Raw genomic sequence first — 70,000 nt, forward strand, 5'->3', positions numbered from 1 at the left:
GCTGATGTTAAGCGCGGAGTAATTAAACTGGGCTCTGGAAAACGACTTCAATTCAGTTCCCCTGTTGTGGGAGAGAACAGTGGTATCGATTTATTTTTTAAAAAAGCCAGCAAGCTAAAACATGAAACAAATAGTGTGGGAGAGAAAGATCTGCTAAGCAGGGAGAAAGTCGCAATTATTAATAGAAGTTCAAACAGGATTTCAAATGCTTATCGGGATCGTTTATTTTCAGTCAGCTTCTTTCCAAGCACTTGACATTTAATTCCAGGCGTGATTAAAATGCAAAGGGATTTTTATTTTGGTATCTTAATGTGCCACGTTGGCAACGCGGGCAGGATTATTTGAACAAACAGCTCATCCTGAGTTTATTACACACAGCGCTGAGATCATTGACCAAAGAGCAGCTTTTCACACAGAGGACTGAGGGAGGAATCTGAGTGCCACACCGCCACCATGTGGCTAGAAGGTGTCATCACAGGGCATTAAAAACGAACTACAGTACAAGTCTATATTATAGGGCCATAATAAAAACATATTGGTCGCTGTATGATTTTAACTATATTTTTTTCATGGAAGGAGTCAAATAAAAGGAGCATCAAGTCATAAAAATAAGATTCCCTCCATTGCTATTTGTTCTTTTTAGTTTAAACAAAAATTACGTTAAAACAATTAGCAATTGCATTGTTCTCGTTCTTTTTTTTATTAGATATGTTTTGTTTTTTTTTAGTTAATAAGTTATCAAGACACACACGTGGTTTATTAGAGAATGGATTTTTTTTTTCATTTTTAAACATGACATCTGGTCCTACTCTTGGTTAAAGAAGTCTCTGTTTGCAAGTCGTGTTTTTAGACTGTCTTCCACTTCCTGGGTCATTTTATCTGGAGGGTGAAATTGCCCCGCCCCTTCACTGGCTTCTTTCCTGTCAATAACCAATCCGCTGCTTCCCCTGCTGACTGACAGTAACACGTTTTGACCCTGAAGACCCTGCTGGGGTGAAATGACCCAGGAAGTACAACAAGTGTAAACAGATAACCTATGACCTATGTAGTGAATGAAAGTACAAGTCACTGCCTTGATATTTGGATCCCAGCAGGCGTTATAAACAGGTTGCAAAGAAAGAAAGAAAGAAAGAAAGAAAGAAAGAAAGAAAGAAAGAAAGAAAGAAAGAAAGAAAGAAAGAAAGAAAGAAAGAAAGAAAGAAAGAAAGAAAGAAAGAAAGAAAGAAAGAAAGAAAGAAAGAAAGAAAGAAAGAAAGAAAGAAGGAGTCGACTCTCTCCAAATCATTAAGTATTAATGCATTTTAGACCGGAATGATTTTAACCACAGAAAACACAGATAATAGAGCAAAGCGGATGTTTTTTTTTTTAAAGATGAATTCCTGCTCATATTGGTTTCAGCTCTCCAGAGCTGTACTTACCTTCCATTACTTCCGCAGATGAAGTGTCTAATCACTGGAATGGATTAAGAGGCTGCGTGTCTGGAGAAGGAGCTCTCTGCTAATTCAGCTGTCAGTTCCCTTGCATCCAAACCTCCCCCGTGAATGCCGCTTCACAGCCATTCATTAATTGCAGTCTCCTTTTCACTGATTACCGTGTAGCTGAAGTTGTAAAACGAGAACGCCTGCCGTCTGTAGCCATGCGCTGTCCCTCACATTTCTCTTCTCTTCAGTGTGAGGGGGTGCAGTGTGAGGGGTGCAGTGTGAGGGGGAGCAGTGTGAGGGGGTGCAGTGTGAGGGGGTGCAGTGTGAGGGGGTGGAGTGTGAAGGTGCAGTGTGAGGGGGTGCAGTGTGAGGGGGTGCAGTGTGAGGGGGTGGAGTGTGAAGGTGCAGTGTGAGGGGAGCAGTGTGAGGGGGAGCAGTGTGAGGGTGCAGTGTGAGGGGGTGCAGTGTGAAGGTGCAGTGTGAGGGGTACAGTGTGAGGGGGGTGCAGTGTGAGGGTGCAGTGTGAGGGGAGCAGTGTGAGGGGGAACAGTGTGAGGGTGCAGTGTGAGCAGGGAGAAGTGTGAGGGGTGCAGATGCTGTGCAGGGAGGAGTGTGAGGGGTGCAGGGAGCAGTGTGAGGGGTGCAGATGCTGTGCAGGGTGCAGTGTGAGGGGGGCAGATGCTGTGCAGGGTGCAGTGTGAGGGGTGCCGGTGCTGTGCAGGGTGCAGTGTGAGGGGGTGCAGATGCTGTGCAGGGTGCAGTGTGAGGGGTGCAGATGCTGTGCAGGGTGCAGTGTGAGGGGTGCAGATGCTGTGCAGGGAGCAGTGTGAGGGGTGCCGATGCTGTGCAGGGTGCAGTGTGAGGGGTGCAGATGCTGTGCAGGGAGGAGTGTGAGGGGTGCTGTGCAGGGTGCAGTGTGAGGGGTGCCGGTGCTGTGCAGGGTGCAGTGTGAGGGGTGCAGATGCTGTGCAGGGTGCAGTGTGAGGGGTGCTGTGCAGGGTGCAGTGTGAGGGGTGCCGGTGCTGTGCAGGGTGCAGTGTGAGGGGTGCCGGTGCTGTGCAGGGTGCAGTGTGAGGGGTGCAGATGCTGTGCAGGGTGCAGTGTGAGGGGTGCTGTGCAGGGTGCAGTGTGAGGGGTGCCGATGCTGTGCAGGGTGCAGTGTGAGGGGAGCCGGTGCTGTGCAGGGTGCAGTGTGAGGGGTGCAGATGCTGTGCAGGGTGCAGTGTGAGGGGTGCTGTGCAGGGTGCAGTGTGAGGGGTGCAGATGCTGTGCAGGGAGCAGTGTGAGGGGTGCCGATGCTGTGCAGGGTGCAGTGTGAGGGGTGCAGATGCTGTGCAGGGAGGAGTGTGAGGGGTGCTGTGCAGGGTGCAGTGTGAGGGGTGCCGGTGCTGTGCAGGGTGCAGTGTGAGGGGTGCAGATGCTGTGCAGGGTGCAGTGTGAGGGGTGCTGTGCAGGGTGCAGTGTGAGGGGTGCCGGTGCTGTGCAGGGTGCAGTGTGAGGGGTGCCGGTGCTGTGCAGGGTGCAGTGTGAGGGGTGCAGATGCTGTGCAGGGTGCAGTGTGAGGGGTGCTGTGCAGGGTGCAGTGTGAGGGGTGCCGGTGCTGTGCAGGGTGCAGTGTGAGGGGTGCCGGTGCTGTGCAGGGTGCAGTGTGAGGGGTGCAGATGCTGTGCAGGGTGCAGTGTGAGGGGTGCTGTGCAGGGTGCAGTGTGAGGGGTGCAGATGCTGTGCAGGGTGCAGTGTGAGGGGAGCCGGTGCTGTGCAGGGTGCAGTGTGAGGGGTGCAGATGCTGTGCAGGGTGCAGTGTGAGGGGTGCAGATGCTGTGCAGGGTGCAGTGTGAGGGGAGCCGGTGCTGTGCAGGGTGCAGTGTGAGGGGTGCAGATGCTGTGCAGGGTGCAGTGTGAGGGGTGCAGATGCTGTGCAGGGTGCAGTGTGAGGGGTGCCGATGCTGTGCAGGGTGCAGTGTGAGGGGTGCCGGTGCTGTGCAGGGAGCAGTGTGAGGGGTGCAGATGCTGTGCAGGGTGCAGTGTGAGGGGTGCAGATGCTGTGCAGGGTGAAGTGTGAGGGGTGCCGGTGCTGTGCAGGGTGCAGTGTGAGGGGTGCCGGTGCTGTGCAGGGTGCAGTGTGAGGGGGTGCAGATGCTGTGCAGGGTGCAGTGTGAGGGGTGCAGATGCTGTGCAGGGTTCAGTGTGAGGGGTGCAGATGCTGTGCAGGGAGCAGTGTGAGGGGTGCCGGTGCTGTGCAGGGAGAAGTGTGAGGGGTGCCGGTGCTGTGCAGGGTGCAGTGTGAGGGGTGCAGATGCTGTGCAGGGTGCAGTGTGAGGGGTGCTGTGCAGGGTGCAGTGTGAGGGGTGCCGGTGCTGTGCAGGGTGCAGTGTGAGGGGTGCAGATGCTGTGCAGGGTGCAGTGTGAGGGGTGCTGTGCAGGGTGCAGTGTGAGGGGTGCAGATGCTGTGCAGGGTGCAGTGTGAGGGGAGCCGGTGCTGTGCAGGGTGCAGTGTGAGGGGTGCAGATGCTGTGCAGGGTGCAGTGTGAGGGGTGCAGATGCTGTGCAGGGTGCAGTGTGAGGGGTGCCGATGCTGTGCAGGGTGCAGTGTGAGGGGTGCAGATGCTGTGCAGGGTGCAGTGTGAGGGGTGCAGATGCTGTGCAGGGAGGAGTGTGAGGGGTGCAGATGCTGTGCAGGGTGCAGTGTGAGGGGTGCAGATGCTGTGCAGGGTGCAGTGTGAGGGGTGCCGGTGCTGTGCAGGGAGCAGTGTGAGGGGTGCAGATGCTGTGCAGGGTGCAGTGTGAGGGGTGCAGATGCTGTGCAGGGTGCAGTGTGAGGGGTGCCGGTGCTGTGCAGGGTGCAGTGTGAGGGGTGGAGATGCTGTGCAGGGTGCAGTGTGAGGGGTGCAGATGCTGTGCAGGGTGAAGTGTGAGGGGTGCCGGTGCTGTGCAGGGTGCAGTGTGAGGGGTGCCGGTGCTGTGCAGGGTGCAGTGTGAGGGGTGCCGGTGCTGTGCAGGGTGCAGTGTGAGGGGTGCCGGTGCTGTGCAGGGAGCAGTGTGAGGGGTGCAGATGCTGTGCAGGGTGCAGTGTGAGGGGTGCCGGTGCTGTGCAGGGTGCAGTGTGAGGGGTGCAGATGCTCTGCTGGCTCACACAGTCTGCCGTCTCTCTATATGGTCACAAATAGAGATTAGGACCATGGACCAGGATTTAGGACCATGTATGTGCCCGCTTGACAACCGTACTGTCTGACCTGCTGAATTCGAGGGTAGGGCCGTTGTGGAACATTTTTATATATTATTTTTGCTATGAAATGGATATTATACAGTTCATATTTTCACACACAAAATGTAAAACCTACCTACCAACCACCCGTTGCAATTATTTAGAAGTATTGATTTAGGGAAATTAAATTATTAATTAATAAACCTGCATTCTGGCACGCAAGGTTTGGTTTTGAAGAAATCTGCTGTGTTGTTTTTAGGTAAACCGCGTCCAGAGTGTGTTTTAACTTAGCAGTCAAGATATATTAAATATATGAGTACTCCATTATCGCTATTTTTTTCGTAAACTTTGCAGGATAAAATATACTACTTATAGAATATATTAAACACAGAAATAAAAAATACGTACTCAACTATCAATGTAAATACATTTTAAAGAAATTAAATGGGCACATGGCCTCGGTTAAAATCATACTAATAATAATTTATTTAGGCCCTTTTACACGTTGCTTTGATGCAAAATAAAATGCATGTCATTCCTCGTTGTCTCAGAACAGAAAATAGGAGGCACTTTTTTACACACAGAATTGTGAGGGTCTGGAACCAACTCCCCAGTAATGTTGTTGAAGCTGACACCCTGGGATCCTTCAAGAAGCTGCTTGATGAGATTCTGGGATCAATAAGCTACTAACAACCAAACGAGCAAGATGGGCTGAATGGCCTCCTCTCGTTTGTAAACTTCCTTATGTTCTTTCTTTCTTATAGCCCGTGGGACACAGAGATTACAAAGCATTAGATTACAAAGCATCCCCTGCACACTCCCACTCACACCCCCCCACACACACACCCACACACCCCCCCACACACTGCAGCACTAAAGCATATCGCCTGCTTTCAGCAAGCTCCCTCCGACAGACACTGACTCAACGAATCCCAGACGTTCTTAATTCGATAGCGGCACGGGCATGGAAATAATACTCCTGTTGCACAGAAGTTTCATCCATTCTAGGTTTGATTAGCCACAGTGTGTGTAGGTAAGAAGCTCAGGTGTGATATTAAACTCTAAAAACAGGAATGGATTGCACTGCAATGCAACGGGAGTCTTATTTCCATCCCTGTAGCTGATGAAAATCTGGCGCTCTGTGGATCTTCAAAAGTGAGCAGCTCTCCTCATACCATTGAAATCACGTTATAGTGTGAACATCCAACTGCCAGCTTAGACGGAGAGTGTGTGGGGCTGGCAGATTGTCACTTGGCACTTAGAGCTCCCCAGACAAGCTCAAAGCCAGGCAAGGCAGAATTAGAGAACAATTATAACTCTGTATTGGATCAAGACAACCCATCACCACTCTGAATTATTACAAACACCATGCATAGTATAAAAAAGCAAATGGAAAGACATCTGAGGCTGATTTCAGTCACAGCAAGACAGAAAACAGATCAGAGAGACTTTGATTGAGAACAGAAGGTAGGAAGCACTTCTTTTTTTTTAACAGCGAGAGTTATAATTGCACTGGAATTCCAGGTGAAGCATCTGAAACCCTAGGTACATAAAAAATAAACAAAACAACAGATTATGTTGCTGCCCTTAATAGAGAGAAATGACGTGCCATTAAGGAGAAGGAATGATGGGCTGAACAGCCACTCTCTATTCACAAACCTTTCTTATGTTCTTATGATAGAGAGCTAGAACCTAGAACGCACTCTCTTTTTTCAAGCCCAAATGCTACAGAACAGAACTGCAGGCAACACACTTTTTTTTTTTTCCCCCCTGTTTGAGGGCTTGGAGTGTGAATGAAAATATTTCACCATTTCTGAATTTGGTTTCTTTCCAGCTGTGACTGTAACGCTCCTATCATTTAATCCAAACAGAAAGCATTACTGTTTGCTCTGTAGTAATCTAATTTGCAGGCCTGCCGAGTCGTAGGCCGAATCTGGTGACTCAATTTGAAGCCCTCCTAACAGAAGGTAAGTGGTGGCTGCAAAGTCTTACTGAGCTACAAGACACACGTTCCCCTCCAAAACCTGGAGTAGAAATAAACAAGAGGGAAAACACTGAATTCAATTAGAAAATATGTGTAAATTCATGGGCCAAATGCGCAGTACTCACAGTGGGGGAAATAAAAACCTCCCCCAGCAGGATTGACAGCTTCTGGGCATCGTGCATTTTGGGGAATTCTGGGACTAAACTGCCTAATTTGGGGAAGAAAAAGTCCAGTATGTTTTTATATTTTTCACAGTGTGTTAGGAAGTGAATCTCTGTCTCGACCTCTCCTGTCTCACAGTGACCATCTCTCTCTGGCCAGCCAGGTTTGCCTGTCTTAGCCTTTTTCAATGGCCAGGTTGTGGTCACTGAGCCGGTATTTGGTCAGGATCTGCCTCTGCTCTGTCTTTCTGACAGTTACCAGGTATTCTGCCAGGGTGTAGTTTCTGTTTAGTTTTTTTGTGTTTTAGTGTTTGTATCCCAATGGTCCAGATAGGAGTGTTTCAGGTGTTTTATAATTTGGTTGACACTAATTGGAATTGTTTTTGCAGTGCTGTCCTGAAGCTGTCTGATGCCAGTGTGGCTCAGCTCGGAGAGCTTCAGGACCAGCTGGCTGAGGGGACTCTCTTCTGGGCTGAACTCTTGGTATTGCAGGGCTTTATGATGGAGTGAGTTTGGGTCACTATTTTTTAGATGAATATCTCTCTCTCTCTCTCTCTCTCTCTCTCTCTCTCTCTCTCTCTCTCTCTCTCTCTCTCTCTCTCAAATTCAAATTCAAAGGTGCTTTATTGGCATGACCATTATTCACAGTATTGCCAAAGCAATGCATACACAGTACATCATCTGAACATTAAATAGACAATAACACTGATGAGAATAATAATGATAATAATAATGGTAAACAAATATAAATAATAACCACGTTATTAATAATTTAACAATAACAACAATGAAATATAACAAGATTTGAACTAATGTAGAGTGCTCACTGTTTGTCCCTCAGGCTGTGACAGGCGGCTGTGTACTGGGCTGCCAGTTGGACACACAGCTGGACTCCTCTCCGAGGAGGATTGGGAGTTTCTGAGAGTCTGGCAGGTCTGGGAATGTTTTGCAGAGATTTTTTTCATATATATATATATGAAAACAGTTATTATTTTTTGTAATGTAGACAAAAGGTTTAAAGTTTTAAAAGCCATTCTTTCGTTACTTTTATTTTTACGCAGCTCAAGAAGGGCTTTTGTCCGAAACGTACATTTCCAACTATCTGCAATTGTAGCAACACGACTCCAGGTCTATGTTTCACAGGTTCCACGGCTGTTTCCAAGACAACAGAACCAGCGCGTCTTCGGAGAGGGGGCGTAAACCACAGGACTGAACGGGCGGGGCGGGGCGGGGCGGGGCTTTCCCCAGGCGGGCGGGGTAAATACGCAGTGACGTCAGCAGCTCGATCGGAGAGCTGTCAGAGAGCGCGCCAGGACTGCGGAGGCGAGCGGACCGACACATCTGCAAAAGAAAAGTTTCTCCGGAGGGCTTCTGGGGTAGGAGCGGGGGAAGTAAGTTAATGCATCTAATGCTGGGCGTCGGAGCAACAAAAACACACCTGCAGCTGAACTCGAGGAAGTGTCGTAGAAAGGAGGAGTCAGCCGCGTATACAGATCTATGCAACATTTATCGGGTAAGACGCATTACAAAATAATAATAATAATAATAATACAGTAATGCAGGGTGTGCAACTGTAGTTGACCTTGTGTAACCGCGGCTTGTGCTTTTAAATGCAAAAAAATAAAATAATTAAAAAAAATAATACAAATGATTTAAGGTCGCTGTGAGTTGTTTACGCTCGGTGAGTTGCAGTTTGATGCGAGTTGAAACATTGACACGTACTGGTGGTATTTGATTAGCTTGCTTAAAGGTGTAGTGCGCCCAAGTCGAGTGCTGTGTAGTGTAATATTATAATGACGTTACACCCGCTGCATACAACAAAGCAACGCAAGTCTGCGCCGTGTGCAGTGTGCAGTGAGCTGTGAATAAATTAAGCGTAAAAATCTCATTAAACTGCACGGTGCGGGGTTTGTGTGAAATCAGCCCCAATGCAGCTCCGCTCTGTTCTGATCGGCTCGCAAGGCAATTGAAAACTGAAACCGACACGTCTTGTGTGTTTTTGGCGAGACAGAAATACCGTCCGACGCGCCGCAGTATTTGTGTAGTAAACTGCAGTTCTGATAGGCAGGGGTTTGTACTCCCAGTAAACACATAGCTTTCTTACATTATTATTATTATTATTATTATTATTATTTATTTCTTAGCAGACGCCCTTATCCAGGGCGACTTACAATCGTAGGCAAAAACATTTCAAGCGTTACAATACATTACACTGTCCCACTACTGCACTAATGGTATTGTGTGTGTGTTTTGGAAGTGTGAATACAATTCCATTGAACACAACGTGAGGGTATAGCTAAAAATAACACTGTTAAAAATGAAAGATGATAATAATAATAATAATAATAATAATAATAATAATAATAATAATAATATGAATTGCCCTGCCAAGACTTTGAACAAAAACAACAACATATATGCATTATAATTTGTTTATTTCTTAGCGGACGCCCTTATCCAGGGCGACTTCCAATTGTTACAAGATATCGCATTATTTTTACATACAATTCCCCATTTACACAGTTGGGTTTTTACTGGAGCAATCTAGGTAAAGTACCTTGCTCAAGGGTACAGCAGCAGTGTCCCCACCTGGGATTGAACCCACGACCCTCCGGTTAAGAGTCCAGAGCCCTAACCACTACTCCACACTGCTGCCCTGCACAAATAGGACACTTAAAATGGAATGATAATACATGCAGTTTCAATAGAGCTGCATTAAACTAACGCATGCCATTGGAGCGTCTAGTGAGGAGAGAGGAGAGCTTCATTCTTTGCTGTTGGCTGTTGTATTGACACTCGGGCATCAGTCCAACATCAGTAAGTTGTGAGCAGTCCCCATTAATCCCTGTGTGTCAGTCTTTCTGGTCTCAATAGGATCGTATTGTAATGATAAATTGCCGCTCGTCAAACACCCCATTGTCAGCGAGGAGTATTTTCAGACGAGAGAGGGAGGGAGGGAGGGAGGGGGAGGGGGGTGGGAAACAGCTGCACAGCGAGAGACCAATACATTCATAAAACAATAATACAGATATGTTCATTTCACACAGGCGGGTGCTACAAATCTTCAATATTCCTGCCCCAGTTAAAGAAGTAAAGCCATTAAGGCTGTATACAGTGTACAAGCAGGGTTGGCAAAGCTGGCTATTCCTCTCCTGGTCTTTGTTCAAACCCTGTTATAAATTGTTTCATTGAACCAAGTAATCCTCCAGGCAGTTCATGATCTCGTGTCGCCTGTTAAACCTGGAGTGGATTAACCCTGCAGGACCGGATTGGACACCCCTTGTGCAGTCTGAATACATATTTTAGCTCTGCATCGACACACTTTCGATATTATTCGATATCTAGTTTGTTTGCTGTAGAGCTGTGGCTTTTCAGGATTTCAGGATTGAGACATCATTTAAATGCAAATAAAAGCCCGCTATATGAACATCATTTTATTTTTGTCAGTGTTTCCGTTAAGTATATGGGAAACAGGGTGCAGTTCAATATGTTAGCGTAACATTATTCAGCAGGTTTCATTTCATTTATGAAGCAAGGTGAGTTAACTCTAGGGGGATGCAAAACATTTGGCCATAGCTGCACAATACTTTTTTTCCCCCAATAAATGCTGTTCTTGATGCTATACGTAATTATACATTCTGGCTTTCCTGATTGGTTAAAAACATGCGTTCAAGTTTAAACATTAAAACGTGTTTAATCCTAAAATGGAAACATTTAGGAAACAAACCGAAAATTCAAACCGCTAGTTTCAGTGGTTTCTTCCTCTGGCTTCTCAAGCTCAGGTGTGTCTAATTAAGCTTGGAATCTGTCAGCCCTAGCTTCTGTCACCATAGCAACATGTGGACCAGCCAGGTGGGCCATTAGCTTTGCCTGTGTGCAATAGAAACAGTCAAAGTAAATAAACAAATACAGGTCAACGAAGCTTGCTTTTTTTCTGTAGCAGAGGCTACAGGGTGCCAACCCAAGGCTGTGCATGTATACTGGAGTAATCAGCTGGTTTTGAAATGAACGTGGTTGGCTGTGGGTAGCGCTGGGGGGCGAAAAGGGTTTGAATATTCTTTCAGAATTAAAAAAAGCAGTGTTTGTTTGACTGCTTGAATATTTCTCCCAGGTAGCACCAGTGTTGGGTCTTCTCAATCAATCATTGCTGGATCAAAAAAAGACAAACTGTGACTTTAAGAAGCTGCTGCAAGAGAGGAAGCGAAGACTGAAAGCCCATTGATAACATGTGTGTGCAGAGTTTAAAAGATTACCACAGAAAGCCTGATCTCTGAGCTTAACCAGCCCCGCGCCCGCGCCCTCGTACCTTTGTACTGTGGGAGGAGACACAGTCTTGTGACAGTGCAAACACGGCAGTCTGAAAGTGCATGCTGTGTACAATGTAAACAGCTTCTGGGTTCAGGAACAATTACCTTAGATATATATATATATGTACTTATGTATGTATGTGTCTCTGTTTAAGGTAATTGTTGCCTGAATTCAGAAGCTGTTCTTCATTTCTAGTTGCTGGCTGTTGACATATATGAGGCTGGATCAGCCACAGTGAATTTGTTTTATGCTGCAGTGCGTTTCCTCAGCGGTTTGAAATGAGACTCGTTCATTTCTATCAGCAGCAGATCTGACATCAAATCCATTTCAAATCGGGACACTGTGTGTCTGTCTGTCTGTCTGCCTGTGTGTCTGTCTGTCCTGTCTGTGTTTGTCTGTCTGCCTGTGTGTGTGTGTCTGTCTGTCTGTCTGTCTGTCTGTCTGTCTGTCTGTGTGTCTGTCCGCTCCAGTTAGGATTGCAGGCTGCAGAACTGCATCTCTCCACACTGATGGGTGAAGTTACCTGATGAGCGTCCGATGAGAAGGACTTGAGGGACGGGTTTCAAATCTCTGCCGAAAAGCCCCTAACTTAAGGAGTGAGTTTCCTTTAATATTGTTGGCAATACTGAGTAAGCAGTTATCTTATAAAACCACATCGACAGTCTCAAGTCTGTGGACACGCCCTGATACTTGTGTTTTGCTTCTCTGAGCTGCAGATGACATTCATAACCTCCTTCTGCTGCAGGTACAGCAATAGAAGGAGTGTGCCTTTTTATTTTAAGACACCCGAGAGTTGGAGTGCAGGCTCGTTTCACTCCCAAGTCACACAGAAGCAGAGAGATACAGTATATAGTAGTAGTTTGAAATGTTCCTCCTCGCACTTTATCTTTTCTAGCAGTATTTCTCGTCACGTCATTTACACCTCTGGGTGCACAGCTGCAGCTGAAACCAGCTTCAGAGAACGTAAACCAACTGGAACAAGGTCTGTACTTCAGAGTTCAGTTTGTTTACTTTCACTGCAAGTGATCCTGCAAGTACGGTTCAGAAATGTAGCGGCAATTTAAAAATGCAGATAAAATGCTAGTGTAAGTTGCTCAAAGTGTGGAATACAAGTCTAGGGAGGTTATGCTCAGGCTGTATAATGCTTTAGTTAGACCCCCATCTAGAATGCTGTGTCCAGTTCTGTTCTCCTCACTACAGAAGAGACATGAGTGCACTTGAGAATGCACAGAGAACTGGGCTGATCCCAGGACTCAACAGCACGAGAGGATGTTGAGAAAGGAAAGAGGGGACTTGATTGAAGTTTATAAAACCCTAAACGGTACAGATAAACCCAGGTTTCAAATTCAGCACAGCGCATCGAACAAGCATAAATGGAAGCTGAGTGAAAGTAATTTGAGAGCAGAAGGTAGGAAGCACTTTTTACACAGAGATCTAAATGCATGGACAGGTTAGGCTCTGTCCTATTGAATTCGATCCCATAGTGGGGCAAATGGTGCGCTAGGAAGGGGCTCGTCCCGTTTCCAAACTTGTTCTGAAATTACAGGAACCGTGACCAAGACAAACGCAAATACTGCATCTTGAAACAGCTAAAATTGTCATCTTCATAGCCTCTTAAATTGCTTATTATTCAGTATTACAATTCAAATTAAATACTCGCAGAGCGGATTGAGATTTCTAAACATGTACAGTCTTGTAAACTTTACGTTTAGTCAAAGCCGGAGTAACTGGAGGACATTGACTTTGAAGACGAGGTGAATGAACTGGACCAGCCTTCTGCTTGTGTGTGTGTGTGTGTGCGTGCGTGCGTTTGTGTGTGTGTGTGTGCCTGTGACAAAAGTAAGGGTTAGAAACTAACACAAGTCCTACCCTCAAATGAGTATATTATTGAAATGATCAAGAGCCAGGAGTCTGGTGTTAAATAAACTGATCCTTCCTTTATAGCTGCGTGAACCACTCCTAATAGTAAGCAGACTCCGGTATGATTTATTCATGCTGTGTGGAGACGCTCGGAGCGGATTTTAGTACAGCTGGTACATGGCCTGCTCGTTTCAGTAATATATCTAAAGAAGGGATGTTCTGAATCCCAGGACTGGGTGCAGGGTTACTCTTCTGACCAGGTCTCACCGTGCAGCATGCAGTACAGCACTGGGGACTCCTAATCTGGTGGCTTTGCATACAGCTCGCTTCTCGCTCTCACTTGCCCATCTAAATTGCTCAAGAGCAGACAGCCTTGTACTATGAAACCTTTTGTGTCAATGTTCCACGTGACTAGAGAACTAGTGCAAGGGGAAATTTGTCAGCAGTTCTGTCCTTGCCAAAAAAGCAGCAACATGACCTGCATTTTGATTTGAGGAACTGGATGAAAATAAAGTTGAAAAAAAGCTGCTTGAAGGGTAGTTGATATTTTGTGGTCTAAGGATACAGGGTCAACTAGGCTTAAAATGGTTTGGGTTTGATAAAATAAACTGGGTCTGGGTCCCAGATGGTCTCCACTGGTGAAGACACGGCCGCGTGATGTGCAGGGGGGAGTCACACAGTCAGGGGAGCGCAGGGGTCCCCAAGGGTCTCTCCTGGTAAAGGCACGGCCCTGTGGTGTGCAGGGGGAGTCACACAGTCAGGGGAGTGCAGGGGTCTCTGAGGGTCTCTCCTGGTAAAGGCACGGCCGTGTGGTGTGCAGGGGGAGTCACACAGTCAGGGGAGCGCAGGGGTCCCCGAGGGTCTCCCCTGGTAAAGGCACGGCCGCGTGGAGCGCAGGGTGAATTTGTCCTCCAGAACCTGGAAGCTCAGATCCACTGTGGAGCTCCTGGGTGTAAATGTTGAGCTGTGGATTTCTGGGCTGAGTAAACTTGAAAATTTTTTTGGGTGAAGAACAGCAGTAAATTAATTTTGTACGCTAAAGAAAATGTATTAATAGCTGTGGGTATATGTGTGTGTGTATATATATATATATATAATCAGTTATCTCATGCCACCACTCCAGGCATTGTTCTTTATTTCTACACGGCTGCTCTCCCACTGTTTTCTATGGAGGTCAGCCATTCTGTTACTCCTCAATAATGGAACGGGTAATAAAGCTTGGCTGAGCGATGACACTGTGTTTTAAAACCACTGTTTATAGATGACAAGCTTCACAGGAACGCTCAAGCCCTGCTCTCCAAAACCTCAGTTATTATATCAGACAAACCCAGGGAAATAAATACATACGTACATTTCAGCATGTGTCCTCTCAACTTGTTCTGTTATTACAGACCGCTCGGGGGCTTTCAGCCAATCAGAGCGCACGTTTTGCCTGCTTCACCAGAAACCTTCTCCATGACGTCAACCGTGCCTCTTTCAGTTTTAACTGTGCTGTATTCTCCATATCATACCTGATTTAAAAAACCTGACACACCTCGCGGAATTTGACCTCTTAAAGTCCGTTCAAAACGGTGACATCACAATCGGCCGCGTACGTCAGTCACATGACAGGAGGCTTAGGAGGCTGTGTGGTCCAGTGGTTAAAGAAAAGGGCTTGTAACCAGGAGGTCCCCGGTTCAAATCCCACCTCAACCACTGACTCGTTGTGTGACCCTGAGCAAGTCACTTAACCTCCTTGTGCTCCGTCTTTCGGGTGAGACGTAGTTGTAAGTGACTCTGCAGCTGATGCATAGTTCACACACCCTAGTCTCTGTAAGCCGCCTTGGATAAAGGCGTCTGCTAAATAAACAAATAATAATAACAGTATTCTCTTCAATCGTGTCCGTCTTGCACCAAATGCACCAAATACAGGCTGGTAATGATTAGAAAACTAATCCAGCTGGATGTGTAACTTGTATGAGTACTAAAGCAGTATATAACACAGTTCTAGGACTCTTGTGTTTGCTGTCCTGTATCGTGTATCGGTGTGTTAACTCCCTCTCTCTGTCTCTCTCCCCAGGCCTTGAGTGGCGATGGATGAGTTGCTGGTGGTCGCCGGGAGCTTCGTGGTTTTCCAGCTTATGTTTGTCCTGGCCAGTCCGCTCCTCACGGCCCTCTTCTGCCAGGGATACGGGAACGTGGTGCCAGCCAAGCACACAGAGTGGAATTCCAGGTAATCTCGTGAAGCCTGCTCTGGTCTCGGTGGGGTTAGATGTTGTACTGACCGGTCATGCAGCACCAAGTAAGAAATGACCCAATAAGCACGTTCAGAATGTTCTGCATTCCTTTCAAAGTGTTCCTGTAAACTCCTGACATGAAAACAGGCCTTTTAAATGCTTTTCTTTACACGGTTTAAGAAATCAACAGTTGAACGTCCCTGATGTGATTTGCACATCCCCACGGCAGGGATGGAAATAAGACTGCTTTTGCACAGCAGTGTCATCCAGTCCAGATTATAATATGAGCTTGATTAGCCCCAGTGTGTAGGTAGCAAGCTCAGGGGTGTCTTATTAAACTCAAAACCAGGAGCGGATCACACTGCTGTGCAATGCGGCTCCTATTTCCATCACTGGCTATACTATGCTTTTGCGATAGCTTAACATGGTTTGTCATGTTTTTTTTAACATGCTTTACTCTGCGCTTTGCAATGCTTCCTTATGAGACAGATGCTGTCAGCGTGCTTTAAGACACTGTGCTGTGGGAAGCTTTTATATATCGTGGCTTGCATGATTCAGCTGGTTTCATTGGACTTTACAAAGCAGCTCATTCTACAGGCCGATGCAAAGCGTTTGTGCATCGCTCTGTGCACAGGAAGTGGTTCTGGAATGCCGCTGTGGATGCAGGTCACACTGACCTGTCTCTCTGTCTCATGCTACAGAGTCCTGCGCTGTGCTATTTATAAACCTGTGTGTAAGCCGTGGCATGCCGTGTGTGGCAGGACATGTGACCTGAGCAGGGGGAAGGGATCCTGCTTACCTCCAGCCCTGGATATTCGAACCGCCTTTGAAATGCGTTGTGAAAATGATCCAGCCAGTGCTAAACCCCTCCCGGAACTATTCCTGCATCACATTAACCCTGCAGTGTCTAGTTCTGTATCACATATGATACAGTGCATAGTCACCCCTCTATAGTAAAATCCAGAAGCTTTTCTCATGTCAAGAATGCTTGGGCATTGCAGGGTCGCTTTTTTTTTTTTTTTAGTTTCGCTTCCCTATTTCATGATATTTGCATTCATAGTTTGGAAATACTAAAGGCAACAAAAGTTCATCTATTCAAAACCTTTGTCTTTTGAATTTCAGTTTCTTTTAGTGTTTCTAAAACCCAGCGTTATTGAGTGATTACGTCTTTAAACCTGGAAGGGTTCCTAAACGCTCAGCCGTTGTCAGAAATGTGTCTCGTTGGAAGTCGTCTGTAGTAGTGTTTCCTTATTGCTGTGTATACATGCAAACACACTTTCAAACTGCCGTTGGCATCTACAACCTGATGGAACTTCATACAGCAGAACCTGTATCTCACCTGCATGTTTGACCCCAGAATTAAAAACGGTCAACAGCCTAATTATCCCCACGTCGAAATGTCCCAAACATTTATAATATGAGTTTGTGATTGTTATCACACTGGTTAATATCACTCGCAATTCATATCGCTTTGAGAGTTCAAAGCACATGAGGGTTTACATGCAAGCTGAAATGTTCTGCGCAAAGTCTTACAATGTATTTACGCCTACACTCTCATAGGCGATACATTGCAAAGAAAGGTTATTATCAACGAACACTGTTGTGATACCAAATACAGCAGATCCCGTCCTGGAAGATCATTTACTGATGGAAACTGATCAATGCACGTTTTATTGTGGGTCTAAATCAGTAAATGCAGTCTTCGCAGGACAGAATTGATTAAGTTGGAGATTTTTGTTGTTCCTTTTTAAGTGCGGGTGAACACGCGTTTACAGTGCACACAAAAAACCTGGATTACTGTGACATGGTCTGGAATGGAATGCTGTTGTGTGAAGTGCCAGGTACTGTATATTTTAGTTGCACAGCAAAACCGGCATGTTTGTCGTATCAACACTGAGTCTGTGTTTTATTGCTTATATTGCCGTGCTATTGTTGATAAAGTCAGCTCCGTGTCAGCATTTATGCTCAGTCCCTTAAAAAAAATGATTTGCTTTAACTCAGGTTTAACTGTAGGATGGTTTTAATGTAAAAACTCAGATGCAAAGTGCTGCTTATGCCGTGGGGACCCACATTCGCACAGTCATGTCCCAGCTTTGATTATCGCTGCCATCCAGCAGTTGCCTGTGTCTCTGATAAGAGTTGAAATGATAAGAGCTGGAGAACAAGGTCACTGGATTGCAGAGGTGGAAGTACAAAGGTCCTGTGCGTAACACTGCTTCAAAGAAAAGCTGTTCAAAAATGATTCATTTGTTCTGATATGTTCTTACACACATGCCGTGTTCTGAATGATTAATCAACATCAAAATACTGTGATATTCAAGCACAGGGGAGCAGGGTACAGCACAAGGGAGCAGGGTGCAGCACAGGGGAGCAGGGTGCAGCACAGGGGAGCAGGGTGCAGCACAGGGGAGCAGGGGACAGCACAGGGAGCAGAGGACAGCACATGGGAGCAGGGGACAGCACATGGGAGCTGGGTGCAGCACAGAGGAGCAGGGTACAGGACAGGGGAGCAGGGTACAGCACATGGGAGCAGTGGACAGCACATGGGAGCTGGGTTCAGCACAGAGGAGCAGGGTACAGCACAGGGGAGCAGGGGACAGCACATGGGAGCTGCGGACAGCACATGGGAGCTGGGTGCAGCACAGAGGAGCAGGGTACAGCACAGGGGAGCAGGGTACAGCACAGGGGAGCAGGGGACAGCACATGGGAGCTGGGTGCAGCACAGAGGAGCAGGGTACAGCACAGGGGAGCAGGGTACAGCACAGGGGAGCAGGGGACAGCACATGGGAGCAGGGTGCAGCACAGAGGAGCAGGGTACAGCACAGGGGAGCTGGGTGCAGCACAGAGGAACAGGGTACAGCACAGGGGAGCAGGGTACAGCACAGGGGAGCAGGGTACAGCACAAGGGAGCAGGGTACAGCACATGGGAGCAGGTTGCAGCACATGGGAGCAGGGTACAGCACAGAGGACCAGTAAAATTCCAAATGGAAAGCCAATGAAGCAACAGAAGGCAAGCGTGCCAAAGAACAATTAAAGCATGCAGACAGAAACTCATGCTGAAACTGCACTCTGATCCAGGGCAGCTCCCAGGTGCTGCAGTGTGGAAGGCAGGGTGTGACCCTGCTTACCTGAGCAAACACAGAGAGCTGTCTGCTCCTTCAGTGCATGCACTGCGACTGCACCAGAGTTAAAAGGAACCGCATCCAGGGTGCTTTGATACACATGTAAGAAGCAGACGCACAGAGACAAGTAGACCAATGTTTCAGCTAGGGCCTTCTTCAGTGTAAAACTCTGAAGAAACCAAGTCCAGGTAGACAATGTCTACAGTACACTGAGGAAGGCACGAGCCCAAACATTTGTCCACTTGACGTGAAAGCATTTAGCAGAGGGCCATCAGTGATCATCCGGCTCCTAGCAGCTGATTAATCTCGCGCCAGGTCTTAAAGGATCTCGGTGATTCAGCTTCAGCAACGTGGCTGGCATTGGAATTTGAAATGGATATTTTAGAGACCTGATGATTGTTCAACTGCTTTCATTTGAAGCCGATTTTTAATTGACTAACAATTGTGAGAAGCTCATTTTAACAGAGTGCTGCTCGTGGCAGTTTTGATCAGTGATGTGCTGGAGTTGATTAAAAGGGAATTTGGAATTGGAATTGATTTTAAAATGGAAATGGAAATGAAGCTGGAATTGAATGTAAAGAAATGGACTCTGAACGTGATTGGTCACCCACTCCACACCCTGTCCACTCTCTGGCTTCTTCTGGGTTCATCACAGACTTGTGAGTGAGCATTGGGACGCCACACACGTCTCCAGTGTTGCCTGTTGGTCACAGAACCTCGGTTACAGTTCTCAGAGCACATAGCTTCAAATTACATTTACTTCCTTTTGTTTTTTACTATTCCCTTATTACAATGTTCTGATTATTTGCAGTTACTCATGCTTGACGCGTTGCACCCAGTCCTGGTTTTCAGAACTACCTTCAACTATATTCCTGAAATGACCAGGAGCCAGGAATGTGACAGCGAATTGTTCCTCCCTTAGTGCTGCATGAATAATTGCTATTGGTAAACCTACAGGCACAGGTGAGACTTGTTCATGCTGTAATTAAATCAGATTTATCAACTCCTGATCATTTTAATAATATACCTAAGCAGGGGTTGTGAAACCCAGGACTGGGCGCCGGGTTGGGTTTGATCGGAGTGCGAGAGGGAGTGTTCTTGCATGCCTGTTTGCTCCTCTATCACTGAGGCTGTGCTCTTGCAGAGTCAGCAGGTCTGTTATGCACGCCCGCCCAGGACATTTGCATAAAATTCCAAGCCAGGCGATACCGGCAAAAGATAAAAAAACACATTTTTTTTTCGACCGTCTCAGCACTGGCCTGTCAGCATTATGGGAAGCTCATGGCACACTTTGCAGCTTGTGGACGGATCATATTCAAGTCCCTTAATAATTGATTGCACCAGCCCTCAGTAGAGATGACCGTGGATTCATACTGTCTCGGGTTTCTAAAGCAGTTAGTTGATGAAAGGTGCTGGGGCTGGGGCTGGGACTAGCAGGCATATTTTATTTATTATTATTTTCTTAGCAGACGCCCTTATCCAGGGCGACTTACAATTGTTACAAGATATCACATTATTTTTACATACAATTACATTATTTCTTACACATTATTTTTACATACAATTACATTATTTCTTACACATTATTTTTACATACAATTACCCATTTATACAGTTGGGTTTTTTACTGGAGCAATCTAGGTAAAGTACCTTGCTCAAGGGTACAGCAGCAGTGTCCCCCACCTGGGATTGAACCCACGACCCTCCGATCAGGAGTCCAGAGCCCTAACCACTACTCCACACAAACACTTTGCAAAATAAATAAATGCATTCTATGAAGTGAAAAGCTGATGCTGGATTAAAAAGATAAAAAGTCTTCAACAGGGTCTTCTGGTTTTCCAATTTAAGCTCTCAATTGATATAATCAATTGGACATGTTTAATATTTTTCAAGGTCTTTTACAGTTGGTGATTTAAAAAAAAAATGCACTTGATTAAAATATTACATTTGTCCAATTAATCAAATAATTAGACCAATTAAGTAATTGCGTGCTCGGGGTGGAACGAAAGCCAGAAGACTCTGCGTCCCTCCAGGAGCTAAGTTTGAGACCCTCTGGTGCAGACCTAATTAAAAATGAAAGAATGACGTTAAACTGACTAAAACACTCAAGCGCAAAAGTATTGAAAGAAAATACAATGTTAGTGCAAGCCCTGAACCACTGTGAAACTGCAGTACCGCAGTAAGCTGGACGAACACAGACAGAGATCTGGAAGCTGCTTTTAATGAGATGCTTCTGTGAGCCAGTCAGTGTGTTTTTATTATTGGAGCTTCATTCACTGTGCAGGCATTGAAGTTAGTTTAATTTGCCTGATGGCTTTGTTGCTGCTGCATGCAGATTTTTGCTGACATAAATCCAGGTGACGTTTTAAAACGAGAAGTGCTTCCTCATCAGAAACTGTTTCATAATCTCGGTCACTTTGAAGCCTGATTTAAATTATTTCAATTTCAAAAGCCAGGAGCTGCAGTTCTACTCAGACATGATTTTCCACTTGCTGTACAACTGACTGCAGCAGCAATGGGGGTACCCGGAAATAACCAATCAGTTTGTGTCTCTTGCTATGATACTCTCTACATGGTGATTGTATAATACAGGGCTTCTTAACCCTGACCCGGAGTGTCCTCTGGTTTTCATTCCAACTTAACTAAAGCCTTAATTGAACTACTTAATTAGACCTTTTTAATTGTTTTCTTACACAGTTGCAGGTTTCAAGGTAACCATAACATTGTCTAATTAACTTGAAATCTGCAACTTTTTCATAAAAGTCGTTCTGTTTAAACTTTAATCAGTCCCTCAGCAGCCGGCTGTGCTGTGAATGGGACCCTTTGTGACGTTTGTTTTATTGCAGGATTTGGAATCCCACGGAAAGCGAAGGGGAGATTCCACCTGCCATATCATTGTCAATACACTGGCCCTGCATGCTTGTACATTCTGCTCTGAACCACTGACCGCTCCAGCGCCTGGGTCTCGTTGCAGGTTAGTGTCGACGGTCCACGCTCTGATCGTGGGGACGTTCTGTCTGTACATCCTGTGGTTCGATGACGCTGTGAACAAGGATCCCGTCTGGTAAGAGAGAGATTCATTTCTCGCTAACAAACCTGCTTTGCACCTGCGTTAGTTACACAGGCCTCACACGTGCTGTTTGGAAAGAAACACTGTAATAGCATATGCTTTCATTTTAAAACGGGATATCGGGAACCACACTGGGTTAAGAAAAGTTTTCCTGGCTTGTCCTCAGGAAATCAGTTATGCTAGCACTTCCTGCGTTCTTTCACAACACTGTGTGAAAGCAAGGCTAGCAAACAAAGACTTCTTTTTAAGCAAGTGTCGGACCAGGCCAGGTAGAGGCTGCGTTTTTAAAAAACGACTGCAGTACACTGTCAGTGAGTTTCAGAGCTGAAAACCTGAAACATGATGGGTTTGAAACGAAACATTTTTTTTTCTTTTGTCTTGCTGGTGTGGAATTTGCTCCAGATGTGCAGCAGGCTGCGGTCGAGTAGGAAATGTCTCCTGGGGACACGCCAGGACTTTTTAAAACATTTTTTACGTTGTTTCATTTAATCAAATGCAGAACTAGCTTCTCCAGCCCTGTTTTTATTATTTAAATAGCTGATCTTATTTATTATCCTAGTCTTAGGGCTAAACAGCTTGTGAATGTTTAACATGAATGTTTGCAACCAACCAGAGAAGAGCTCAGAAGACATCCAGCACGTTGATAAATCTGTGCAACCCTATCATTGTGTGTGTGTGTGTGTGTGTGTGTGTGTGTGTGTGTGTGTGTGTGTGCGCAGCATTTTAGCTTTATATGGAAAAGACTGTGAAGAAATACTGAATATGAGTTAAGAATGTCTCTTTGTTTTTCACAGATTTCACGTTTTCTGTTAAATTGACCTAGCCATGTAATATGTAGTTCCCTGTGAAAATACACATTTCTGAAAGAATAATGTAAATACTGTACTTTGTTATTATTATTATTATTATTAATTTCTTAGCAGACGCCCTTATCCAGGGCGACTTACAATTGTTACAAGACATCACATTATTTCACATTATTTTTACATACAATTACCCATTTATACAGTTGGGTTTTTACTAGAGCAATCTAGGTAAAGTACCTTGCTCAAGGATACAACAGCAGTGTCCCCCACCGGGGATTGAACCCACAACCCTCCGGTCAAGAGTCCAGAGCCCTAACCACTACTCCACACTGCTGCCCTGTCCTGTCGTCACTAGCCTTATCACTTAAAAAAGAAATACAGCTTCCGGTAAATGATTGAACACACACTGCATGATTTCTTTAAAATGTCTTCAACGGAAAAAAACAGCAGCTGCATCAAAGATCTGAAATATTTCTGCTAAAGATCAGTCTGTCCAGGACAAGGAGACGTTTCACGTGTCTGTCGTTGTTTTTACTTTAAACGATGTTTTCATTTTGTTTGATCATTCACTGCTGGTGAAAACAGAACGTCTTTTAAAGGCGGATTTAAAAAGGGTTTTCAGGTCGGCATTGAAATGTTTAGGAACATGTGCTGTGTAATAACTTGAGACAATGATCAGTTTTGATCTGATCAGCCTGCAGGAGCCACAGCTGCATTGTACTGGAGCCTTCTGAATCGCCCAGGATATAAAAGCAGTTCATCGATGCAATCTAGGAGGTCCCTGCTTCACATTCAGCACAGAGAGTAGGATGAGAGAGCATGAGTGGAAGCCGAGAAAAGTTAGGAAGTTAGGAAGCCTTGTTTTACACAGAGAGTTAGAAATGCATGGAGCAGCCCACCATGTGAAGCAGTAGGATCTAAAACACTGGGGACATTTAAATAAAGAGCAGATTCTGTCCTGTTATATTATACCCCCCTGATCGGGGCACATGGCATGCAGAGAAGGGAAGAGCCTTGATGGGCTGAATTCCTAAACCTTTCTTCAGTTCTTACTCCCCAGCCCTGTAAAATATCCTCATTCTCTCTTTCGTTAACGTGACATTTTCCCCTTTTCATAAATAAATAAATAAATAAATAACTGAAGACCCGAGGCAATTCCTTGAAACATTTTTCCGTTTCGTAGCTTCTTTTAAATTTCTCATTAAGCTGAGAGCTGGGCTTTCTCAGCTCCGGTGAAGATTAGACCTCTGAGGAAACAAACTCCCTTTCATGACAAACAAACAGCCCATTAACGAGACGGCCCCCATGTGACCTCCCCACTCAGCTCAGACATTGTTCGGATCCGGGCTGCACTTGAAGTGGGGTAGCGGGGGGGTACAGTTACTCTCTCTCCTCCTCTCAGACTGCATTAGCATCTCTAGTCTGGAACCGATACTGTATCATTACAAATAAAAAGTGTGCTCTAGTCCAGAGGAGTCCGTCCGTCTCGTCTAAAAGAAGCTGTTTTTCACAAACAGTGTTGGTTTGTAAAATATCAGTCATGTGTTGTTATTTAGATTCACTTTGCGTTGCTTTCTGTCCAAGTTATCACATCCTGTTTACTTTTTAAAACCGAGTAGATAAAAACATCCCTAAGGCCTACAGCTCTGGCCAAAAGTTTTGCATCACCCTATAGAATTAGCTTACTGTGCTTCATAAAGTGGAATGAAACCTGCTGAATAATGTTACGTTAGCATATTGAATTACACACCGCTTTGTAGTTTTCCCAGATTCTTGACGGAAATCGGACAATGTGACATTTTGAAATCTAACATGAAATACTGTACTGTAGGTAGGCTTTTGCGATATCGTTTTGTAGTTTCTTTGTTTAGCTGATGTTAAATAAAAGATCTAAATTATGTTCATATAGTTTAATTATTATGTTTCCATCCTAAAATTCTAGGTGATGCTAAACATTTGTCCGTTGCTGTCTATAGAGCTCTCAAACATTTGCTGCAAGAACACCTGAGTGTAACCATTAACCCGTCCCCCTGAAACACACTGCTTCTAGGGGAAGGAACACTCAGTTCCATGTTTCTTGCATCCACTGAAGGCAGCCTTGTTGCAGGGTGGACATGTTTAGGGTTACACTTTATTGCGCTCATGCGTTTGGGAGGTGAGACCTGATTCTGTAAGCTCCCTAGGATGTAATGAGTGAAACACAAAAACTAAACAACTTGAAAGCCTGGAACTAAAATGTGATACACAAGATCCTAATGGTGAGGCAACTCGGCAGGCACAGCAAGGTGTTTATAAGTAAAGGTTCCCCCGGAACACCCTGAAACCGTCTGCGTGTTAGGAGATAATCCTTCGCTCGCACACACTGCTCGGTTTCCCTTTGCCCCAGCTTCAAAGCACGCTGGTGAAAGCTGTAAAGAATGGCAAATCCTGAATTAAGCAATCAGGAAATAAACAACCTTTTTAAGCTTCTTATAGGTTTAGGAAAACAACAACAGCTGCATTGAAAGAGAAGCCAGTGTGACCCCCGTGGCTCCGCAGTGCGTCTTGAAGTCTGGGAAAGCAGACAACATCCGACTTTTAAACAAACCTTTGAAATGAAAATACGAACGCAGCATTTCACGTCATGTGATTCTTACTGCATGCGCTCCAGTACTGTGTGTTGGTCTGTGATCAGGAGCTGCTCTTCTAGGTGCCTGCCACAGACATATGTAATGTAGGCTAGATCAGTGTCTTTGTAACAGTAAGCAACAGCGCCATCTAGTGCACAGCAAGTGTATTGCAGAAAACAAAAAGGCTTGGTTTGCAGTGGTTCTTGCTTCTATGAAGAGTTACAGAACGGAGTTTACTAGAAACGCATCACGTTGCCTTTGTGCTGTGTCCCGTGTTGTCTGAAGCGTTATAGTTTTAAACATATTGCCGACTCTTCTGAAAATTTTAATCACAAATCATCTGGGCAATGCGTTTCTCCACATTTACTCGGGAGTGTTTCGGCAGGAGAATTTTCTTTTGCTTTATCTTCTGTGGGTCGCGGTGTGTCCAGATGACGCTCCCTCCTTCAACAATGCTGGTTTTCTGCCCCTTCTAAAAGGCCACTCATTTCAGTCGGAGCACCAGCGTCGTTGCAGGAGGGAGCGTGATCTGGACGCACTGCGACGCTCGGAAGAAAAATGATCTTTCTCTTGGTGAACTTTCCCTGAGTAAAAATTGAAGAAAAAAGTAATTCCTTAGTTGACTTCCCTGTGATGTGTGAATAAAAATATTGAAATCTGGATTCTGTTGAAAAACGTAATGCTGTGATACGGACAACGCAGGATTATTATTAATTAATTTCTTAGCAGACGCCCTTATCCAGGGCGACTTACAAGATATCACATTATGTTTTACATACAATTACCCATTTATACAGTTGGGTTTTTACTGGAGCAATCTAGGTAAAGTACCTTGCTCAAGGGTACAGCAGCAGTGTCCCCCACCTGGGATTGAACCCACGACCCTCCGGTCAAGAGTCCAGAGCCCTGACCACTACTCCACACTGCTGCTCTGAAGGTATAGTAATGCGTTCCTAGTAAACACTGTAACACTTCTAAAAACACACTGTTCAAATAGCTGTAATGGGATCCACTGAGACATCATAAAAAAGGTTAAGTTAACACAGAACTAAGAAGCAGCTGCGTGCTCATAAGAGCTCCTGGATGAAGATCAGCTGATCCAATACGACTGGCTTTCAGCAGCCCAGCCCTGGTCAGTCTCCCGGGAGAAGCTCTGATTCCTGTTCCTTTCTTCTCTCCTGCAGGGGAGAGCCCCGGCTGGTCAAGCTCAACGTTGCCATTACCTGCGGCTACCTCGTCTATGGTGAGTTTCCCATCGCTGTGATTTGAAGTGTTGCTGAACAGGCTGTAGGGTTTAAAACACAACGCATTCCGGCAGTATCTTCTTCAACATAATCGCCATATTTTTTTTATCCTTTATTTGGTCCTGTTTTCGGTTCACATCGGTTTTGCTTCAGGGATTTCCCAGTCAAAATGTCTTCTGAATTCATAGCATGGGCTGCTAAAATCCACACCTGTTCAATCGGAGACATTTCATTGGTTCCTGCCGACTCCTCCTCCTCTCCCAAAGCCTTTTGATTGGTGAAATGCATGCTGCCAGCAGCAGTAATAACTTCTGTATCATAGTTGTTTTTATGTGAGTGTTTTTATTTTTGAATGGTCAATGCTTCTTTTTGAATTAAATAGAAGTGTGAAATACAAAAAGTCAGCGCTAGACGTGGCACTTTTATTATGATCTAGATTCCGATCAGGACTCTTAGAGGAGTCAGTTATCATAACAATATAATTAAAGAGAAAATTTAAATTATAAAACATGCTCCAAAAATATGACCACCTGGCCTGTCCTGAAAGGAGGACAGTGGCTCTTAATGGGTTAATGTGACCTGAGCACCAGGACCTGCTTTTCTGTTCTAGCAGTCAGTCAGAAGCATGCGGAACCAGACGGTTCGAAAGTGTCTTTATAAAAGTAATACCGAGTATAAGCCCAGAATCAGAGTAATTTAAAAACAAATTAACAGAAAATGCAATGGTGCACCGAGGTGTATTATCGCGGGCTGCAGTTGCGCTAGTGATCCACTAGAGGGAGACAATCCCTCACAGCAGCCATGCTGGCACAGCCACAGGTCTCTGATCTCTCTCTCTCTTTGCAGATTTGTTGCTGCTTGCCCGGTACTGGAAGACCATGGGGGATGGGTTTTTCGTCTGCCATCACATTGCTGCGCTCTACGCCTATGGGTTTGTCCTGGTAAGGAGAGAAAACGAGTTTCTTCCAAGTCTATCCTAAGGATGGTAACGAGACTCCTTCTGCAGCGGAGTTTGATCCATTCCTGGTTTCACTGTGAGTTTAAAAACTGAGCTTGTTACCTCTACACACTGTAATAAGCTTGTAATAAAACCTGGAATGGGTGAGGCTGCTGTGCAATAGGAGTCTTATTCCCATCCCTGCTATGCAATCTTCTTTAGTTAAGAGGCGTACCAGTGACCAGGTGTGTAGTTTATATAAATAACAGAAAAACATGAAATACTGACATAAAATGTGCTTTAGTTTAGTTTTATTTTAACTTTTCCTGGGACTCTATCTGCATTTATTTTTTAAAGCATCTGAAGGGCTGCATTTGCAGTTAACGAAGTTATCACAACAGTATCGTTCTGATGAAGTTCTCAGTTTTCCAGTTGAAGATCAGTGGTGGCACTCGCTTGACTGGGACACATTTGGGTTCAAATCAGACAATACCGACCTGCAGCTTTTGTAAAACCTCGGATTTATTTGTTCCGTTAAACGAGAATAAAGGAACTTGGCTAAAATGAACGAGCTGGCGGAATAGCTTCAAAGCTGGTTTGAAAAACAGATCTTAAAAGAGTAAGGAGCGGGGTTCTGAAAGTCGTTTTTCTTTTCATTGTTAACATCCTGACAACTTACACTTACAACTTTCAAATCTAAAGCTCTTTTCAAAATTTTGAAAAGCTCTTTGAAACTGGCTTTAAAGTTATAAGTATAAGTAAACATTTTTTAACTGTGCTTTTTTTTATCTATATAGATTTCCAAACATATATTAACTGTTACTAAAAGGTCTTAAAATTGTATTTTTCAAACATGAAAAACACACAATAAAAAGCTGGCAAACATTTCTGGCTTCACAGTATATATGTATATACACACACATACCAGTGCTAATACTCTCTATTAACAAAAAAAGAAATGAAAACCATGGAAAAGTTTTCCAACACAACTGAACAAAAAATAAATTAAACAGTGCTTTTTATATAGAAACACTCAAGACACTAATAGCACTTTATTTAAACAAGTTTGTACATTATGAAAAACAAAACGTTTCCAGTGTGCAATTTAAGTACTGGAAAATATGTTCTGTACTATCAGTGTGAAATCTGAGCTTTCATATTCTGCACCAGTAACTGGAAATTGAGAGTCAGCGAGTTGCTTCCACATTGACTTCACTGAGTCTGCTCCTAAGCTTTGATTTGAGAACTTCCACTGTTCAGCATAATCGTCCGATTTGAAGCATACTGAATGTGTGACTTCGCAACGTCACCTGAGGCTTGCAGAGAAAGCAAGTCGCTTTCAAATCGATTCCTAGGTTGCACGTTGTCCTATATGAAAGACACGGGCTTTATCTTAAAGGCAACGTTGTTAATGGCATTTAATTTGAAGCTAATAGTGAAGAAAACATATTGCTGTTATGAGCTTAAATAAATGTGGGATCTACAAAGTCCTGTTAGATAAGATTTACTGGAAAATGCATGTGCAGTAATGCTGTTTTTTTTGTTTGGTCTCGCAGAGTCGGGGGGTGCTGCCATATTTTGCGAATTTCAGGCTCCTGTCGGAGCTGTCGACCCCCTTTGTGAACCAGCGGTAAGTTTCTCTGTCAGGTTCGTTGTGTTGATTGAAGTCTTTAAAACCTGGCCAGGACCAGAGGACACAGTGGGGAGATTAAGCAGACATAGGACAGAGGGTAGGAGACTCTTCTTCACACAGAGAGTGGTGAGGGGATGGAATGGGTTACCTAGTCATGTTGCTGAAGGAGACTCTTCTTCACACAGAGAGTGGGGAGGGGATGGAATGGGTTACCTAGTCATGTTGCTGAAGGAGACTCTTCTTCACACAGAGAGTGGTGAGGGGATGGAATGGGTTACCTAGTCATGTTGCTGAAGGAGACTTCTTCACACAGAGAGTGGGGAGGGGATGGAATGGGTTACCTAGTCATGTTGCTGAAGGAGACTCTTCTTCACACAGAGAGTGGTGAGGGGATGGAATGGGTTACCTAGTCATGTTGCTGAAGGAGACTCTTCTTCACACAGAGAGTGGTGAGGGGATGGAATGGGTTACCTAGTCATGTTGCTGAAGGAGACTCTTCACACAGAGAGTGGTGAGGGGATGGAATGGGTTACCTAGTCATGTTGCTGAAGGAGACTCTTCTTCACACAGAGAGTGGGGAGGGGATGGAATGGGTTACCTAGTCATGTTGCTGAAGGAGACTCTTCTTCACACAGAGAGTGGTGAGGGGATGGAATGGGTTACCTAGTCATGTTGCTGAAGGAGACTCTTCTTCACACAGAGAGTGGGGAGGGGATGGAATGGGTTACCTAGTCATGTTGCTGAAGGAGACTCTTCTTCACACAGAGAGTGGGGAGGGGATGGAATGGGTTACCTAGTCATGTTGCTGAAGGAGACTCTTCTTCACACAGAGAGTGGTGAGGGGATGGAATGGGTTACCTAGTCATGTTGCTGAAGGAGACTCTTCTTCACACAGAGAGTGGTGAGGGGATGGAATGGGTTACTCTTAGGAACAGGATGAGCCGTAATGGGCCTCCTCTTTAAGACCAGACTTGAGATTTGAAAAGCAGTCCGTTACTGTCCTGGGAACTGGATGAGCACTGATGGGCTGAATGTTATTTGTAAATGTTCTTATGTTTCTTAATACAAGAGATCCCTGTGCCCTCCCTGTAGTCAGCACTGCTGCCCCCCCCACCTCTCCCTGTAGTCGGCGCTGCTGCCCCCCCCACCTCTCCCTGTACTCAGCACTGCTGTCGCTCCCCCACCTCTCCCTGTACTCAGCACTGCTGCCCCCCCACCTCTCCCTGTACTCAGCACTGCTGCCCCCCCACCTCTCCCTGTACTCAGCACTGCTGCCCCCCCACCTCTCCCTGTACTCAGCACTGCTGCCCCCCCACCTCTCCCTGTACTCAGCACTGCTGCTCCCACACCTCTCCCTGTATTCAGCACTGCTGCCCCCCCACCTCTCCCTGTACTCAGCACTGCTGCCCCCCCACCTCTCCCTGTACTCAGCCCTGCTGTCGCTCCCCCACCTCTCCCTGTACTCAGCACTGCTGCCCCCCCACCTCTCCCTGTACTCAGCACTGCTGCCCCCCCACCTCTCCCTGTACTCAGCACTGCTGCTCCCACACCTCTCCCTGTATTCAGCACTGCTGCCCCCCCACCTCTCCCTGTACTCAGCCCTGCTGCCCCCCCACCTCTCCCTGTACTCAGCCCTGCTGTCGCTCCCCCACCTCTCCCTGTACTCAGCACCGCTGTCGCCCCCACCAACTCCCTTTGTACTCAGCACTGCTGTCGCTCCCCCACCTCTCCCTGTACTCAGCACTGCTGCCCCCCACCTCTCCCTGTACTCAGCGCTGCTGCCCCCCCACCTCTCCCTGTACTCAGCGCTGCTGCCCCCCCACCTCTCCCTGTACTCAGCACTGCTGCCCCCCCACCTCTCCCTGTACTCAGCCCTGCTGCCCCCCCACCTCTCCCTGTACTCAGCACTGCTGCCCCCCCACCTCTCCCTGTACTCAGCACTGCTGCCCCCCCACCTCTCCCTGTACTCAGCCCTGCTGCCCCCCCACCTCTCCCTGTACTCAGCACTGCTGCCCCCCCACCTCTCCCTGTACTCAGCACTGCTGCCCCCCCACCTCTCCCTGTACTCAGCAGTGCTGTTGCTCCCCCACCTCTCCCTGTACTCAGCACTGCTGTCGCTCCCCCACCTCTCTCCCTGCAGGTGGTTCTTCGAGGCCCTGTCCGTGCCCCGCTCGGACCGTCGGGTGGTCCTGAACGGCATCGCCATGTCGGTGGTCTTCTTCGCGGTGCGCATCGCCGTCATCCCCACCTATTACTGGCGGGTGATTTCCACCCTGGGGACCCCGGCCTTCGAGAGGCTGGGCCCGGGGCCGCAGGTGGCCTGGATCCTGTCCAGCGTGAGCCTGGACGTCCTCAACGCCATCTGGATGTACCGCATCGCTCGGGGCTGCTACCGCGTGGTCACGGGATCCGGGAGGAAAGCCAAGAGCCTGATCCCCATCACCGACACAAACAACCATGCTGACTGAGAGAGCCCAACACCACTGCCCTCGCCATGCCCCTCCACACCCCCGAGGGCATCACACTGACTGAGAGAGCCCAACACCACTGCCCTCGCCATGCCCCCTCCACACCCCCGAGGGCATCACACTGACTGAGAGAGCCCAACACCACTGCCCTCGCTGTGCCCCTCCACACCCCCCGAGGGCATCACACTGACTGAGAGAGCCCAACACCACTGCCCTCGCTGTGCCCCCTCCACACCCCCCGAGGGCATCACACTGACTGAGAGAGCCCAACACCACTGCCCTCGCTGTGCCCCCTCCACACCCCCCGAGGGCATCACACTGACTGAGAGAGCCCAACACCACTGCCCTCGCTGTGCCCCCTCCACACCCCCCGAGGGCATCACGCTGACTGAGAGAGCCCAACACCACTGCCCTCGCTGTGCCCCCTCCACACCCCCCGAGGGCATCACACTGACTGAGAGAGCACAACACCACTGCCCTCGCCGTGCCCCTCCACACCCCCCGAGGGCATCACACTGACTGAGAGCCCAACACCACTGCCCTCGCTGTGCCCCCTCCACACCCCCCCGAGGGCATCACATTGACTGAGAGAGCCCAACACCACTGCCCTCGCTGTGCCCCCTCCACACCCCCGAGGGCATCACGCTGACTGAGAGAGCCCATCACCACTGCCCTCGCTGTGCCCCCTCCACACCCCCCGAGGGCATCACACTGACTGAGAGAGCCCAACACCACTGCCCTCGCTGTGCCCCCTCCACACCCCCCGAGGGCATCACACTGACTGAGAGAGCCCAACACCACTGCCCTCGCTGTGCCCCTCCACACCCCCCGAGGGCATCAGAAATAACGCTGTGCTTCGGATGCATCAGATTCTGGGGTCTTCTCAATTCATGTAAACAGAGGCATTCGTTTTCTTCTGTGCGTTTACCTTTTAACATGAGGTTTGCAATCGCTCAAAGTGGTTCTCTTGAGTGACTTGCTCAGGGTCCCACACAGGGAGTCAGTGGCTGAGCTGGGATTTAACTGGGAACCTCCTGGTAACAAGCCTCTTTCTCTAACCGCTGGACCACCGAGCCTCCTCTATAAATCAACAGAGTTCTGAAGCTATGGAAAGAGAGAGGAGCCCCCTGCAGCTGCTGTGCTGTTCTACATGTCCGAGTGGTGCCTGCGTCAGAAACGCTGTGGATTTCTGATACCTCCGCTAGGTATTGGGGTCTCCACAGATCTGAATGGAGATCTTAATACCAGTGCCCTTCAAATCCTTCCAAGAAGTGGACTGAGAGAAAACCAACAGTGTGTGTGTGCGTGCGTGTGTGCGTGCGTGCGTGCATGCGTGTCTCTCTGGTGTGTTTTTGTCTTTAAAAGAAACTAGAAGAGCAGGTCCTGTTAATATTGAAACAGTGGCTGCATTTAGCAGACAAGTTTCGGTTTATTTTCCTAAATGTGTAGACTTGAGGATTGAACACGTTTCAAACTTTAAAATATTGAGAATGTTTCTAACTAATCAGAAAAGCCATCATGAGAAACCGTCACTTCTTTTTATAGATTACTGCATCATGTATGTATGTGTAAGACAATGTGTGGAGCATTTCATTGTATACGGAAAAGAATGTGAACAAGTATTGAATATGAAGTAATTCAGTCCACTGTAACCTTTACTGCTTTGCAAACGCATTTGGCCGGCCTGTTCAGGTGAAATTCTAAACATTGAACCTATGTAGGCTTTAAACAGTTCCACTTAGTATTAGCATCCTTAGCACTGTGTTTCAGCCTCTAGCCACCGTTCAGAATAGAAACTCACACGAGTCCTGCACCCAGGTCTGGGTTAAAGCCCTCCCTTCAGTTATCGTGTGTCCTGTTTGTATCCATGATAAATATCCCAGTCGTGTTGCTTTGATAACATAAAGAGAGCTGTTTGTAACGCCTGCTGTGTGTGAATGGCAGTCTTGTGTTTTGTGTAGGGAGCAGGAATGCCGTGATGATCCGTTCAGTGCAGATTGAACCAGGGGCCTGATCGCTCCCGTTCCTGTGCTTCTGGTCATTTCAGCAATATCCCTTTGGTACCATGTTCCGGTTCTTATCTAGGTCTTTTGTAATGCTCTTTTAAAAGCCTTGGCCGGGCAAATTCTCGTACCCCATAAAGTTCATGCAAGCAGTTAGAAGAAATCCTAAAACATTACATTAAAAAGTCTTGACCGAAGGCTATGTTTTAGTACACGGGGGAGTTCTGTAACGCAGGGCTCGTGTGAGTTTCTATCCCTCTGCTCCCTTTCAAACCACTGGGACTCCTGCAAACTGCCACTGATCCCTCAATCACCCTTAAAGACCCCTCTGTGTAACATACCTCCGCTCTCTCTCTGCCGGTGTCATCCCGTGCATCAAGGATAATCGTCTCTCTGCTGTCCTGCACCCTTTAAACTGATCAAATCATCTTTCACCCCCTTGTGATTGCTCTCTCAGTTGCAGGTACTTACAGCAGTGTGGGGGCAGGAAAGTGCCCACGCTACCCTGCTCGCTATCCAGCCACTGGACAGCAGAACAGCCTGCTCTGGAAAAACGTCCCTGTAGTCTGCTGTCCTACCTCCTCTTTTAACGGACTGACAATCTGATACATTCATTTAGCAGCTCTCTCCTGCAGTGCTGGGCTTTTATTTGGAGACACAGCGATTGGAATCCCAAAGGCTGCTGGGAGTTCCCAGTCGCTGTGTCTCCGGTCAGGGATCATAAGCGAAGCACGGGACACAGTTAGAACCATTCCCGCCATGTAGAAAGAATTTTTTTGTTGCTCTAAACTTTCAGAAATCAAAGCTTTCAAGGATTCTGGACTTTGAGTAGCATGGCATTGATTCATTCATGGACAAAATGGATTTGTTAACTGGAAGTCCTTCAACCTGTGTTTAAAATGCATTCTGACACTACATCGAAAAAAAATCTGTTTTTTTTTTTTTTTTTGTCGATTTTGTTTGTATGCTTGTTAAAAACGTGATTTGATTTAATTTTCTTAAAAGGTACGTCCATTTCAAGTTGTTTAGTTAGAGGGAAATCGACCCATTTCATATTGATATGAAGCTGCTTTCAAGTACTGATACATAACCTAGTGTAATGTAGCATACCAGGTGTATACTAACTTACTCGCTGTAGCGTAGAGTCTAAAGTACTAGACTGTTGTACTAGAGACAGTATTTTTCTGCTCAGGTTACTGTATATTTGTAGTGCACTCAGGAACTCACATCTTCATGATGGCATATTCTTAGAATGGGCGGGGCAGGTGATGTCATATTCTTATTGTGAAATATCCACTACCTTCCTTTGCAAGTGAAATGCAGTGTTGAAATTGAAATACATAACGCTCTCTGTTCACAAGTCATGAAGTCGCTTCAGATTTCATGTTCTTCTCTTTGCAATCATTCCCAAGTCGTTCTTATTGAAAACACTCAGATACCGTGTATAACACGTTCACTAAGTACTTTAAATAATTACCCAGCATTAATTAAAAACGTCTAATTATGATTAGTATTATTATTTAATAATAGCGGAAACCAGACTGATTCAAACATTAGCATCTTACTGGCTCTCCGTCCTTTTGCAATAATTGGATCTGATGTCTTTAAGCAGACAGAATACCACACAGGGTTAAACATGAGCCTTCTCTGTGCAAAACGATTCATTCAGAGCTACACAATCCGTCCACCGTCGTCCTTCAGACAGTTTGAGGGAAGCCTGGGTACTGTAATTTGTCTGAAATCTGTATAATATTTAGATCAGTGTTAGTTAAAGATCTCTCTTTCACAACTGACCCTTTGCCTTAAAACTGGTGTTCGTACTGCCTTTGATTGTAACAGTACTGTTAGTGGGAGGCTCTTATACTCTCGTAACAGCCTCCCTCTGCTCCGTGCTGGTGGAGAAGGAGAAAGGGAGGCTCTTTCACTCTCGTAACAGCCTCCCTCTGCTCTGTGCTGGTGGAGAAGGAGAAAGGGAGGCTCTTCCACTCTCGTAACAGCCTCCCTCTGCTCTGTGCTGGTGGAGAAGGAGAAAGGGAGGCTCTTCCACGCTCGTAACAGCCGCCCTCTGCTGGTGAAGGAGAAAGGGAGGCTCTTCCACTCTCGTAACAGCCGCCCTCTGTTGTTGGTGGACCCTTGTCTTTTAATAGTGTTGTCAGACTCATGTACACCAGTGGTATTTATTGGGTGTGTAAGAAGATCACAAAGTCCCTCTACGTGATGTATTGGGATCACTGTACGATGCACATGGCTTTAATATGTGCTGCTTGGTGTGATGTGAGATGACAGAAAAGTGATCATGTATAACAAACTCATTATTGGTGCTTTCGATCTTCACAACCTAATGAGTTAGTAACTTAAAACTGACATGTGCCTGGCGTCCCTAGATCAGCCAAAGGGTCTTTATAGTGTGCTAGCGCCATCTAGTGCACAGCTAACGCACTGACAGCAAAACAAAAGAATGTCGTAATACTAGATGGTCCCAGCCCTTATCAAGTTGCATAAATCAAGCAGCTGGAACTGCAGAGCTGCTCCTGAAATCACTGTAACCCAGATTTATACAAATAATAATAATAATAATAATAATAATAATAATAATAATAACAATAATAATGAAACACTCAGAGTAATGGCAATTCTAACTAAATGAGTCCAATAAGGGGTCAGTATAGAAAGCTTCAGAGATGGTACTGTACAGAGGCATGAACCCTGTAATAAGCAAAGAGATCTTGTATCATTTAATATTAAATAATGATAAGATAATAAAATGGTTTAGAATGGGAGTGTCTTGTGTTTTCTTGGTGCACGATTGCAATGACTTTTGATGTCATGTTTTGTGTTATTTACTTTCCTAACTGTTCAATGTGCTGGTTCTTTTCTCCGGTGTTATTTCTGCTCAGATCGTTATCTTGAGTTTAGACTAGAAGCCTTTCTCGTGGTCTTCAGACACTTGAGAAAGCCTTTGAGTGGAAACGTTTGTCACAAAGTTTATTTCACTATTTCTGCCAAAAAATATTTCAAGAAAATGGTGCAGTTTTTTACACATTTACCAGAGTTTACCACTGTTTGTCATGTGTTTAACATGCTTTACCAGACCTCTCTGTGCTTTACAATGCTTCCCTATGCTTTACCAGACCTCTCTGTGCTTTACAATGCTGCCCTATGCTTTACCAGACCTCTCTGTGCTTTACAATGCTTCCCTGTGCTTTACCAGACCTCTCTGTGCTTTACAATGCTTCCCTATGCTTTACCAGACCTCTCTGTGCTTTACAATGCTTCCCTGTGCTTTACCAGACCTCTCTGTGCTTTACAATGCTTCCCTGTGCTTTACCAGACCTCTCTGTGCTTTACAATGCTTCCCTATGCTTTACCAGACCTCTCTGTGCTTTACAATGCTTCCCTATGCTTTACCAGACCTCTCTGTGCTTTACAATGCTTCCCTATGCTTTACCACACCTCTCTGTGCTTTACAATGCTTCCCTATGCTTTACCAGACCTCTCTGTGCTTTACAATGCTTCCCTATGCTTTACCACACCTCTCTGTGCTTTACAATGCTTCCCTATACTTTTCACTCTGCAGTGCTTTTGCTGTAAGAAACGTTTATAAGGGATTGTGGAGAAGCGGTGTTGCACAGACTGACATTTTCAAAGGAAGATTAACAGTATAAGAAAGAAAAAAATAACTTATCCTAAGATTTTAATCTGTCCTTTTATAGTCTTTTTTTTTTTTAAGAGTAGCAAATATTAATATACATGTTTTATGCTTGTATTAGAGCATAAAACATGTTTATTAATATTTGCTACTCTTAAAAAAAAAAAAAAAAAAACAATAGTTATGTTCAACTCATTTTCCATCTCCATGCAGATATATTCAGGATAATGTATTTATCAATAGAATTCGTATTTGTTCGTTCTTTCACTTTCTTTCAATTTCTTTCACTTCATTTTTCCCCAGTTTTCCCTACTTTCTCTCTTTCTATCGCTCTTTTCTTTGCATTTCCCTTCTCTTTCTCTCTTACAATCTCCTCCAGAACTATTAAACACTCGGCCCAGCCCCATTTAGAACCCCAATCCCTTCAGCCTCTCGAAGTCTTTCTCGATGTCTTTCCAAAGCTGTTCATTAGCGGGCTGGGCAGTGTTAAGCTGTCACTTCACTGGCTCTGCAGGGTGAGAGGGAACATCTTGCTTATGTAAACTCTGCTCGTTTCTGCCACTTTAGGAAAGTGAGTTCCCAGTCAGCCCACTGTTACAAAAAGCAAGTGCTTTCTCCAGCTTTTTTGACCAAACATGGTCAGAGCGTGCAGGAGTATGAAGGAGTCCCTTCCCCAGCCCCACCCCCTGATTCTGGGCTTATCACAGATCGAACAGCGGTTAACTGTTCCAGCTCTTCATAGAGCCTGAAGGTGATGGGTCTCCGATGTTGTTTTAAACAGTGTTTTTGGTATAAAGCTGATGCTGCCTTATAAGGCTGTAAGTCGTCAACTCACACAGAGTAACAATCTTATTTTGTTGTACTTTTCCTGAGTCACATCAAGTTTAAAGATGTAACTTCTTCTCAATCAGAAGCGAACTGGAAATGGTTCCTTGAAATCTCTCTGTTCCAGAGCACTAGTTTTTAGCGAGAGGTGAGATTTCACAACCAGTTTCCTAATTGAGTATCTGACTTTATTATTCAAAAGCAAAATGTGCGTCAAGAAAACCTTCCCATACAACTCAAAACATGCAACTCAAGACCCTCGGGGACCCCTGCACTCCCCTGACTGTGTGACTCCCCCTGCTAACTACGTGGCCGTGCCTTTACCAGGGGAGACCCTCGGGGACCCCTGCGCTCCCCTGACTGTGTGACTCCCCCGTGCACACCACACGGCCGTGCCTTTACCAGGGGAGACCCTCGAGGACCCCTGCGCTCCCCTGACTGTGTGACTCCCCCTGCACACCACGCGGCCGTGCCTTTACCAGGGGAGACCCTCGGGGACCCCTGCGCTCCCCTGACTGTGTGACTCCCCCCTGCACACCACGCGGCCGTGCCTTTACCAGGGGAGACCCTCGGGGACCCCTGCGCTCCCCTGACTGTGTGACTCCCCCGTGCACACCACACGGCCGTGCCTTTACCAGGGGAGACCCTCGAGGACCCCTGCGCTCCCCTGACTGTGTGACTCCCCCTGCACACCACGCGGCCGTGCCTTTACCAGGGGAGACCCTCGGGGACCCCTGCGCTCCCCTGACTGTGTGACTCCCCCCTGCACACCACGCGGCCGTGCCTTTACCAGGGGAGACCCCTGCGCTCCCCTGACTGTGTGACTCCCCCGTGCACACCACACGGTCGTGCCTTTACCAGGGGAGACCCTCGGGGACCCCTGAGCTCCCGACTGTGTGACTCCCCCTGCACACCACGTGGCCATGCCTTTACCAGGGGAGACCCTCGGGGACCCCTGCGCTCCCCTGACTGTGTGACTCCCCCTGCACACCACGTGGCCATGCCTTTACCAGGGGAGACCCTCGGGGACCCCTGCGCTCCCCTGACTGTGTGACTCCCCCTGCACACCACGCGGCCATGCCTTTACCAGGGGAGATCCTCAGGAACCTCTGCGCTCCCCTGACTGTGTGACTCCACTTGGGGACCCCACATTAATTCATTTTTAAATGATTACCAAATTCATTCCCAATCCCAACTCCCTCATTCCACCGATATAAGAAAACATTTTAGTATTACTGTTTCTATTCCATATTATTATTTAAAAAGAAAAAAAAATGATTAAGAGGTATTATTTTCGTGGAGTGTCTGTTTTCAGTCTGCTTTGTTTATCCGGCGCTCCTGCATTCTTTGCTGGCTCCCGGAGTAAACCTTCTTCCTTAAATAGCCAGGGAATGAAGGCCAGCACAGGCACAGACTGAGGGGATATCGTGCCAGACCTGCCCTGCGGGAGCCTGCTGGAGGAGTGCACAGCCTCTCCATTCACATCACAGTCCAGTGGAACATACAGCTGAGGCCAAACGTTTCTCATCACTTAGCATTTAGGATTGATACATCATGTTAAATAAATAAATAAATACAAATAAATATATTTATATATATAATAAGTGAGGAAAGGTTGGATAGTAAATACGACTGTGTATTTTGAATATAGCTGACACAGCATATGTAAATAAATACAGAAAGTCTCTGTCTGGTTTGCTGACTGCTGCATAATCCAGTTTATATCTCGTCTGTTATTATTTGTTTATTTAGCAGACGCCTTTATCCAAGGCGACTTACAGAGACTAGGGTGTGTGAACTATGCATCAGCTGCAGAGTCACTTACAACTACGTCTCACCCAAAAGACAGAGCACAAGGAGGTTAAGTGACTTGCTCAGGGTCACACAATGAGTCAGTGGCTGAGGTGGGATTTGAACCGAGGACCGCCTGGTTTCAAGCCCTTTTCTTTAACCACTGGACCACACAGCCTCCTGTTATATTTGTTTTTGTCGAGTTCAGAAAGTCAGAAAACAGTGACAGTGGTGTTTTAATCACCATTTCAGTGTTTGGAGCATCTCTTTCGTAGTACGTTTTGTAATTCATTTTCTGTTAAGTCACAGAGTCACTATTGAGCAGGGTTTTTGCTTCACATTTCGCCATTTTATCTTCTTGTTAGGAGTGGAGGTGGAAGGCGTTCCTTTGAAAAGGGGCGGGACTGACAGTGATGTGAACCAATCACATGACAGACGGAGACTATTGCCCAGTGGTGTAAGGATGTTAGAGCAATAGTTAAATCTATTTTGATGAGGTTTTAACCAATCACAGGCCAGGATTTCCAACCACTGAAATACAGTATATATATATAGAGAGAGCGAGAGAGAGAGAGAGAGAGAGAGATATTTAACATCATGTAATCAAAGAAACCACACAATGATATCGCAAGTGTCTATCGGAAGCCAAAACAGTAGTACAGTATTTCATGTTAGATTTCGAAATGTCACATTTTTCCACAGAGTGGTAGTCCTTCCACACATGGCTTTAAGCAATATGTCTCGTAAGCACTGTGTTTAAATTACTTTCCCCCACTGGAGATGAAATCCCCTGTGAATGGGATATAGTGGATGCAATGGTACAGACGTATGCCACACATTCGCCATATACCCTACGAATAGCTCGCCCAATTGTCATGAAACTTGGTTGTAAAATTATTTAGCACAAGTTACTGAAACTAACAGGTTTTGGGGGTCTAGCAGAGGATCTGTCTGTCAGTCCCTCTGCACGTCACTCTTGAAGTTTGATAGCAACATGCTTTAGCATTCATCAGCAAGGAGCTGTGGCTTTGCTTTCCTTTGTGACATATGAGCTGATTTGAAACGCAGCCACTATTTATTCTCTGTTATACACACACGGTAAAGAATTATGAGCTCGCCTGTCACAATGTTTATGTGCTAAAGCAGTCCTATCTCTTTGTGCACATGCTTTAGATTATGTCAGTCCAAACTGATACACAAAACACTGCTAAATACAATGTTTTAAAATAAAAGGATTTAGACTGATTTCTTGACACTTTGGGAAACAATTTGGTAAACATCCTTTCTCTTAGGGGGGTGAGGGAGGGAGCAGTTCAGTCCCCATGCCTCAAGCCTGCCCTGGACTGGACAGGAGGGAGCACCCTTTCTCTTAGGGGGGTGAGGGAGGGAGCAGTTCAGTCCCCATGCCTCAAGCCTGCCCTGGACTGGACTGGAGGGAGCACCCTTTCTCTTAGGGGGGTGAGGGAGGGAGGGAGCAGTTCAGTCTCCATGCCTCAAGCCTGCCCTGGACTGGAGGGAGCACCCTTTCTCTTAGGGGGGTGAGGGAGGGAGCAGTTCAGTCTCCATGCCTCAAGCCTGCCCTGGACTGGAGGGAGCACCCTTTCTCTTAGGGGGGTGAGGGAGGGAGCAGTTCAGTCTCCGTGCCTCAAGCCTGCCCTGGACTGGAGGGAGCACCCTTTCTCTTAGGGGGGTGAGGGAGGGAGCAGTTCAGTCTCCATGCCTCAAGCCTGCCCTGGACTGGAGGGAGCACCCTTTCTCTTAGGGGGGTGAGGGAGGGAGCAGTTCAGTCTCCGTGCCTCAAGCCTGCCCTGGACTGGAGGGAGCCCCCTTTCTCTTAAGGGGCTGAGGGAGGGAGGGAGCAGTTCAGTCTCCATGCCTCAAGCCTGCCCTGGACTGGAGGGAGCACCCTTTCTCTTAGGGGGGTGAGGGAGGGAGCAGTTCAGTCTCCATGCTTCAAGCCTGCCCTGGACTGGAGGGAGCACCCTTTCTCTTAGGGGGGTGAGGGAGGGAGCAGTTCAGTCTCCATGCCTCATGCAATTTATTCTATATGGTATTTTTTTACTGGTATTTCATACATCAAGGAGGCCAGGTTAAGAGACATGTTTGAGAGCTGAATTGTAGCTCACAAAATAATTCCAGCAATTGATGGCTAGTTCGGACATTACTTCATGTAACTGTGATGCTGCATGCCACCGTGAAGCAGCATCTGGTTATAGAAGGTGACTTCACCACTCGTACTGTACAAGAGAGGGGTGGCCCTGGCATTTTCATATTGTTTAGAGTCCTCTGAATCTTGAGTCAGTGTCTCGGATGATGTCATCACAGAGAGAGTGAGAGTGGCTTCTATACATGGAAATCAAGCCAGAGAGGAAGCTACTGGAGAATTTCATAGGGAGTAATGTGAGTCACTCTGCGCTCTCTTAACTGTAATGTACACAACTGTATCCCAGTCTCTTAACAGTCATTACTTTAGTCCCGTCACACACTGCCATTCACGATCTCTGCAGCTCTTACACACACGCTAAGTAAAAGGAACTTCTTACTGGCTAAAAGCGTGTCAGTCCCTAGGAGCAGCAGCTGATTGGTTATTGACAGGAAGGAACCCAGTGAAGGGGCGGGGACAATTTCACCCTTCAGGTGACCCGGGAAGTACAAGACACTAAAGGCTTGCAAACAGATCTATTTACCCAAGAGTAGGACCTGATATCATGTGAACGGAAGTGTGCATTAGGCAAGATTTCTGGAATTATTTTGTCAGCTATCCCCCTTTTAAAGCAACTGTCACACAAAAACAGTTTGCATCAGAAACGGTTCCACCTGGTAAAACTGCATAACCACGAACCTGTCTATCGTACAAAAACGAGCTAGCATCGAGGGACCAGACACATAAAGATGTCATCTCTACAAAAGGAGCCCTGGTGTGGGGTGTGTTCTCCTGCTACACCCTGGTGCGGGGCGTGTTCTCCTGGTATACCCTGGTGTGGGGCGTGTTCTCCTGGTATACCCTGGTGTGGGGCGTGTTCTCCTGGTATACCCTGGTGTGGGGCGTGTTCTCCTGGTATACCCTGGTGTGGGGTGTGTTCTCCTGGTATACCCTGGTGTGGAGCGTGTTCTCCTGGTATACCTTGGTGCGGGGCATGTTCTCCTGGTATACCCTGGTGTGGGGCGTGTTCTCCTGGTATACCCTGCTGCGGGGCGTGTTCTCCTGGTATACCCTGGTGTGGGGTGTGTTCTCCTGGTATACCCTGGTGCGGGGCGTGTTCTCCTGGTATACCCTGGTGCGGGGCGTGTTCTCCTGGTATACCCTGGTGCGGGGCGTGTTCTCCTGGTATACCCTGGTGCGGGGCGTGTTCTCCTGGTATACCCTGGTGTGGGGAGTGTTCTCCTGGTATACCCTGGTGTGGGGTGTGTTCTCCTGGTATACCCTGGTGCGGGGCGTGTTCTCCTGGTATACCCTGGTGTGGGGAGTGTTCTCCTGGTATACCCTGGTGCGGGGCGTGTTCTCCTGGTATACCCTGGTGCGGGGCGTGTTCTCCTGGTATACCCTGGTGTGGGGCGTGTTCTCCTGGTATACCCTGGTGCGGGGCGTGTTCTCCTGGTATACCCTGGTGCGGGGCGTGTTCTCCTGGTATACCCTGGTGCGGGGCGTGTTCTCCTGGTATACCCTGGTGTGGGGCGTGTTCTCCTGGTATACCCTGGTGCGGGGCGTGTTCTCCTGGTATACCCTGGTGTGGGGCGTGTTCTCCTGGTATACCTTGGTGTGGGGCGTGTTCTCCTGGTATACCCTGGTGCGGGGCGTGTTCTCCTGGTATACCCTGGTGCGGGGCGTGTTCTCCTGGTATGCCACCACAGTTCCCAAATCTCAAGCCAAACATTATTCAGCAGGTTTCATTCGACTTTATGAAGCAAAACATGTTAATTCTATAAGCTGATGCAAAACTTTTGGCCATAGCTGTGTATTTTTGTTTTCCACCAACCCACTACCAACCGAGTATAAAAACGGTACCTGCTGGAACTAGGTGGGTGTTTAAATATTAAATCCACTGCCAAGACTTCTTGAATAGGCAGGAGCTGTTGAATAGGCAGGAGCTGTTTTCAATGTTTGTTTTACAGAAATTGCTACCAAAAACTTCGGATTAAAACGACACTACATCGGCAGACAAGTTCTCGAGTTTCCAGAACACTCTCTCTCTCCGTTGACAGGCATTCAGTCTAGTAACAGTCTAAATGACTGTTGTTTGGGTTTGGCACACCTCTTGCCCAAATAAAGACTCTACATTCCTTCTGTTCGGGTTTCTACGTGTTTGTAAGATCTCTCGTCCAGCTCTTTCTCTTCGCTTTAACTTCCTCTCCGCCCCCGCCCCCTCTCTCTCTCCCTGTATTTCAGCGTGCTGAGTTAAAATTGGTTACATCTCCTTTTTACTTTAAGAATACGAACGCTATTTCAGTCCAGTCTCAGAAAACAGACCTTGTTGGTGATCCAATTCCATATATAATTCAATGTAAAACAACATAATAAAAACAATCTAATTTTATTAAATAAAATTGCTATTAATCGCGTATTGTTTAGTACATATAAATACCAGATACTTAATTTGCGTTTGTTGATGTACATAATAATAATAATAATAATAATAATAGGCTACACTGGTGGTCAGAATTATGTGTCACCTGCCTTGACCGCTATCTCTGGACAGATACCTATCTTACTTCGTGTTTCACAATCAGGCCCTTCGTTCACACAACATCCTGGTGTCCTTGAATAGATCAGTATGCCCTCTTTAAAAATGTTGATTTTAATTAAAAAAAACCTCTCCCACAGGTGCATCGATACCCCCAAAACGGTATCAATGTACTCCCCAATGCAGGATGTCTGTGTAGGGCAATTGTTCTTCATTGAACACCAAACCCTGCTGGATTTTGAATCAGTCTTGGTCGTCACCATCCGGGCTCCGAGCATCTATCGACGTCATTGCTCGATGTATTTGATCAGGAGCCTACAGTATCACAGTAGCTAATCTTTGAACTAATTCGTAAAAAAAAAAAAAACGCACCTCATTGTCAGCGCTCAGCCTGCTAGTCGTCACTATAATATATTACGTATTGTTATAAAGTCGTGTTCCTTATTTGGCAAGTAAGTGGACAGGGGTCTGAAGTATTGCCAATCAATGGTGAGTGTGTGTGTCAGTGTCTGTGTGTGTGTCTGTGTGTGTGTCTGTGAGTGTGTGTGTGTCAGTGTCTGTGTGTGTCTGTGTGTGTGTGTCAGTGTGTGTGTCAGTGTCTGTGAGTGTGTGTGTGTGTGTGTGTGTCAGTGTCTGTGTGTGTGTCTGTGTGTGTGTGTGTCTGTGTGTGTGTCTGTGAGTGTGTGTCAGTGTCTGTGTGTGTGTCTGTGTGTGTGTGTCAGTGTCTGTGTGTGTCTGTGTGTGTCAATGTCTGTGTGTGTGAGTGTGTGTGTGTGTGTGTGTGTGTGTGTGTGTCTGTGTGTGTGTATTTTCTTGTTTTATTATTATTAATAATAATTTCAGGAACAATATAAACGATAGATTATATTCTGTCAGCAGCTGGTGTTACGTAAAACATTTTTTTTTAATTAATATAGGCTAGTCTTTAATAAACCAAAGGTGGAAAAAATGACATTGCTAGCATATTGCTACCTAATACCATCGAGCTGACATCACTGAGAAACGTTATTGGACCCCGGCTGGGCCAATCGGAGCGTTTCACGAGGAGACACAAATGGGATCAAAAAAAGTTTAAAAAGTTGCACAACACCTTTGAAAACTACGCTGAGCGGGCACACACACACTCACACACACGCACACAGTCGGATAGCAGCGAGCGCCGGTCAGGATTTAAATCTCACCTCCTCCTTCTGTTCAACGCGTCTCTGTCCAGCGCTGGGATCGATAGGAATCATGTCATCTGGCCACTTCAACAAAGGACCCGCGTACGGGCTCTCCGCTGAAATTAAAAACAAGGTAGGTGCTGAAGTTAGACAGTGATACGCGATAGCGCGTCCCGTAGATAACAGACGGTCCCTTCAACACAAGGTCCGTTTAAATAATAGGAGAAACGGTCGGCCAGTATTTCTGCCAAATCCAGTTAAAACTCGTATCTCACCACCGTGTTCTGCTTCAGCATTGCGGTGAAGTAACTTGGAAAAATACTACAGCAGCCAGCTCAGTGGCTGATAAACAGGTGTATTAAAAAATAAATAAATAAATAAATAAAATAAAACTTTTGAAAAAGAAGAATGAATATAACACGTTTTCACCTGCATTTTGTTGTTGTTCTGTGTTTGTTTTTTACTGATGAAAAACTATATGTCACTTTAGTCGATCACATCATGTATCACCTACCGGTACCCGCTTAATATCACATTCGGAAAACAAAGCGAAAGACTGGAGGCATTAAGAAACGCATTATACCATACAGAACACTGTTTGAAATGTAGTTTCAGTGTGCTGTGCAGGTTTGTAGACTGTATTGTATCACTGTGTGTGTGTGTGTGTGTGTGTGTGTGTGTGTGTGTGATATATTTAAGTTATCTTATGTAACTTTGTTCTACAGCTGAGGCGACAAGTTTTCAAAATGTCACATTTTTTTGTCAAGTATATGGAAATCTACAAAGCAATTCAATTCAGCATTATTCAGCAGCTTTCATTCGACTTTATGAAGAAGCAAGATTAGCTAGAATTATATATGATGAAAGTAAAACAGAAGGACTACAGCGTGTGATTTTTGCAGACGCTGTGAAACCCACAGATGATCAAATTCACAGCGCTATTCATAAACACAGCACAGCAAAGGCAACAATGACAGTTCTGTAATCGTGTAATGAAAATCACTAGGGAGGTTTCCTTTTAACTGCCTACAAGTTTTTAGTATGAATCTTGAAGCCCCTCCGTTGGAGCGCTGTTAGGGTTTCATGATGGCACGTGAATGTGGATGAGACTGCATGTGTGTAACATGTATGTGGAATGACCTGACACAGCACACACACATCCTGTTGTATAAACACTGCCGCTGAGCGACGTGTTTGACACGCACATCTTTTATGAAACATTAAACTTTAATTCATATGTGCCCTTCCTAGAAAAGAGGCTGCTTTTCTTTACATTGTGCTTGAATGGCTGCCCTTACAGTTAGGGGAGTGCAGGTTCGGTCTTCCCTCATCGCGCTACAGCGGACCGTGCCGGCCAGGTGCACGGCGAGCTCAGAGCGGACACCTGCAGGGCTTGTCCTCCAGAGGGCGCCAGCTCGCTGACATGCGCTCTCGAGTTCCTGGGTGTAAACACACGCTTCACCTTTTTTAAGTTAACAGGAATATGCTATTATCATGTATGCAATTAATTGGTAAGCACTGTGCTTGTATAATTCTTAAACCTCTAAATGAACCTAATATATTGAGACAAAACAAGTTAGAAAACAATACTGACAAATGACAACGGAATTACCTTGCTCCAACTGTGGCTCTCACTTACCTTCCGGGCAGCACAGACTCTCTGTGGGCCTAGGGGCTCCCACAGGTAGGCTTGGTGGTCCAGTGGTTAATGAAAAGGGCTCTATACCAGGAGATCCCTGATTCAAATCCCGGATCAGCCACTGACTCACTGTGTGTGGCCCTGAGCAAGTCACTTCACCTCCTTGTGCTCCGTCCTTCGGATGAGACGTCAAACAAACTAGGTCCTATTGGAAGTGACTCAGCAACAGCAGATGCGATGCAGTTAAGTCACTTTGGAGAAAAGCATCTGCTAAATAACAATAATACATTAAAATACCTACTGCACATTCTATATAGGGCAGCAGTGTGGAGTTGTGGTTAGGGCTCTTGACCAGAGGGTCGTGGGTTCAATCCCAGGTGGGGGACACTGCTGCTGTACCCTTGAGCAAGGTACTTTACCTAGATTGCTCCAGTAAAAAACCCAACTGTATAAATGGGTAATTGTATGTAAAAATAATGTGATATCTTGTAACAATTGTAAGTCGCCCTGGATAAGGGCGTCTTCTAAGTAATAAATAATTATTATTACTTATCCAGACACCCTTATCCAGGGCAACTTACAATTGTTACAAGATATCACATTATTTTTACATACAATTACATTATTTTTTACACATTATTTTTACATACAATTATCCATTTTTATACAGTTGGGTTTTTACTGGAAGCAATCTCAGTAAAGTACCTTGCTCAAGGGTACAGCAGCAGTGTCCCCCACCAGGGATTGAACCCACAACTCTCCGGTCAAGAGTCCAGAGCCCTAACCACTACTCCACACTGCTGCCCTGATAGTTAATAATAATAGTTAATCTAAAGTCTGGAGGAATTCTATAGAGATCAGAGGTCACGGCTGCCAGCAGGCATGATGTCACAGCGCATCCGCCATCGCAGTAAAGGAAGGACTTGCACATTATGAATACATCTTTGGGGAAATCGTCTAAAATGAAAAATGTCCCTTTAATAAAAACCTCGCGATCTGGAAGGGAAAGCTCTGATCTGGCAACACTGAAATCAGCAGGGACTTGCAGCTTTGGAACTTCGGGTAGTTTTATTTCTGTAGCAGGGTTGAAGCAATATTATCACAGAGGTATCGCGTGTTTAGTCTTGAGACTGAAAATGTTTTATTGGTAATCCACGGTAAGCGTGTTTCTGTAGAGAGATGCTCATAAAGACATGCTGAGGGGGGATGTTAGGAGCCAGGGAACATGACTTGAATCCAGTCACCCCTCTGTTGTGGGAGAGGACAGGGGTTTATTTTAAAAAGCCAGCAAGCTAAACGATGAGAACAAAACTGTGTGAGAGAGAAAGAACTAAGAAGTTGGGAGAAAGTGGCAGTTATCGTGATCGTTGCTCGCTGCAGATCTGTCGTCATGTAGAACACCTTTGTGTTTCGGCCCTCGATGAGGAACGAGGGCTCGGTGTTTCGAGAACGTGGCTTTATTAACACGCTGTCTGGTGTTGTTTTGTTTCCATCCCTCAGCCCAGCACATTAAGAGACACGGGGGACTGACCAAAGAGAGAGGGAGGCTCTTATACTCTCTGAACAGCCTCCCTCTGCTCTGTGTTGGAGGAGCAGAGAAAGAGAAAGGGAGGCTCTTATACTCTCTGAACACCCTTCCTCTGTGCTGGTGGAGCAGAGAAAGAGAAACGGAGGCTCTTATACTCTCTGAACAGCCTCCCTCTGTGCTGATGAAGCAGAGAATGGGAGGCTCTTATACTCCCTGAACAGCCTCCCTCTATGCTGATGAAGCAGAGAAAGGGAGGCTCTTATACACTCTGAACAGCCTCCCTCTGTGCTGATGAAGCAGAGAAAGGGAGGCTCTTATACTCTCTGAACAGCCTCCCTCTATGCTGATGAAGCAGAGAAAGGGAGGCTCTTATACTCCCTGAACAGCCTCACTCTATGTTGATGAAGCAGAGAAAGGGAGGCTCTTATACTCTCTGAACAGCCTCCCTCTGTGCTGATTAATAAAGTGTTAATAATATAGCATTGAAGCCTATTCCCCATGCTGTATAGCATTTTTGCAGGTCAGCTCCCTGTAGAAATGAATCTGCCGTGATTCTGAAGTGCTGTTTGTTTGTCAGACTCCCTGTTGATGGTTTAAAGCAGATCTCACTGTTTCTCGCCTGCGGTTGAAATTTCACATCCCTTCGTTAACGCATGCAGCTGCACTCCAGTAACTAAACCCAGCAATGAGTTCACCTTCATTGAAATGCCCTTTTCATGACTACAGCCTAAAAATGCAGTTCACAGTTTAGTACGTGGCTACAGCTGCCAGGTCTCCCCTGGTAAAGGCACGGCCGCGTGGTGCGCAGGGGGAGTCACAAAGTCAGGGGAGCGCAGGGGTCCCCGAGGGTCTCCCCTGGTAAAGGCACGGCCGCGTGGTGTGCAGGGGGGAGTAACACAGTCAGGGGAGCGCAGGGGTCCCCGAGGGTCTCACTTGGTAAAGGCACGGCCGCGTGGTGTGCAGGGGGAGTCACACAGTCAGGGGAGCGCAGGGGTCCCCGAAGGTCTCACCTGGTAAAGGCACGGCCGCGTGGTGTGCAGGGGGAGTCACACAGTCAGGGGAGCGCAGGTTCCTGACTGTATGAAGTCGCCGATCTTTGCTGGGGATTCCACAGGGAGCATCTAGCTTAGGGAGACAAAATTGACAGGGACCATCTCTCCTTATTGCACTAAAGCGAGCCCTACTGGCCGGGCACACAGGGAGCTCAGAGGGGACAGCTGCAGGGCTGGCCTGTGTTCTAGGGGCTGTGGAGCTCCTGGGTGTGAAGAGGCGATTGACTTGGGGATCAGAGCACCCCCACTGACCTTCAGTTCTGATGAGATGAGATTTGCTGGGATGAGGAATGGTAGCACAATGGGATGAAAATGCAATTGGTAGAATGGGTATCCAAAGAGAAACATTGGCAGCTGGTAATAAAACTAAAAACTAGCAAAAATCAAGGCTTGCAAACATGCAATGAAAATGCATGTTGGCAAGCCTTGATTTTTGCTAGCTTTTGCACCTGCAAAGTGAAATTGCCCCTACCCCTTTAGGGTCGTCTTTGCCATCAATAACCAATCGGCTGCTTCCCCTATTGACTGACACGCTTTCAGCCAGTAACAGGACCCCGAAAACACTGCTGAGATGAAACGACCTAGAAAGTGTAACAGATTTCCTGGAAGACAAGGCAAGCACACTGAGAACTTTCTGTAGTACCAGATGCTGCACATTCGAGACCTGAATTATGTCTGGAAGTGAAACACCAGCCTGATCAAATTATTGTGCTAGCTGCAAACGCTGCAAGGGAAAAGATAAATGACTTTTGAAGCCACTTCTTATTTGTTCATGTTCTTATTAGGAAGTGGAACGCGAGCAAATCCAAATAAGAACTATCTTTTCCTCTACTGATGTTCAGCAGGCAGACAGGTACTTAGCGTCATCTAGCGCCATATTTGGCATCAGTATATCTTGAAGTCAGTGGAAGACCAAGTCACCATGTAAAGTGTGTGTTCAACAAGGCATTCCACTTACTCAAAGAGGCCACTCAGTGTGTCACGCAGACTGCAGTGAAGCAGCTGCAAAGGAAGGTCAAGCTAAAAACCTAGTGTTAATTACACAACACAAAAGAATGGGTTCTGCACAACCATTGATTTAATACAGAACCTGTCATGATCAAACTAAAGGGTTACCCCACCCCGCAGTGTTTTTATCCTGTGCTGTCCGTATCACACCAGTGCAGTGTTGTGTTATTTTTTATTAATTTAGCTCTTTTCCATAGAAACGCGTCAAATCTGCGCAGTGAATTGTGGGATTGTAGTCCTGGGCAAGCGTTAATCTCGGATTCTAAACTCAACAAACAACTACATCTCCCAGTATGCGCACAGCGGTAGATAATTCAGTGGCTTTTGCTTGTTTCAAAGCATGTTTTGTGTCGGTAAAAATGACTGGGTGAAAGGAAAAATCCGTTCCAAATGCTTTCAAATCACTCAGTGTGGAATGAATTGCCATTGGTCAGAACTCAATTGTATAGCTGAGGGCTAAGGTCACACTAACACGAGATTTGAACGGACTGAGGAAAGATGTTCAGTCCAGGCATTTGTTTCATAGTTCTGGATTATGCATTCAAGAAATGAGCAATGAAGTTGCAGACCTGCTTGCAAACAGTAGGGGGCTCCAATTGCCATACCATGCCAACTTAATGTATATAGCGTCCTGCGTACACCAGCATCCCAGGATGCATTGCAAATATTTAACAAACACTAGTTACTCATAACCAGAATTGTCTTAAAGTTGGCAGATATTCAATAAATCCATTAATTAAAGTGGATTTCAATCCAAAAAAAAAAACTGTCCTTCCCTCATGTTTACAATTGCGTGCCAATCAACGGCAACTAGTTTCTGCATTGAGTGTTTTAAAAGCTGATCGGAAGATTCGTTTCCTCTCATCCGGGGGCATTGACATTTTTTTTACTGCCGTGAGCTGACAGTGAAAAGTCTGTTTGCAGCCTTGGTCGATCTGCCATTGATTCGGTACTCAATTGTAAAGGTGAGGGAAGGACAGCTGTTCTCGTTTTGAAATCAGCACGTTAATGAATGGATTTATTTAATACCTGCCGATTTTAAACACTTCTTAAAGGCAACAATTAGTAACTATATTATTTATTTATTTAGCAGACGCCTTTATCCAAGGCGACTTACATTTACAGTTGACATGTTTTGGTCAGATCGCAATAGAAAATAAACAAAATGGTTTACTGTATGTTTGTAAGGGTTCGGTGGCTAACCCTCTAATCATGTTGACAGTGTGCAACAAATACACTCTGAATTTGATTAGAGGCAGCCACTGAATACTTACAAACATACGATAAACACACTCTGTGCTTTGTGTTGTTATATACAGTTATTTTAATGGCTTCGGAGTTGCTACAGTGCCAATGAAGAAGAAGAAAAAACGTCCCATTTTTTCGCTCCGAAAACCTGATATTCATGCGGCCTTGTGTGGCCTCAGGCCTCAACTAAGACCCCCCAATTTACTTGAACCAGGCCTGTGCATTAGGTTTGTACTTTATTATTAATATTATTATTATTATTATTATTATTATTATTATTATTATTATTATTGAAAATTATTTTGTATTCGTTTTTTAAACGTACCACAGAAAAATAGAAAACACACACGAATATAAATAATAATATTAACAATAATTACATAGTTAAGAACGTGCTCCAATGTCAATTACTTTGACACCTGCGTTTTATAAACACAAGCAAACGCAGATTGGACAGCTCTCTAGTTAATGATGACACTGACAATTAATAATAAAGACGCTGGGTTGTTTTGTGTTGGCCAGCTGTAATCTCTGGTTAATCTTCAAAAAAATAAAGTTCTACACGAATCTGTGATCTGTCAGACCCCTGAGATAACTTTAATATATTATTATTTTTTCGTTTCGACAGCATTTGAAGCTGTTTAGCCGTTTATAAAATATCCCTTTTGGGAATGTCGCAGGACGACCGGCTGATTAAAAATAACCCTGTTTAAAGAAAAGGCTCGAATTCCTTTCCTATTCGAGACAGTGATGTCAGAGGCAGGACCTCCCGTGCGCGCGTTGAGCTTTTTTTTGGTGAAGGATTTTCAGGAATTTTTCAAGCAATTAAAGTTAGAGCTGTTCTCTTGTGCTACTGTAATGCCAGCTCCTGTTTTCCCTGTTTTTATTTTTAGTTTCCAGGATAACCTCAGTTTAAAATCTTATCAGTGCTGTGCCGAGCGTGGGGGTTTTCATGTCCGAATAACGTTTCAAAATGTCAAAGAATATTCTAATATTCTTTTCGAATTAGCTGGAAAATAAAAGTATAATTCATCATATTACAGTAAAAACCCCATCAAATGACATATCTCAAAAGAAAGCAGCGTGAAGCGCTCTTCTGTACAGAATATTATTATTATTTGTTTATTTAGCAGACGCCTTTATCCAAGGCGACTTACAGAGACTAGGGTGTCTCAATTGTCCTTCAATTATACGACAGTGTGACCTTTCAACCCTTCTAGCCCCGCTTACTCTCTCTATATATTGTAGCGAGCACAGGGTAAGGAAACAGCATGGCAAACACCATACAAAAAGAAATATCTGAACTGCTTCAATATGACAGTCAGTTGGAGGAGCACAAGAAATTATTCCACATGCTGGAACTCATTTCAATGCATATTTACCACGATACCAACCCCTCGCTTGAATACCACTGATTGCATTTCCATTCATCTGTTTCACTGCCATTCCTTATTCTGTATAGACTGTTGCTATACATCACGGTCAGGAACTTTCTCATCACACTGACAGCTCTGATTTACAATCCAGTGTACCTTCGCCCTGAATAGAATTCATTTTTCAGGGTCATTAAACAGCACATTGCTGTCCCAGACTACAATCCTCGACTGGTCTGCGTGGCACGGAAAGGCTCCTGTGAAACTGCTGCTGTAACAGAACTGCAAACGAAAAAGCTGGCTGGATGGTCCACCACTCAGCTATATTGTTCCTGCATTTCATGTCAACCTGTTTGTGTTGGCACAGCGCCCCCCGGAGAGAGAAAGGGGGAGGACAGGGGAGGAGGGGGGGGAGTAAGCCAAAAGCAATGCTTGCCATCCCTGTTTTTAATTTACAGCTGGGGAAAAATGTTATACTGGCACTCACTGTGGAATCCTCAGGATAAACAGAGTTTCAATATCCCTTCTAAAGGGGACTCTGAGCAAACACAGTGGATCTGGGGAACAGTTTAGACATGATTCTGAGAGCTCTACTGAGGGGTTCTTTCAACGTTTATAAACCGTCGTCGAAAACACAAAACGACATACAAAGTGCATCTAGACGAGAACAAGATATTAAGTAAGATGATATTTCCGAACTCTACCAGACAGCGGAGCAATCAACAGCCTAATACCCTAATCGATCGTCACAGATGCATTTATTTCTTAGCAGACGCCCTTATCCAGGGCGACTTACAATTGTTACAAGATATCACATTATTTTTACATACAATTACCCATTTATACAGTTGGGTTTTTTACTGGAGCAATCTAGGTAAAGTACCTTGCTCAAGGGTACAGCAGCAGTGTCCCCCACCTGGGATTGAACCCACGACCCTCCGGTCAAGAGTCCAGAGCTCTAACCACTACTCTTTTTTTTAAAATAGTCTGTTTAGCTTCATTTTTTGAATCAGGAAAATGAAAATAAATTCCGACAGAATCCATGTTTTAATATAGACTGGAAATGGGAGGTCTAATTTGACGCGTCGATTCACCAATATGTCATTGAAGCTCAGGAAATTTAAGGACGGATGATCAATAACCGATGCATGAATTAATTGTTGCATCTCCAGTACCAAGTATATTTCATAGCCACTTCAAACACTAAATGTGTCACAGTTGTCCCTGATATTAAAAAAAAAAAAAAAAAAAAAACGCTTTGAGATTTTAGAATGGGGAGATGTTTATTAACATGGATAGCGTTTACTGTTTAGCAAAATATGAGCAAGGAAGAGTTTCTGTGAAGAATTCACAAGGCAGACTCACGCAACCTTCGCATTGGATTCCACAGCAAACGACCTTCACATACCTACAGAAGAGAGTCTTTGCAATTCCAATAGTTCCTTTAAAGGAGTTCTACTAACCAAGGTTTAAAGAAATCGCTCTCTGCAACATTCTCTAAAAACTCCCTAATCATTTTTCATTTGCTCTTTTTTTGTTTTTCAATTTGGTGAAGCCCAATCTTACCATCTTCATTCATAGCAAAGTGTAATAAAGCACAGTCTGGTAATACACAGGGAAGCATTGTAAAGCACAGAGAGGTCTGGTAAAGCATAGGGAAGCATTGTAAAGCACAGAGAGGTCTGGTAAAGCATAGGGAAGCATTGTAAAGCACAGAGAGGTCTGGTAAAGCATAGGGAAGCATTGTAAAGCACAGAGAGGTCTGGTAAAGCATAGGGAAGCATTGTAAAGCACAGAGAGGCCTGGTAAAGCATAGGGAAGCATTGTAAAGCACAGAGAGGTCTGGTAAAGCATAGGGAAGCATTGTAAAGCACAGAGAGGTCTGGTAAAGCATAGGGAAGCATTGTAAAGCACAGAGAGGTCTGGTAAAGCATAGGGAAGCATTGTAAAGCACAGAGAGGTGTGGTAAAGCATATTAAAAAAAAAAAAAACATGGTAAACTAACCTTTATAAAAGTTTGCCACAGTAAAATCGCAGTAAAGTGTAATAAAGCACAGCGAAAGCACAGTAAAGCACATGCAAGCATTGTAAAGTCCAGTACAGTAAAACATATTAAGAAACATGGCAAACTATTATAAACTGTGGTAAATGCATAGCATAAGGATGGGGAAAATGCAAAAAAAAACAAAAAAAAAAAACATGTACCTTTACCATTGAATTATTGTATCAGGGAGTCCTCCATTGGATGCTTCCATAGTAACCCCTTGTGCCCTTTGTGCCTCAGCTAGCCCAGAAGTATGACGCCCAGAAAGAGGAGGAGCTTCGGCTGTGGATCGAGGACGTGACGGGCAGGAAGATAGCGGGGGGCTTCATGGAGGGGCTGAAGGATGGGGTGGTGCTGTGCGAGTGAGTATTGAGGGATATCTATAGCTTCATATTGAAGGATGGGGTGGTGCTGTGCGAGTGAGTATTGAGGGATATCTATAGCTTCATATTGAAGGATGGGGTGGTGCTGTGCGAGTGAGTATTGAGGGATATCTATAGCTTCATATTGAAGGATGGGGTGGTGCTGTGCGAGTGAGTATTGAGGGATATCTATAGCTTCATATTGAAGGATGGGGTGGTGCTGTGCGAGTGAGTATTGAGGGATCTCTATAGCTTCATATTGAAGGATGGGGTGGTGCTGTGCGAGTGAGTATTGAGGGATCTCTATAGCTTCATATTGAAGGATGGGGTGGTGCTGTGCGAGTGAGTATTGAGGGATCTCTATAGCTTCATATTGAAGGATGGGGTGTTGCTGTGCGAGTGAGTATTGAGGGATATCTATAGCTTCATATTGAAGGATGGGGTGGTGCTGTGCGAGTGAGTATTGAGGGATCTCTATAGCTTCATATTGAAGGATGGGGTGGTGCTGTGCGAGTGAGTATTGAGGGATCTCTATAGCTTCATATTGAAGGATGGGGTGGTGCTGTGCGAGTGAGTATTGAGGGATCTCTATAGCTTCATATTGAAGGATGGGGTGGTGCTGTGCGAGTGAGTATTGAGGGATATCTATAGCTTCATATTGAAGGATGGGGTGGTGCTGTGCGAGTGAGTATTGAGGGATCTCTATAGCTTCATATTGAAGGATGGGGTGGTGCTGTGCGAGTGAGTATTGAGGGATCTCTATAGCTTCATATTGAAGGATGGGGTGGTGCTGTGCGAGTGAGTATTGAGGGATCTCTATAGCTTCATATTGAAGGATGGGGTGGTGCTGTGCGAGTGAGTATTGAGGGATATCTATAGCTTCATATTGAAGGATGGGGTGGTGCTGTGCGAGTGAGTATTGAGGGATCTCTATAGCGTCATATTGAAGGATGGGGTGGTGCTGTGCGAGTGAGTATTGAGGGATCTCTATAGCTTCATATTGAAGGATGGGGTGGTGCTGTGCGAGTGAGTATTGAGGGATATCTATAGCTTCATATTGAAGGATGGGATGGTGCTGTGCGAGTGAGTATTGAGGGATCTCTATAGCTTCATATTGAAGGATGGGATGGTGCTGTGCGAGTGAGTATTGAGGGATATCTATAGCTTCATATTGAAGGATGGGATGGTGCTGTGCGAGTGAGTATTGAGGGATCTCTATAGCTTCATATTGAAGGATGGGGTGGTGCTGTGTGAGTGAGTATTGAGGGATCTCTATAGCTTCATATTGAAGGATGGGGTGGTGCTGTGCGAGTGAGTATTGAGGGATATCTATAGCTTCATATTGAAGGATGGGGTGGTGCTGTGCGAGTGAGTATTGAGGGATCTCTATAGCTTCATATTGAAGGATGGGGTGGTGCTGTGCGAGTGAGTATTGAGGGATATCTATAGCTTCATATTGAAGGATGGGGTGGTGCTGTGCGAGTGAGTATTGAGGGGTATCTATAGCTTCATATTGAAGGATGGGGTGGTGCTGTGCGAGTGAGTATTGAGGGATCTCTATAGCTTCATATTGAAGGATGGGGTGGTGCTGTGCGAGTGAGTATTGAGGGATATCTATAGCTTCATATTGAAGGATGGGGTGGTGCTGTGCGAGTGAGTATTGAGGGATCTCTATAGCTTCATATTGAAGGATGGGGTGGTGCTGTGCGAGTGAGTATTGAGGGATATCTATAGCTTCATATTGAAGGATGGGGTGGTGCTGTGCGAGTGAGTATTGAGGGATATCTATAGCTTCATATTGAAGGATGGGGTGGTGCTGTGCGAGTGAGTATTGAGGGATATCTATAGCTTCATATTGAAGGATGGGGTGGTGCTGTGCGAGTGAGTATTGAGGGATCTCTATAGCTTCATATTGAAGGATGGGGTGGTGCTGTGCGAGTGAGTATTGAGGGATATCTATAGCTTCATATTGAAGGATGGGGTGGGTCTGTGCGAGTGAGTATTGAGGGATATCTATAGCTTCATATTGAAGGATGGGGTGGTGCTGTGTGAGTGAGTATTGAGGGATCTCTATAGCTTCATATTGAAGGATGGGGTGGTGCTGTGTGAGTGAGTATTGAGGGATATCTATAGCTTCATATTGAAGGATGGGGTGGTGCTGTGCGAGTGAGTATTGAGGGATCTCTATAGCTTCATATTGAAGGATGGGGTGGTGCTGTGCGAGTGAGTATTGAGGGATATCTATAGCTTCATATTGAAGGATGGGGTGGTGCTGTGCGAGTGAGTATTGAGGGATATCTATAGCTTCATATTGAAGGATGGGGTGGTGCTGTGCGAGTGAGTATTGAGGGATCTCTATAGCTTCATATTGAAGGATGGGGTGGTGCTGTGCGAGTGAGTATTGAGGGATCTCTATAGCTTCATATTGAAGGATGGGGTGGTGCTGTGCGAGTGAGTATTGAGGGATCTCTATAGCTTCATATTGAAGGATGGGGTGGTGCTGTGCGAGTGAGTATTGAGGGATATCTATAGCTTCATATTGAAGGATGGGGTGGTGCTGTGCGAGTGAGTATTGAGGGATCTCTATAGCTTCATATTGAAGGATGGGGTGGTGCTGTGCGATTGAGTATTGAGGGATCTCTATAGCTTCATATTGAAGGATGGGGTGGTGCTGTGCGAGTGAGTATTGAGGGATCTCTATAGCTTCATATTGAAGGATGGGGTGGGTCTGTGCGAGTGAGTATTGAGGGATATCTATAGCTTCATATTGAAGGATGGGGTGGTGCTGTGCGAGTGAGTATTGAGGGATCTCTATAGCTTCATATTGAAGGATGGGGTGGTGCTGTGCGAGTGAGTATTGAGGGATATCTATAGCTTTATATTGAAGGATGGGGTGGGTCTGTGCGAGTGAGTATTGAGGGATCTCTATAGCTTCATATTGAAGGATGGGGTGGTGCTGTGCGAGTGAGTATTGAGGGATATCTATAGCTTCATATTGAAGGATGGGGTGGTGCTGTGCGAGTGAGTATTGAGGGATCTCTATAGCTTCATATTGAAGGATGGGGTGGTGCTGTGCGAGTGAGTATTGAGGGATCTCTATAGCTTCATATTGAAGGATGGGGTGGGTCTGTGCGAGTGAGTATTGAGGGATATCTATAGCTTCATATTGAAGGATGGGCTGGTGCTGTGGGAGGGAGTATTGAGGGATATCTATAGCTTCATATTGAAGGATGGGGTGGTGCTGTGCGAGTGAGTATTGAGGGATCTCTATAGCTTCATATTGAAGGATGGGGTGGTGCTGTGCGAGTGAGTATTGAGGGATATCTATAGCTTCATATTGAAGGATGGGGTGGGTCTGTGCGAGTGAGTATTGAGGGATATCTATAGCTTCATATTGAAGGATGGGGTGGTGCTGTGCGAGGGAGTATTGAGGGATATCTATAGCTTCATATTGAAGGATGGGGTGGTGCTGTGTGAGTGAGTATTGAGGGATATCTATAGCTTCATATTGAAGGATGGGGTGGTGCTGTGCGAGTGAGTATTGAGGGATATCTATAGCTTCATATTGAAGGATGGGGTGGTGCTGTGGGAGGGAGTATTGAGGGATCTCTATAGCTTCATATTGAAGGATGGGGTGGTGCTGTGCGAGTGAGTATTGAGGGATATCTATAGCTTCATATTGAAGGATGGGGTGGTGCTGTGCGAGTGAGTATTGAGGGATCTCTATAGCTTCATATTGAAGGATGGGGTGGGTATGTGCGAGTGAGTATTGAGGGATATCTATAGCTTCATATTGATTATCTAGGGTAAATTAAACACAGATGTATCTAAATTAATGATAGTATCTTAAAAGAAAATATGATCTAACTTTGATCAATTAATGTAAATACATTCAATTAAAATACCAAGATTAACTTAATAATTCAATATATTTCCTTTCTGAATATATGTTAAACAATATTCCCCATTGGTTGAATAGAGGTTTATCTATAACAGGGCTTAGTAACATTCAAAAATAAAATCAGACGACTCAGTTTGAAAGTAGAATTACTTTTGTTTTGTGTCAAGAGCCACACCCACACTGACTTGGGAGCGGCGAAGACAAACATACGCTGTCCTCCGAGGCGTGTGCCGTCAGCCGCCCGCTTATTTTCACACTGCAGACTCACCGTGCAGCCACCTCAGAGCTACAGCGTCGGAGGACAACGCAGCTCTGGGCAGCTTACAGGCAAGCCCGCAGGCGCCCGGTCAGACTACAGGGGTCGCTGGTGCACGGTGAGCCGAGGATACCTTGGCCGACCTAACCCTCCCTCCCCCTGGGCCGTGCTCGGCCAATTGTGCCCCACCCCCTGGGAGCTCCTGTCCTCGGTCAGCTGTGGAATAGCCTGGACTCGAACCGGCGACGTCCAGACTATAGAGCGCATCCTGCACCCTTTACTGGTTGCGCCACTCGGGAGCCCCCCTAGTGTTATATTTTTAAACCAACTCTTTTCAAATATTTAATCACCCACCATGGATGGGCAACGCATTTCTCAACATCGACTCGCGAGCGTTCGCCAGGAGAAAGAGGATTTCTCTTCTAAGGATCGCTGTGTCTCCAGATCACGCTCCCTCCTGCAACAGCGCTGGCTTTCAGTTCCCACACTGCGCCGCTCGTTTAAATCAGCCTTGTTGCTGGAGGGAGCGTGAAATGGATACACTGCGGCGTTTGGAAGAAAAAAAACATCTCCTGGCAAACAAATAAAAGTTGAAAAAAAAACAAGTCACTCAATAACGTGAAAAGGATCTGGATTGTGTTGAATATCACAGCGAAGGTAAAGTCTTGAGAGTCTTGGAAACACTGCAGGGGGTTCTGGGATGCTTTAGCTAAGGCATTATTTGAAGTTAAAAGCTCCATGTGGTCAGATCATTATGTATTTTTTTCTCCCTTTCAGATTGATCAACAAACTGCAGCCAGGATCAGTCAGAAAAATCAACCAGTCCACACAAAACTGGCACCAGGTACCATTTCATGTCATAAATTGTATTATAAACCGCACGGCGGAAATCAACCAATCACAGTGCAGCATTTGCCAGAATTCCAGTACTGATGTCATCCCGTGCATAGAACGCCACACCTAATTCCAATGTTCAAAAATCTAAATAAAATACACACACACACACAGCTGGTCCCTTTTGTAAAATGGATGATCCTATTAACGTCACCCTTTCTTTAAATTTCGAGGAACTTAGTTAGTTTCTCCGGTTGCCCTTTTTGTTTTAAATAAAGTGTCACCCGTGACACAGCCCCTGTAGGCCTGCCCGCATTATTCAGGGACTGTGGCAGCTGATTCTGGACTGAACCATTTCACAACCTGGGGGAGGGGAGGGCAGACAGTTTGTGTGATTTATAATAAATGAATCTGCGGTGTGTAGGGCGCCTCTTATCGTGTAAGCGATGTAATTTCACACAGATTGAGCAGCTCAGCTTCGCTTCATGATCCTCTCACCCAAACTGCACGAGATGACACCCTGCACACCACGGATTCATTTATAATCACTGGCAAGATCCAGATAACTAACCTGATGTATCTCTTTATTTTGCAGCTAGAAAACATTGGTAACTTCATCAAGGCCATCACAGAGTATGGTTTGAGACCCAACGATATTTTCGAAGCCAACGACCTCTTTGAGAATTTTAACCACACCCAAGTCCAGAGCACTCTCATAACGCTGGCAGGAGTGGTAAGAGAATGGCTCCCTTAATGCTGGAAATAATGCACAGAAAAAACGTTTGGGAAACGAGAAAAAGCCTTTCAGCCCATCAAGGCTCATCCCTTGTTAGCACCATTCTCCTCTACTGGGGGGAACTCATTTAAAAGCACAGAATCTGCTCTTTATTTAAATGTCCCCAGTGTTTTAGATCCTACTGCTTCACATGGTGGGCTGCTCCATGCATTTCTAACTCTCTGTGTAAAACAAGGCTTCCTAACTTCTGCTCTAAACTCTTCTCGGCTTCTATTCATGCTCTCTCATCCTACTCTCTGTGCTGAATGTGAAGCAGTGTCTTGGGTTAACTTTATCTGTTCCATTTCTGATTTTAAAGACCTCAATCAAGTCCACTCTTTCCCTTCTATTTACTCGTCTGAAGAGATCTCATTCATTTAGCCTGTCCTCACCGCTCATGTGTAAGTCAATGTAAATACAGAGAATGAAAACTTGGATTAAGTGCTCAAATTAGGGCAGCTATTTCACCTCTTCTAAATCACATAATGCAGAACCATTAAGGTCTTTTAAAGACTCCACCTGTGTATAGATGTCCCCCCGTGCAATTTTTGTTTGAGTAAAATGTTCATGTTTGTGATTTATAATATATTAACTGCACGACATCTCGTTATTTTAAGATAACACACAACACTTCCATCTCAGGATGCAGTGTAGGCAGAGCCACTGCTGCCCTCTGCTGGCCAGACTCTGCCAGTGCAGCTAGCTTCTCTGCTTTAACAATCCAACACCTATCATAACACTGTCAGTCAGGCAACCAGGACTGCACTGGCGGAACTGACTGCAAGGTATTGACCAATGAAGTTGCTTTCTATAATACCCTTGAACTTCAGCACAGGCATTGCAGTCGGTAACCTGCTTTGACCCAGAAGACACTGTTAAACTTTCCTGAGAGATGCTACACCTGGTTGTTTGCAGGTCTTGTCTCACTTCTTCTCTGTTCCTATCTGGGCCAGGCCAAGACCAAAGGTTTCCGTTCCAAGTTTGAAGTGGGGGTGAAGTTCGCTGAGAGGCAGCACAGACAGTTCAACCCAGAGCAGCTGAGGGAAGGACGAAACATCATCGGACTGCAGGTGAGGACCTGACAGCCAAACCCGCTTAATATCACACCCCCGCTTATCATCATCACATTGAAATGTCCCGCCCACAATGGAATGGGACTGATAATATCACTTTGGTTAATATCACACTCTGCTTAATAGCAAGGAAATGTAAGTGCCATACAACTACTAAGAGATGAATAATGAACTGAACTAAGTACTGCAGCAAATGTATTAGTTAAACTGTAGTAAATACACGCTACTGTCTTTAGAAACACGAAACGAAACGCAAGAGATTCAGTGACAAAGCTTTCGATAATAAGTCTAAGACATTGATGAAGACTTCAATAAGTCTAAGACATTGATGAAGACTTCAATAAGTCTAAGACATTGATGAAGACTTCAATAAATCTAAGACACTGATGAAGACTTCAATAAGTCTAAGACTTTGATGAAGACTTCAGTAAGTCTAAGACACTGATGAAGACTTCAATAAGTCTAAGACATTGATGAAGACTTCAATAAGTCTAAGACTTTGATGAAGACTTCAATAAGTCTAAGACTTTGATGAAGACTTCAGTAAGTCTAAGACACTGATGAAGACTTCAATAAGTCTGAGACATTGATGAAGACTTCTTTGGGGACACCAGACTGTATTGCAGGGATGGTAATAAGACCCCTATATCAGGGGGGTCCAATCCCGGTCCTGGAGGGTCATTCCGCTCCAGGTTTTACAGGTGAGATGATGAACTACTTCAGTGTCTGGACGGAGGTTTAATCGGTTCAATTAAACCATTTAGAACAGGGTTGGAACAAAGACCAGGAGCGGAAAAGCTAGCTTTGGCCACTCCTGCCCTATTGCACAGCAGCTTCCCCCATTCCAGGTTTTACTACCAGCTTGATTAGCCACAGTGTATAGGTGACAAGCACAGCTGTGTCTTATTAAGCTCACAGTCAAACCAGGAATGGATCAAGCTGCTATGCAATTGGAGTCTTATTTCCAGCCCTGGATTTGGTGGCTTCTAAGACGTCTAGTTACTGTCTCACAACAAAGAATAAGTGAATGAAGGGATCCCACCTGTTGACTCTTAATTAGATGGGCACCAACAAGTTTGCCAGCCAGAAGGGCATGACATCATATGGGACCCGACGCCACCTGTACGACCCCAAGAGTGGCTCGGAGAAGCCCATGGACCAGTCGACCATCAGCCTCCAGATGGGAACCAACAAGGGAGCCAGCCAGGTAAGCTGCAGATACACTCACACAGTGTGACACAGCCATGGGCGACTTCATCCTGCTAGAACTACATACAGAAGCTGTCATGCCCCGATCCTGTAAGACACAATCCTCTCTATTAACTGATGCACTTCTGGCTTGTGTCATTCACACAGGCTGCTGCTACCAACTGAATGGTATGGATAGAAACTGATCAATGCACATTTTATTATGGGTCTGAAACAGTGAGTGCAGCTCTGCGCAGGACAGAATTGATTACTTTTGACATGCTGCCCAGTTTAACCATGTTCAATAACACAGAACAACAAGGCGACGGATTCACAGAATTACTGTAGCGGTAAAAAGCTGAAACAAGATTGTTTTTCTGCTTGATTTTCTCATGGTTTTATCTCTAAATAAGTATCTCTCTCTCCCTCTCTCATCCCCCCTCCCCCTCTCTCATCCCCCCTCTCTCTCTCGTACCCTCTCCCCATCTCTCCCCCTTTCTCTCTCTCCCTCTCTCCCCTCTCCCCATCTCTCCTCCTTTCTCTCCTCTCTCTCCATCTCTCCTCCTTTCTCTCCTCTCTCTCCCCCTCTCTCTCCCTCTCGTCCCCTCTCCCCCCTCTCTCTCTCTCTCCCCCTCTCCCCCTCTCTCCCCTCTCTGTCCCCCTCTCTCTCCCTCTCTACCCCTCTCTCCCCCTCTCTCTCTCTCTCCCTCTCGTCCCCTCTCTCCCCCTCTCTCTCTCTCTCCCCCTCTCTCCCCTCTCCCTCTCTCCCCCTCTCGCTCTCCTCTCTCTCTCTCCCTCTCCCCTCTCCCCTCTCTCCTCTCTCCCTCTCTCCCTCTTTCCCCTCTCCCTCTCTCTCTCCTCTCTCTCTCCTCTCTCCCCTCTCTCCCCTCTCCCTCTCACCTCCTCTCGTCTTGCCTGTAGTCTGGTATGACAGCCCCTGGCACCAAGCGTCAGATCTATGAGCAGAAGCTGGGCATGGAGAAATGCGATTCCATGAACGTGTCACTCCAGATGGGCACCAACAAGATGGCCTCCCAGCAAGGCATGACTGTCTACGGGCTGGGGAGGCAGGTCTACGACCCCAAGTACTGCGGCAACGGAGAGCAACTAAACCTCTCCGAGGATTACAACTCTCACAACTCCCAAGACTACTGCGACTAGCCTGGAGGGGGCGCCACAGACTCAAAACCCCAGCGCCACGAGGCATGCCCCCCCCCCCCTCACTGAAACAGCCAGGAAGCGTGACAAAAATATATTGTGGCAAAAAAGAACCCCCTTTAACACTTACATATAAATTGCTTTTTATTGCATTAGATTTGAAGTTCTCTTGCTCCAGTTTTGAGTTCTGACCTTTTATTCTTTCGGCTTTGCTTTGTCTGGAGAACTCTAAGTGCCAGGCACCAAACAGCCTTTCTGCTTTCCATTCAATCATGTGACACTGGGACCAAAACCTGTATTTACAGGTGGAGTCGGTGGGGCCGGCAGAGTTGAAAGGTCACGTTGTCACATGTTTGGAAGGCCGCTGAGTCCCGGCACCTCTGATTCTCCAGGTGAGCTCCGTGCCTCTCAGAGCCAGGTCAAGGCAGATTGAGAGACCACGTGGAAGATCTCAGTGTTGGAGTGACGGGTCTCAGACCCCTCAGAACGTCTGCAGACCTCATCAGATAGTAGATGAGGTCACTTTCCCACGCAGACCAGAGCCTGCTTCGTATTGCTCTGCTTGCAGCTCTCCCAGTTTTACTGCGATTCTGGTGACGTTGCCACCGCACTGTAGATTAGAGTATTAGCAGTTAATCCTGTCTAATGTGCCACTAGTTTCACCTTGGTTCCTTGGGGTCTAGAATTTGCTCTTGTGACTGTGCAAACCTATTTTAAATGGATTTTTAAAAAAAAGTACTTTGGACATCTGGCTGTCTTTTAAATATATATATATATATATATATAATTTCATTTTCTTAAACCTTTTTATTCCATTTAAAAAAAGCAAAATGATGCTTGAGGTGAAGTAAGAATTCTTTTTTCAGCCTTTGCTATTATTAGCCCAGAACATTGCCCTCACACAGGAACGCACAGCGTTACCAGCAATGCAAACACAATGGAGCCGCACAGCACCGTGATCCTGAGCGCAGCGCCTGCCTGCCTGCCTGCCTGGTACTGACACAGTGTGGACTGTGTGTTATACCTTTAGATCTCTGCATCACAGTATGATATCCCTGCGGTACCATGCAGCCTAAAGCAGGCCACTCCCATTGTAGCTGCTCAATGCCCATGACCTCTGCACTCATGCGTTGCCACTGCAGCCTGGTCATGTGACTGGGCAGCTCTCCGCAGTTTCCTGTAAACCCGTCATTGCTTTGGTCTGTGCTAGTCGAATGTTTGAAACAGCCCAGAGTGTGTTCCAGCTGTCCTTTTGCGACGCTGTTCCGTGGCAGAGCTATGTTTACAATCAGATGGAAAACGGGCCTAGTTTGTTTACATCCACCCCTGGTAGGTTTAGCCCGGGAGACACATGCTCCTTCCGCTCCTCTGAAACGCGCTTGACACAGTTTTAGCCTTTAGAAGTGCCACTTGTTTTTTTTTATAAGACTTTTCAGGTTATATTTCTAAAACATTACCATGAATGGAAATGCAATTTAACCCTAGAATGCCCATTTCAGCGGCGCATATCAGTGCTTAGCCCACCCCTCTATATTAGTATTCTTTAAATCCAGCCTCGCCAGCCAGAATGTTTCATACGCAGAACATGATGTGTTTAAAATAAGAGCAAGTAAATACCCCTGCGTGGTCTTGACATGCATCATGGCATTTCAACACGGGACCACCTTTAGTTATATTCACAGCGTCAGAGCTGTTAACATCACCCTCCTGTTCTCATCACACTGAAATAGCTGCATGTAATGAGACTCAATGAGGACCAGGTTCTGATTATTATTATTTGTTTATTTAGCAGACGCCTTTATCCAAGGCGACTTACAGAGACTAGGGTGTGTGAACTATGCATCAGCTGCAGAATCACTTACAACTACGTCTCACCCGAAAGACGGAGCACAAGGAGGTTAAGTGACTTGCTCAGGGTCACACAATGAGTCAGTGGCTGAGGTGGGGTTTGAACCTCCTGGTTACAAGCCCTTTTCTTTAACCACTGGACCACACAGCCTCCTCCTGATGATAGCACTGTTCACAGCCCGGTTCATATCAGTCACATTGAAATCACAGCTCTATTGAAAAGCTCACACTTCATTGCAAATACATTTTATTTGTGTATTTTAATCAATGCAATATCTAGTACTATATGTCAAGCTCCACAGCACATTATTATAAAGCAAAATCCAATTTGCAAAGATATTTGTGAGCTCCGGATCATCACATACCAGTATCACCATTAATGTCCAGTGGCTTTGAGGTGGTATTAAAAGGGAAATGACTTTCAAATTTGCTCACACACAGCAACCAATCCAAATTGTACTTGAGCTTGTGTTGACTGGTGGGAGCAGAACATTTCAGATGTTAAAGTTAACAATCTCGTTGGGTTTAAAAGAATGCAACATAATTATTCTGCCTCTCACCTATTTTAAGGTAAAACACGAAGACAATTGAAGCTGCACTTGCTAAAGTAATCAGGCATGTGTTTACACACAAGTGTAGTTAACTCAGGCAGGACTAGTGGCTTTGAACCCCGCTGAAAAGCTGTGTGGCTGACATGAATGGTGGCTCTGAAATATGTTAACTGATGCGCTGTCTTTGCTGTCGAGAATCGCTTTGTATATCGTTTTCTGTTTTATTCATCACACCCTGCTTACAAAGACAACTGAAAGCTCCCATGTGGCCTCAGTGTAGCTCTCCAGAGTGCACCCATTAACCCGTCCCTCTTGCAACACTGCCCCCCAGTGGATTATTATTATTTGTATGTATTTATTTGGCAGACGCCTTTATCCAAGGCGACTTGCAGGTGTTACAGGGCAGGCGTGGTATATATTACAGTGTAGTTTACAATAAGGGCAAATAATTCTTCTAAAATACAATATGAACTAGGATGCAGCCAGTTATAACAAGTTAGATCTACAATGACCTAATAGCAGTGCAATAGTGCATCAGCTGAGGATCCAGTAACGTGGGGTTTAGATCAGGGGAGTCCAGTGCAGAGTATAGGGGCAGATCTAGAAGGGCAGTCTAAACAGGTGGGTCTTGAGGAGGCGGAGGAAGGCAGACGTTTATTTAGACCGGTGTGACGCAAACAGAAAATGACATGTAAAGTGATTGAGATCAGCAGGAACACCTTCGATGGGATATTTCCAATGAGAAATGCTCCGACACGTGGAGAAAGAATGTCACGTGTCTAACGTCATGCACACATGCAACGTCTTGGCCCTGTATCAGCTTATAATTTAAATGCAGGCACATCCAAAAAAAAGTTCACCCTAACGTCTAAATTGGTTTCAGTTTTGATGAGAATGCATTTTGATTATGCCACCTGAAAATAAATATGAAACATGTTGAATGTCAATAAACACATTTTTAAATACGGAAAAAAAGATGTCTTGTGTTGTTTCTCCAATGAAAGCTGCCAGTAGATGGATACAGATAGAGAATTCAAACACAGCGCACAGCTGCCTGTCCCGGGAGAATCGGGATCCAACAGGATACTCATCGATACGCCATCGCCCCGTCACAGAACCGCCCGCAACGTGCTTGAGAGAAATCCTCAGGACCGAATGCCAGGTTACTGGAAGCCGTTGAAGGGCTGCCGTTAAAATAAGGAGCCACTCTCACAGTGGCTTTCAATATGCAAACTTCAACAGAAACTGTAATGAGCACGATTTTATCATGACCGTTTCACCAGATACATTATTCATTTTACTGCGGTGGGTCTGTCTGAAAAGTGCGATTCTGCTATATAAAGCAACCAATGCAAACGCATAGCTTTTTTTTCTGCACTTAATAATGCAACATTTCGAAGTGATAGGAAGACGCTTGTCACTGGATTCATCAAGTTGCTTTTATTTCTGAATCTTAGAATACAGTAGAATCGTATTTCATCAGAGCAGTGTGTTGCATTTTCTTGTAAGGGAGAAATACTAAAATAATAATAATAATAATAATAATAATAATAATAATAATAATAATAATAATAATAATGTACCTGATCTTGCACATTTCAGAATATTGTGTTACCTTTGCTGTATGTTTTTAGTGTTGGTACACAATAACACATATTTAAAGCCTGCATACAATATTGTGTGTTTCTTCGTTTTGTAATAAAATTCTATGTCACTAAAGTGCACCATTATCCCAACTGGCAGAACCCCAGCGCTACCCGGCGGTACCCCGTTGCGTGTGATCGGGTATTGAGTGCAGTGGTGGGAGTCATTCGCCAGATGGCGCTCTCTATTCCTGGTAGAAGTTGAAAAAAAAAATCCGACACAAGTCTAGCTGGACAAAACCACCCAATCAGATTAACGACCTGGTAAAGACTTCCGGTAGCGGGCGTATGCGTTTCGTTGAGACTCGTGTTGCGTGTCACACGGAAAGCAGGTAAATAAACACGTTTTTTATATTTTCTAACGTTTTCCAGTAATCGTAATTCACCGGTAATACCTTCGTGTGTAATGCAGGTAGGAGACCGGGCTGCGTTAGTCTGGATTTGCAAGGTCTCGTTGCACCCGTGAGTAAATATTAAAAATATGAGCTGGTTATTATTATTATTATTATTTATTTCTTAGCAGACGCCCTTATCCAGGGCGACTTACAATTGTTACAAGACATATATACCTTGGTTTATCATTCAGCGCACCTGGTTTAATTTAACAGCCATACACTGGCCAGATCTATAACGCGCTGCTGTATTTAATTAGCATTCATTTACGTGTTGTTAATCACGGTGGTGAATCGCGTTAATATGTCTTGTTTGACTCAATGCTTGTTCTATATCAGTAATTGTCATAAACACGTTATAACTTAATTTCAGCGGGTTTGCGGTAAACACGGACCGGACACGGATTCAGAACCGGGCTGTCTTCTGAGACCCAGATCTCTTGAGGTGGAAATTAAATACTAAACTAAATCGTTTTCCCTGGCCAGCGGTGAGTTCCCTCCATCCTTCACGGTTCAGAACACCTTTCCCGTTTAAATTGAAGTGTTTTTGTCTGTTTCTTAAGACGTCTTTTATTTTTATTTAAATTACATCGATGAGCGACGGACTCGCCGATCTTAATCGTACTCTCCAGTGTTTATTATGATTAATTTAACCCATCCTCTTTATGTGTACTTGGGTCCGATGTACAATATTCAGAAAGTTTAACATTAGTCTGTTTTTTTTGTAATATAACGCACGTTTTAAGAGGCAAAATATTGCGTAATGTGTGATCCGTCATAACTAAAAACACGAAATTAGTGATATTGTGGAGACTTTAGCTACTACCATGTAATTATGAAAAATTTTAAATAACTACCAATTATCACACCGTGAATTGATACTAACCAGTTATTTTTCAACTTTAATTAAACACAACAAATTAACCACAGTACACCACGTAACTTGAACCTTGAAATACAAAAAATGTGT

At 45.5% G+C, this 70,000-nt stretch overlaps 3 protein-coding genes across 7 annotated transcripts in view; all 3 read left to right on the top strand.

Moving 5' to 3' along the window:
* The first annotated feature begins 8,041 nt into the window (after positions 1-8,041).
* On the top strand, positions 8,042-35,827 carry LOC117409824 (TLC domain-containing protein 4-B-like). 3 transcript variants are annotated; one of them, XM_059007166.1, is made up of 7 exons: positions 8,042-8,284; positions 14,999-15,151; positions 21,252-21,341; positions 25,947-26,005; positions 26,853-26,947; positions 28,500-28,573; positions 30,717-35,827. In XM_059007166.1, the coding sequence occupies exons 2-7, from the start codon at positions 15,012-15,014 to the stop codon at positions 31,042-31,044; spliced, it is 786 nt and encodes a 261-aa protein (XP_058863149.1). In that variant the 5' UTR covers positions 8,042-8,284; positions 14,999-15,011; the 3' UTR covers positions 31,045-35,827. The 3 variants fall into 3 exon arrangements, with proteins under 3 accessions (XP_058863149.1, XP_058863150.1, XP_034766248.2); XM_034910357.2 differs by lacking the exon at positions 8,042-8,284 and adding an exon at positions 11,519-11,675; XM_059007167.1 differs by lacking the exon at positions 21,252-21,341.
* A 9,263-nt stretch (positions 35,828-45,090) lies between these two features.
* Positions 45,091-64,753, top strand: LOC117409841 (calponin-1). The gene is made up of 7 exons (XM_059007168.1): positions 45,091-45,290; positions 55,290-55,411; positions 60,346-60,412; positions 60,998-61,135; positions 62,131-62,247; positions 63,311-63,457; positions 64,360-64,753. Exons 1-7 carry the CDS (start codon positions 45,228-45,230, stop codon positions 64,597-64,599), a joined length of 894 nt encoding a protein of 297 aa, XP_058863151.1. The 5' UTR covers positions 45,091-45,227; the 3' UTR covers positions 64,600-64,753.
* A 4,109-nt stretch (positions 64,754-68,862) lies between these two features.
* The window catches only part of LOC117965540 (transcription elongation factor 1 homolog), a 4,899-nt gene continuing 3,761 nt past the window's right edge, over positions 68,863-70,000 (top strand). The window contains exons 1-3 of one of the 3 annotated variants that reach the window (XM_059007171.1): positions 68,901-68,970; positions 69,051-69,100; positions 69,404-69,518. The gene's annotated coding sequence lies outside the window, so the exon portion shown is untranslated. Of the gene's footprint in view, positions 68,971-69,050; positions 69,101-69,403; positions 69,519-70,000 lie in introns of all 3 variants that reach the window. The other 2 variants (XM_059007170.1, XM_059007172.1) reach the window with 2 other exon arrangements.

The sequence above is a fragment of the Acipenser ruthenus genome, chromosome 34, assembly GCF_902713425.1.
Source record: "Acipenser ruthenus chromosome 34, fAciRut3.2 maternal haplotype, whole genome shotgun sequence".
In the NCBI taxonomy this organism is placed as follows: domain Eukaryota; kingdom Metazoa; phylum Chordata; class Actinopteri; order Acipenseriformes; family Acipenseridae; genus Acipenser; species Acipenser ruthenus.

Bases quoted from the DNA above. Each gene is read 5' to 3' on its own strand.
- LOC117409824 (XM_059007166.1), top strand. From the start codon at position 15,012: ATGGATGAGTTGCTGGTGGTCGCCGGGAGCTTCGTGGTTTTCCAGCTT. The intron at 26,006-26,852 runs GTGAGTTTCCCA...CTCTCTTTGCAG, and splicing joins CTGCGGCTACCTCGTCTATG to ATTTGTTGCTGCTTGCCCGG. The intron at 26,948-28,499 runs GTAAGGAGAGAA...TTGGTCTCGCAG, and splicing joins ACGCCTATGGGTTTGTCCTG to AGTCGGGGGGTGCTGCCATA.
- LOC117409841 (XM_059007168.1), top strand. From the start codon at position 45,228: ATGTCATCTGGCCACTTCAACAAAGGACCCGCGTACGGGCTCTCCGCT. The intron at 61,136-62,130 runs GTAAGAGAATGG...TATCTGGGCCAG, and splicing joins TCATAACGCTGGCAGGAGTG to GCCAAGACCAAAGGTTTCCG. The intron at 63,458-64,359 runs GTAAGCTGCAGA...TCTTGCCTGTAG, and splicing joins CCAACAAGGGAGCCAGCCAG to TCTGGTATGACAGCCCCTGG.